The sequence below is a fragment of the Manacus candei genome, unplaced genomic scaffold (assembly GCF_025592945.1).
Source record: "Manacus candei isolate 608988 ecotype Guabito, Panama unplaced genomic scaffold, ASM2559294v1 h1tg000011l, whole genome shotgun sequence".
In the NCBI taxonomy this organism is placed as follows: domain Eukaryota; kingdom Metazoa; phylum Chordata; class Aves; order Passeriformes; family Pipridae; genus Manacus; species Manacus candei.
In genome coordinates this window covers 22,499,904-22,571,992 of record NW_026138059.1, presented here as the reverse complement: position 1 = coordinate 22,571,992, position 72,089 = coordinate 22,499,904, and the positions used below count along the sequence as shown (strand labels likewise).

The 72,089-nt window shown below is 39.5% G+C and overlaps 1 long non-coding RNA gene across 1 annotated transcript; it reads right to left on the bottom strand.

Moving 5' to 3' along the window:
* Positions 1-35,854: 35,854 nt before the first annotated feature.
* LOC127466796 (uncharacterized) lies at positions 35,855-58,961 on the bottom strand. The gene is made up of 3 exons (XR_007902859.1): positions 58,693-58,961; positions 37,507-37,610; positions 35,855-35,978 (listed from the first exon to the last, which is right to left on the bottom strand). It is a non-coding gene; the product is annotated as an uncharacterized LOC127466796 (long non-coding RNA).
* Between the last annotated feature and the right edge of the window lie 13,128 nt (positions 58,962-72,089).

Sequence of the window (72,089 nt, the reverse complement as noted above, 5' to 3'; positions counted from 1 at the left end):
AATCGGATGTTTACTATTGCCCTTTTAATTGATTTCTTACCTTTGAATTAGAAACTGGGATTCATCCAAATTTTGATAGCACTTTCCTTGAGACTGCAGTCTTCCTGACAAAGATACTTGATTTTTGGATTACCTCTAGGTCTTTTGTATCACTTGATGCTGTTTCTCCCTTATATTCAGTCCTAACACATAATAGTTTGACAACTGGGGTTTATAACCAAGTAGAAAAATCCCTAGATAGACATGTACTTAGTACCCAGTGATGAGTTTCATAGAGTAAGCACAGGTAAATCATAAAATCAAAGAATATTCTGAGTTGGAAGGGACCCACAATGATCTTTGAGTCTAACTTTTCGCTCTGCACAGGACAACCCCAAAAATCACATCATGTGTCTGAAAACATTATCCAAACACTTCTTAAACTTCATATTTGGGCAATACAGAATTCAATTCTTTCTAATGGCCTGGCCTGGGAATATCTAACAGGCACATTTCACGAACACTTTACTTGTCTCTGTCAGGAACTTTTCCTGAAATGGAAGTAATAAAACAGCTGATTTAGCTGACAACAGCTTATGCTTTTATTTTGTAAATAACTTCAAAATCTCCTGCTTTAAGGCATCCTTTTCTGCACCAGTTTCACAGTGTATTTATCATCCATTTCTGATGGCACTTGTATTCATTATCTTTTTTTCTCACATCTTTTTTGCTCCTTTTTTGATTTCCTGTACCATTCTTCTCCTAAAAATCCCTTTTTATTTGTTTCAGTAATCACTGCCTCTCACATATACCCTCTTACGTGTCCCAAATTAGTTTTCACTACTCGCACCTTTCCCAAGGGCCTTCCTTTCCTCTGTGTGCTTCCCTCATTTATGCAGGGAAACAATGCTCAGATCTGGATCTTATCCTATAGCAGTGGGGCAGCTTGGCTACTCTTTTCTCTGAAGCAAAAATCATGTACGAAGCTCTCCTCCTAAGAGACTACTTAAGTAGTGAACAATACCAGCAGAAATTAATTTAAAGTACAATTTCTACTTTGACTAACTCCCACCTGTGTCAGATACTTATCTTTGGAGAGGATGAATCATCCCTTGGAGAGTCTCTGCTCTCTGCTTCTTGTAGGTGGGAAACCAGATCATTACCTTAGAACAACTGTCTTACAGAAGAAAAGGAAAAAATCAGCAGGCAAAGCCCAACGAATGCCAGAGGTTAGAAGTTCCTTGCCCAAGTTGAAGCTCATCACTCCAAACTTTGCTCTTAAGGAGAACAGGCAACTCCAGAGGAACAGTTTGTCTCACCTGTTATTACCATCATCCAAGGATAAGTGGAACTGCCTTCTGAAGGAGTGTCATATTTGACTACAGAGGGTAAGGTGCTAAGTTTAGGTCCCTAAGGCTAACTTTTAAATAGGATATAAATGCTGAAATAGATATGTTACCACACAGCATGTGTGAGGGTGAAAATAAAAATGAGTAGCACTTCTGCATTATATTGCACACTCAAAGCACCAGTAAATTTGAGTACTGCAAAGTTCTCCTAAGGGTGTGAGTGACAGCACAGTGACTTCATTTTGGGACTAGCATCTGGCCAGTTTTCATCGCAGACAGCTCCAGAGTCAGGATGATCTCCTTAGAGCTCCCAACTCATTTGCTACTGCATTACTTATGTTCAAGATTCAGGAACTATCAAAATTCAGACAATGATGACAAACATCCAAGCCATTAATGAAGTTTATTCTTTTTTTCTAATATATGATGTTAAGGATAAAAATTATTTATGACCAGCATGCATGCAAATCAGTAAGGAAGCATTTGTTTCCCTCATGAGTGACTGAAGTGACAAAGATGCACTTTGAAATATGTTTGAAATGTTGTATGCTGCTACTGCACGTTCTCACCACACTCAAAATAAGAGGTTAATTGCAGACAGGCTGGAAAATAATGAGATAGCATCACCATTTACAAACATAGCGTACAACATTGAACTCTGACACCTTTCAGTGACAGCTGTAATATGGTAAATGAGTATGACAACTGAATGAATAATATGCTACTTCACTCTGAATCCTGTACAAGGTCTTTCTTATGATTGTTTTCCACTCTCTATAAGAGAAGCAAAGGAACCATTATAATATATAACAAAAGCAGATATCAGTATTAGGACATCAAAAGAAGACTTCTGTTTTCTTTGAACGTGAAGATACGTTTGGGACTCAGGGCAACAGGCTGTACATGTAAATGCCAGCGCTAACCCAAAAGCAATGACTTACTTTGCTATACAGGGTACAGAAGAGGTTGTAGCTCCAGCATCAAAACTTCTCGTGATAGCAGTGTTTGACTTATCTGTATTTTACCCTCATTTCTGAATTATGCACAACTTTATATATTTATTTATTGGATTGCAGTTCATAGACAGAATTCTACCGTTTTGATCAGAGACAGTTTCCTCAAACACGTTAGTCTCTGCTTATAATTCACTGTGACAGACAGCAAACCCTCAAGAATTTTCTATTTTCACTGGGGAGGAAAGACACAAACCAGTTGGTTACAGTTAATTTATCATGTGTGTAATGTGAATGTTTATATCACCCTAGCAATAGCATGAACAACCAAACTGAGCCTGATTTAAAACTCAGTTCCAGATGGTTTTCAAATTTAACATATTATGAAGAAAGTGGAAAAAGAGAATTGTTCTTAGGTCTAAAATGCATTTGAATAAGACAAATTCCTCCAACCGAAAATCTGTTATCAGAGGCAGTTTTTACTATCTGTGTAAGAATGACCTTGATTAATGAGCCTAGAATGTATCATGTGAGCTGTCAAAAGAGGAGGTTGCTATCTAAGTAAGTGTTTAATGTTGCTAAAATTTTGGCAAATACAACCACTTTGAATCTGTTCAGAGGATGAGACAGCGAGACAAACCCTAACAGGAAAAAAGGCAAAATATTTCTCCTTTATTTAAGCCTATAAAGAATTTGGCTTGCACGTGGCCCATAATAAACACAACACAGATTTTTAATGAATATCTATCAGTATTACAATAGTACTAAACTTCCTTAATGATCATTGTAGCCTTTCAAAACCAAAAATGCTTAGTAGTACTATAGTCATTGCCATATAAAAGGATAAAAGCCCCCAGAAAAGAATGAAGGCATATTTTCTCTTATTCAGCATAGGATAAACTAGGCAAAGAGGAATTAAATGACTCAAGCAAGTCAATAAGTGTTGCAAATAAAACCTGTGAATGGAAGCTTCCTCTTTTCCTAACTCTGACTCAGAACCCAGGTCCAGGATAATAAATATTCCCCTGGAGGACTTCAAAACAGTTAGCCACATTTCACTGGTGGATTAGGAAGCAGCATGGAGCTGAAGGAAGAGAGCTTCAGCAGAAAACCAATGTACAGCTCTGAGGTAGGTGCCTCAGCAGACTAAATCCATTCCACGGTGTCCTCATGAAAAGACTGATGAAATGTTCCATTGCTGGATGTGGGCAGGAGGGCTGTGATTGTCTCAATTGATAGAAGGATAATCTAGGCCATCCTGTCAAGGCAGTCTGGATCCTTTCTCATGGCAGGGCATGCTTCAGCACACAAATCCTCCCTTTACCCCCTGCAGGACATATACACACAGATTGCTCAGAAGTGTGCCCATGTCCCATGCCACTGGGAACACCTGTCCCTGAGTCAGGGATGGTTGCACTCACTTGATGGCTGCTCTGGGCACCTTCCACCACATTCTGCAGAATATCTATTCTGCATTATGGTTTAAAATATTTCCTGAAATACAGATACATTATGGCTTTCAGCCATTGCTGTATATACAAAATTGTTAAAGGGAATTTCTGAAGTCTGTGCTTCCAATAATGGATTTATGCTGATTAACTTTTATTAAATTATAGCTTTTTTGAGCTTTCCTATCTACAAGATGACTGAAATCAGACTTTTAGCATTATATTTAGTGGTAATTTGGGGTTTAGTTGTTCTTCTTTTCTTGTCTGACTCTTGGGAACTTTATTTGCAGTTTTCTTTCCTGTTTTACTGTCCTTCATGCCTAATGAGTTACCAAAATCTTGCTCAATGGTACTTAAATTGCCTCAGTGCTTCTTTCTGTGTAACCATTGAGATACTCAGCCTTACAAAGATATATAATTCTCTACTAGTTGATTATGATGTCTTTGGATTTCAGTGTTTATTCAATGTTAAATTACAGCATTATGTTTTGCTAAAAGTTAGGGAAAGCAAATTTATGTTGCAATAGAGTAGCTCATTTGTGTTTTGTTATCCTAGTTACTAGGAAAAGGAAAAGAACAGTGGTCCCAACTTAGGAAACTGAGTCATGAATTGCAAAACATAAAATGCAAAAAACCCATTTCACTGTATGAATAGAGCCTCTGGGATTTGCTGTTCTTTGACAACTTTGTGTCTGCCCTACTTGTGATTGTTAGAAATGCTTTTCATGTTATGGTGCCCTGTGCTCCTTCCTCTCTTTTGACTGTCAAAAAATAAGCATAACAAGATTAATTTGAAAAAAATAATTTCAAAGGACATATGTTAGTCTGAAGTATGACCTCTATCCCACCATCTACCAGACTGGAGAGAGTGGAAGTGGAAAGACAAGAGTACCAGAAACGAAACAAAGGTAACTGAGCTCCAGACACAGGTACTGAGGCATTGCATGACTCACATATTTCTGTGCTTGTTGAGATTTTTCCCCCAAAACCCATTCCCCACAGCCTATTAGCAGGGCTGTGCCAGCCGTGCTCTGTGGCACAGCCCACCACATGGCAACAAAAGAGTTCAAGCCATGATAGCTCATACTAGGGAGGTCTCAGTAGGATGTAAAAAAGTTGTTTATTTTCAATTTGTAAGGATGTGGTATTAATTCTAAGATCATATTCCCTTTAAAGTAGCTAAGCAAACTATTACCTCTTATCTCAAGGACTGCATGGAGGTAAAAATGATTTATACGTTTTACACAGTAATTATTTTTTTTTTCTTCTCTTTGCTATAGTATTCTCCTATTTTCTGTCATCTATCTTTTTATTCAACTAAATGGCATGTAATTATTTGCAGTTACTACCTGGACAAAGAATGAGTTCTCTGTACAAAGAAAAAGCTTATAATGTTTCCTGTGAACAGCACTAGCTTTTTATCATGCCAAAGTGGATACAAAAACTTTCTCTAGTCAATTACTCACTCACCAGCAGCAACCACCACAATTGTGCTCTTTTAGAAACACACGAAGCTAACATCTTCTGGGTAATAGAAAATGGATTTCCTTGTTCTGAAAAATGGCTGTAATGAATTTGAACTCCTAGTAGAATAGATAGCCTGTGGACAGCACTTTCAACTAACCACTGGAAGAGGTGTTACGAAAACAATAATAATCAGAGATCATTCCTACAGGAGCCAACCAAACCTGTCGCTTAAAGGCATATGTGCCAGGCTACCAAATGCACAGGATAATAAATTGCTTTTTCAGGTTGTGCCTTAACACACCACTGAAAGTTTTTTAACTCTCTCTCGTGAACCACCTTTTCTTCAGTATTTATTTCCAAAGGCTTTTTCTGATATTGCATTTGTTACGATACCCTGGAGGACACAGTGTATCAGAGTGATTCTAGAGGTCCATCATTTCACAAAAATACACTGCTCAGAGTTCCCAGAGTACATATGCTGCTCACAGTTTTTAGTGACAGTCAAAGACAATGCTTCCATTAGGATACACTAGTGGTATCCTTTGCCTCTGCTCCCTGTTTCTTGAATTTTCCCTAAAGACTGCAATAAAAAATATAATTTTTCTTTGCATCTATGTGAGTAGGAATACATTGAACTATATGTCAAACCATGATCAGCAAAGGGGGTGCAAGGACATCTACTTTAGTGCATTGACAATGGCCTCTTTTAACATTTTGATTGCTTATGCCTCTGTGAAATTAGCATCTGTAAATTCATATATGCTACTACCTCAAAATAGAGATACAAAGATTAATATTTCTAGGAAATCCTTACAATACTTTTTATGAAGAGTAAAGAGAGTTTGAGATGTTATAACTAGGATAATAAGTTAGAAATATATGTGTAATTTTCTTTAGAAATACTGTATTAGGTTAACTTTCCTTTTTTAAGGTATTAATGCTTTTAAAACCTTTTTCAACTGAAAAAGTTGTCAGTCATGTTCATATAGCATAGTGTCATTCTTCAAGCATGGCAGAGTGTAGGAATGCTGAAAAGAATATGATAATGATTCAGGAAGTCTAACATAATTTAGAAAAAAGAAGTTAGACATTTGAACTGATGTGAATCACTTGAGTGAATTGTTAATAAGACATTAGACAAGCTAGCTGTTTGATTTACAAGCTAATATACTTCACAGCAAATACAATATACAGAATCATAAACAGAATGTTTGTATCAAAACCTGAATTACCAGATTCTAATGACACAAGTGAAAAGTGATGTAAATCAGAAAGTTGTCCTTTCATGTTAATGTGTAATGTTAGTAAAATTCTCAGATATGTAAACATTCTGGATTTATTAATAAAGTAAAAATAAATCTGAAGACTCAGAGGAGAAAAGGTGGTGTAAACACCCCACCTAAAAATAACTCTAACTTACCATTTTGCTAGAGGTACAGCTGGGAAAAAATACGGCTTTGCTCTTGGCAAATAAAGAAAGATGTTAAGGGAGAAAATATAAAGGAAGAATGAAAATAGATGGGCTTATAAAGAGCTCAGAAAGAGGTTTAGAAAGGCATCTCTGCTTGGTGGATGATTACAAACGAAGGGATTTTGCAGGCTGGTCAGCCTGCCAAGAGCTGGCACGACATATTAGTCATTGCTGTTCTCTCACTCAGCAGAAATTACTTCCCAGAATAAATAATCAGATACATTATTTTGTAGCTTCCTCTGTGTGCTTAGTATCATAAAGGACACAGACAATACACTGAGGGCTGTGACAAACGGTTTATAAAGCAATGATCATACTGGCCAAGCTAGTTATATTTACAGCAAGGCACACAGCAACTCTCACAGAAAGAAGAGCTATCTAGCACGCAGACTCGCTGCAGGCTTTGTGCACAGAAAGGTGTGGAGGTGAACAAAAACACAACTTCATGTTCTTTCTTGGAAACTGACTGCAGCAAGAATGCAGCTCAAAGAAATGGAAGTGGCAGAAAATACTGTAATCCCAGTTAAGCTTCAAGACTCTTAACAAGGAGGTGTGAAACTCAGCAGTTCACAGGCCCTCTTTGTGCCATGACTAAGTGCACCAAAGATGAAGGAAGTAATAATTTGTTTTTACTTACACTATAAATGATGAATCTCCTCATGGCACAGCATGGGCTAACCTCCCAGTGCCTCTCCCAAGGGCAGATGTGATTTGAGATAGTTGACCTTACACAGATGAATGAGAGTGCTTTGGCTTATCTATTTAATTGAGTGATGCTAATTATTGTTTGCCTAGGCCTATGATATAGCACACTAAGACTTTAAACACACATGTAGATACACACACAAGCCTTTTTCTTGCCATACAAGTTATGCATGATAGGATCATACTGGAAACTGATTAAAGTAAGTATGAGACGTATATGAAAGACAATAAAAGAAATTTATGAGAACAAGTCTAAGAAATACGAAACACCATCTTAATAACCGTGGTGATGCAATTTACAAATATATGTCATTCATGTGACCTACCTATTTTATTCCCAGAACAGTTGGGAACGCAGCTGATGAGCAATAACAAATGACACAAGGGGACTGGGCACTGCTGCTGTCATTGAGTAGAAAGGAGGATGGCAGAAAACTAAGAGAGTTGAATTGTTACTAAACCATCATTTTGTTATGCTTACATCTGGCTTGGTCATGTCCACTCATCAGAGACAAAGATCAGTTTAACCTTGAACTTCAGAGGAAACAAAAGTGATAAAATCAATACAGAGTTCTAGAACTGTGTACATCAAAGAGACCTCTGTGGTCTTCCAGTCCCAGCTCTTTTCAAAGGAGGGCCAACTTCAACATTTTCCCAGGTCATCCAGATAAAAAACTCTACAACCTCACTGAGAAACCTTTTCAAGTACTTAGTGGGAACTCAAGCTGTGATTTTTTCCCCCTTCCATCTAACTGCAACCTGTACATGTTGTCTCTTGTCTTTCTGTTGCACACCTCTGACTCTACCTAAGCTATAGATTGCAAAATTGACTAAGATTGATGAGCTTCACTTTAAAGCATTTAGAGAACTGACTGAAACAATCTCAAGCAAAAACCACCACCAATTTTCAGAGTTCCTGGAGAAGAGATATGGTCCAAAAGACTCAAATGAGCAAACATATTGCAAGTTTTAAAGAAAAAATAAAGGAAGTGCTGGGGAGTTAGACAATAGCAAGGATGGAGTTTCTGGAAAAAATATGGTAACAAATACTCAAACTGTAATTTATAGACACCTGGATGAAGACAACAAGATATAAACCAGACAGTTTAGAATTTGTAAATTTGATTTAAGTGCTCCATGAGACAAAAAAAGGAGGAACAGTATATGTCATATCTTCATAACAGTTTGACACCTTTATATGATATTCCTTAAAAGAAGTTAGGAGAAAAAACTACCAAACAGAGATTTTGATGAAAGATTTATATCTAGAGTATTTGGAAACAAGTAAAAGTATTTTTTAATGTTGTGTTGTCAAAATGGAAGACCTGCCCGTGGGATTTTGAAGAGATCTCTCCTGATTTGGCTACAGCTCAGTGTTTCTGTTAAGAACTTTTAGAGCAGCATATACCTATGAAGTTTGCAGATGACACTGAGCTGAGAGGGGGTGAAAGAACAGGGAAAACCAGGGTTAAAATTTAGGATGATTGTGTGAAATTAAGAAATAGTGCAAAGTGAACTCTTCAATAAAGATGTGAAAGATGTTATAGTATGGATCAGCAGGCTGCGTGTGCAGAAGGCTGGGTAACAGGAAAGGATTTGAGTTTGAGAGGAAGATTTGATTTTGACTTGAATATTAATGAATCTGATCACGCTGTTAGGAAAAAAAAGGCAGGTACTCTACCAGAATATACACACACACACAACACATATATATGTATAAGTGTACACACAATAATATAACCTCCCAAATGCAGCAGACTGCTGTCTCGGGGTTTTTCTTGTCTCAGACTTTAATGAGTAGTGTCCCCAGAAGAAATAAATGTGCTGAAAAAACCAACTGTGAATCAAGCGTAAAGAGCTCAAAGTAACAAAATACATCTTGTAGAGAAAGGCTGGATAATTTCAGATGGATTTGTCTAAAGCCAGATAACCTAGAGAACATATATCAAACCATAACAACAAAAATAGTAATCAGTTCCCTATATCTGTGACTGGATATGAGATGAAGTAAGGAGCTGAAGCATTATGAGGAAAATCTCAAAAAATCTCAAAAAAGCATAGGAGTAGGCTTGGAAAAGTTATGAGATAGACATTTCTGAAAGTCTTTAAGAATAACAGGTTAGGTAAATACCAGTCAAGAAAAATATAGGCATGAAAAACCCTAGAGAAGGAGAAGGACAGGTTAACATCCAAAGGTATCATCTCACCTTGTTTTGCCATAATGGCCAAGGAAACCAAAAATTAATGAGACATCCATCATGTTCAAGTTGTTTCAGACTATTAAATATTACTTTTCTGAAGTTTATTATGGTGTTACTGCTCAGTGTTTGCTACACTGAAGTAGCAGAACAAGGTAGTAGCAAATAAGGACCTAAGTCTGGTTTCATCTGCTCAGATGGAGAGCACAGATAGGCAGGACTCTGTAATGAGGTAGTTTGAACTTCCTCTTACAGACAAATGATCTGATGTCTAATTCTGAGTAATGTACTCTAAAAGGTCTACAGAGTGTAGTAGCTAGGCCATAGTATTTGGGCTCATTTTCCCCTGTCTGACATGTACTTCTTTAATGCACAAAGAACATTGTGTACCTGAGATCAGCTCCACACCCCAGGATATGCTATCACCTTGTAGCATCAATATAATCTGAGAACATACAGTTGTAGTTCCTGCTCTGGCTAACAATTTCTTTAGGAATAGGAGGAGTGAATGTCCAGTCCACAAAGGAGCTGGATAGAGAGAGGGATAAAAAGGTCTAGAACTTCCCTTTCCATCATAGGTGAGAGTTCTTGGTAAAATAGACTACTGGGCAAAAGGGGACTGCAAGGCATCGTCTGTTTCACAATATATCTCCCTTTGTGGTGTTTTAGGGTAGATAGGGAACACCAGCCAAAGCATGGCTTGGAAGAGTACCTGGTTCTTGTACTATTTTAGGAGTGTATATAAACCAGATTTCAGGCCATAGTCAACACCAGCTGAGCAGTGGTTCTTCCGAGTGTGTCGAGACAGATCTGAGGCAATTATGTTTTCACATGACATTTCAGGCACATTCAGAACTCAAGAGAACAGTTTAGTGGCAGAAGCAACAACTCTGATTTTACATTTAGAATTATATTTGCTGAAAGGCTTTGGTTGCTCTAGTCTTTGGTTGATTTTTCCAACTCCAGTTGTACCATGATAGATTTTATTTTCCTTTGAATAATTATCCTCTAAGGATATTTCAGTATCACTAATTGTGCACAGTGCAAGTTCTGAGAAATACCATAATAACAGATTATATAAAAAAAGGAATATTTTGTATTCTGCACAGTTTTATTAGTGTATATTAGTTGAGCTTTAGGCACAACCTAATTTAAGATTCTTTAAATAACTACACCTTAGATATTATTAAATTAGAAGAAAAAAAATACTCTTAAAGTTACAAGACTGTTATAAAGGCTGAGAAGTGTTCAACACATAGAAAATACTAAGATTAAAGGTGCCTTTAGGTATGTATTCTGATACAGATAACAAATTCAAGATTACGTTTTCTTCATAAGGAGCCCCTTCCCACTTCAACACGAGACACAATTTGGTTTTGCTTCATATACAAAATTTCAGTATTTTATATTGTTTTCTCACTATGTGTTCCATACTGTTTTCAAACCTTTCTGTGAAGGCAGGTTTTAAATTTCTCATGAGCTTTTCTGTGGTACTTGTTTCAGTGTCTGAGGGCTTCACAAACTGTAGTCAGGCTTCTCAGCAATCTCTGGCATGAGCACAACCTAGGAGACAGACTAGAAACTTTTAAACATAACAATTACCCTCTAACTGTGGATATTATTGCAGTGAGCCAGGCTCATTGTAATGTCATTTTTCAGATGCCGCATTAAATAAAATCTCCTTAGTTCAAAGTAAGTCACATAACTCAGGTGGGTTTCAGCAGTTTCAAGGCGTTACCAGAATTTCTGCAAATGAGAACAGTGTGACTTAAGAAAAGGAATAAGACAACTAGATAGAAGTTGTTAGTTATGTTATTTACACCTGGCACTCTTGGAAACTGTTTTTACAGGAATGGACAGTAAGTAATCCGGAACAGAACTGCTTTAACCATGACACCATGGGAAAACATTATTCTCATCTATTCAGCAGTTGTTAAAACACATCTGAAGTATTGTGTCTTGGCTTGGACCCTCCAGAAAAAAAGGGAGACTGTCAAACAGAGCGAGGCCAGTGAAGGACTACCAAAATGATTAGGAACTGGAACACATGATAGGAGAGGCTGGGGTAACTGCATTTTTTTAGTCTGGAGAAGAGAAGGCTAAGGGGGAGTCAGCTCTAATCACTATCTTCATTCAGGAAGAGTCTATCTTGCATTAGGAAAAGTGTCCTCAGGAGGTCAAGGAAGGTCATCCTTCCCCTCTATGCTAGACAGGAACCCAGAAGATAAAATTTCAATCCAAGTATTTGTTATTAGTCAGAAGTAGCTGTAAACTGGTGATTCTAATAAAAAAAACAAACTCAGTATCTTTTTGCAAGTGTTTTTCTCTCGACCTCCATTCTCTGTGGTCTTTGCACATTCTTGCACACAAGTGCAAAGTTACTAGTCACAAGTTACTACTAGGGCCACTGAGACAACCTATGGTGCTTACATTTGCTCCCCAGGCAACTCCCAAAAGGCAGACTAGTGAACGGGCTGGATCTTCATCCTGACACACTCTATACCTATTAGGTTTGTATAAACTGTGATCATGCTTTGTGTCAGCTTCAAATCATGTCTAAAGCAATAAAAGAGAGAAGATGAAGAAAAAGCCCTTAATCTTCTGCAAACAAGGAAATGGCATAGGCAGTCACATTTCTGAAGCTAGCAATCTCTTAGCCCAAGCCACAAGCATTGGCAGTGAAAAGCTGCAGAATGCGTAAAGCCCTCCTGACTTTCAAATTTTCAATCTCAATAAGCACTTAGACATCCTTTTATCCTCAGCGAGGGATTTTTTTAAAAAACAAAATAATTTTCCTGTAACTATGGAAAAACTAGTGTTGAGCCCTTGGGAACCTGGAAAACTCCAAGTGTCCTACATGCACTGGTATAGAAACCTCAAAATTGCATGTGCAGAAAGTTTGGGTATTTCCCATGTTTTCTGCTCATGAACAGATCAAAACATTTTCTGTCTAAAAATTCCTTCCTTTGATGCACAAGGGAACATAACCCAGTACTGTCATTGAGAGAATAACATTAATTTCATGTCATGTCTTCCAAAATTTCTGCTCCATCCACTATCCTAAAAGATCTTATATTCAGAAGTACTTTTCCTCTTAGAGCCTCGTGCTGTATAATTGTGTAGTAAATCTTGTGCAGGATGTTAGTAGCTGTGCCTCAGGCAAAATTCCTGGAATACTGAGGTGACTTCACTTGGACTCCTAAATAGAGCGGTCTCTCAATGACAGTAGTGCAGCATTAGCACTTTATATGGATTAATGAGTTCCAGATTTATTCACACTCCTCAGAGTGTTTTGGGTTGTTTATAGACTGTACCAGCAATGTTTGATCCACTTTTGAATGACAGTTCTTACAACTCCATAGACTGGAAAACAGTGGAGATTTTGCAAACCTCAATGTCACATAAATCAAATAAATATTGCAGTGAGTGGGGTCCATGGCTGTACACATGATTTCTTTGTAGAAGCGCAAAACTGATGTTTCAGCACTCTGAAATTTGTATCCAAGTAAGAATATTTATGATGAAGAAAGGGTAGAGCCTCTGCAAAATTTATACCTCCTAAAAGTGAGGTACAATCCCACTAGGGACTGAAAACTGGAACCTACAACACAGACTTTAGGCCACTAGCGAGTATAATGCTATATATTCATGGTTGTCTATTTTGTTAAGAGCTAGGATCCTAAATCTAGCAAAACCCAGGGTTTCCAAGCACCATTATACTGAAGCCACAAAGAGTTGATCAAATATATAGATACAACACTTCATGGAAATAGTCTTCACTTGACTCTTGTCAGATGAAAATCAATAGTCCTTGCACTGTTTCTCCCCTTGTTCCTCCCAGGATAGTATTGCAGTGGCAATGCATGGTCATTGCTACTTTGGTTCTTAGGAATTTGCAAGACAGATGATGGGTCTCATGGTAAAACAGAGAGCTAGAGTCAATGGAAAAAACCTCAGAAATATCTAGACATAGTGGTGTCAGTGGATATATTTATTGTTTTGTCTTCAACTTAGTATCCTGAATTGAAAAAGGAAAACCAGAGTGAAGGGCTTACAGTTTGTCCTCTACACACCTTTAACTGAGAGAAAACATGTGGCTCTAGAGAAAGGGAACTGGGACCCAGGTAAGAAACTACTTTGGGAAAGCCAAAAGATAGATTCAGATCCATTTAAGTCTATTAGAACATCTATGTCTCTATCTCTACAACCACCATCATATCGCCTGCTACAAAAAGATAAAGGACTAGATCAGGACTGTGTGGTTTTACACATTTGCAGATAAAGCAGAAAAGTATGTACAAGTAGATGCAAGTAACTTGAGTTTGGTTTTGTTGGGTTTTTTTGTTTGTTTTTTTGAAGGGAGAGAGGAGTGTGAATGGTAGATAAACTACAAAAAGGACAGAAAGACAAAAGGAAGAAAGGAAAAAAAAGAAAAAGAGGAGGTGGATTTTTATCTGAACAAACCTTTTCTTCTATTTTAAATGCCTTCGCAATAGACAACAACCAAATGGAGATCCAGAAAGCTGGATCCAATAGATCCAGAAAGTCCCAGTCCAACAGACATGGTTCTTAAAGCTAAAGTACATACCCCATTTAGAAGGCAGAGGCTGAACCTCTGCTGATTCAGACAGACTGCACTGAAATCAGTGGAAAGTTCCCACCGCTGTTTGTGAGGATATGGAATCCGTCTCTGTCATTTGTTTTTGAATTTGGTTACTGATTCATTTAGTAAAACAAGAGAAGATATCGACTCCTCCTTCCAGTCCTTAACACTCTGCAGATAACGCTGCTCTCTCCTTAACAAGCCACCTGCATTTCCAAGCATGAAAAGGATCTGAAAAGTATTGCATAAAAGAAAATGAGTGGTGGTTAATACCCCTTGAGACCCTGGTTTGGGTGCAGGGGGTTGACACCTACGTGCTAGGATACTCTGGACCTTCATATCCTTGACCTTTTTCATAAGTGAGAATACTTAGACTTTTCATAAAGGAAAAGTTTTTAAAGGAAAATCAGAAGGTTTAGAGAATTTTCATCTGTGACTTAAAATAAAGTGTTCCCTAATTCAGGATATATTTCAAAATGGTTTTACCATTTGCAAAATTAGGGAATGAGAACAAAATATTCCTCAATATATATATCATGTCATGAGGCTCCACCTTCTCTTGGCCACTGTGAGACAAGCAGGGGTGCATGCACTGCAACAAACTTCAGAGCTCTTGAAATTGTTGCCTGTGGTGAGTGAACCTGGAAGCAGCTGGACAGAGGCAGAGACCACAGACCTGGCCAGGGTAGGGGCACTGCTCCCAGGATGGGACAGTTAGAACAATGATCCCATCCCATCTCCTGATCCTGCAGCAAAGCACACTGTTATTCTGCTGTCATCCCTGGCATGCCATTCTGGAATATGTATACACAGACCTTTTCTACTTTACTACTTATTTTCCCTGTATTGCCCACATCACACAAATGTGAAGGACTTGCTCTGTGCCTTCAAACTCACAGGCTGCCAGACAGACCAGTTGGGGAGCATGAACAGGTTAAAATGTAAAAAAATATTTTAGAAGTGTGATAAATTCTTACATGAGACTTAACAATGCTGATTCCTGAAAAAAAGAGGCAAAGAAAATATGTCAGAGGCACATTTTTTCTGGGAGTAAAGAGTCTGGGTCAAAGTCTTCAGAAGTAGAAAGAAGAAACCCTCCCATCCAAACAAGGGTTTGGATCTATGCATCTTAACAGGTGCTACTATCCATTTAATTTCATCTAGAAAGCAGGAATTTGTTAAATTCTACTCCTTGTTCAAAAGGAAAATTTACTTGCATTATAAAATGAGAACATGTGTTATTCTCAGGCAGTTTTCTGAGGTGGTCTAGATATTTTAAGGAACTTGAAGGTAGCTATTCTATTATCTTGGAGCACATGTAAGTGCATTAAAATGTTGTAAAAAGTAATTTTAACAAAAAGTACAGTGGATGTTTAAATCCCATGAAATGGAATAACATTGTTCTTTACAAATTCATAGAAAACAATTATCTGAGACTGACTGGTGTGAAATAAAAAGGCTTTTCAGCACACTTTCACTTATATTGGCACTGCTGAGATGTTTACATACACAGTAGTTTGTCTTTATAGGAGGCCTCAATTATCCACTACTTATTGGTTCATATATATTATTTTCCTGCCTGAAACTCTGACAAAGATAACCACCTGCAAAGTTGAAAATAAGTTTCAAATGCAAGATGATTTGTTTAAAGAGGTAGAAATTTTTAAAATGTTGCCTCTAGTCAAGTAAGTGCAATTTTGAATGCAATTATTTTTCCTGAGATCACACTCGCAGATATGAGCTACATAGAGCCTCTTTTAAAAGTCTTGTTTTGAATATGGATGAGTGAGAATCATTTATGCCACATGTAGCTGAAGGTCATTTAATTTTTTTCAGAATTAACCCATCACTCCTGGGAAATGACACTGCATTCTAAATTAACATCAAACATCCCAGAGTACTATCGAGAGAAGATTCAACTCTGGCCATAGAAGCTGTATGCTATTACATTTCAGAAACCATTTTCTGTTATAGCACAGGAAAATGACAGGAAGAAATACTATCAGAGCAGCTATAAGTATGTAAATGGGTATGGGAATGACACCAGTTAAAACTAAAACACTCCATCTGAATATTTTTGTACTAAAAAAGTTTTACTATTGCTAATCTTATGAGTCTACTTGATTTGTTTAACTCATGGATCCTTGAAAGTTTGGGTTAATTTTCCTTTATGTATCAACATTATATTTACAAAAAATCCCTAATGAGCCATGCTACAGCTTCTGGTCTTTGAGTTCTGTTTGGATAGCTAAACATGTGTAGCAGTTATGCATTGCAGTGCATCTTTTCTGCCTGAAAAAAAAGTCTTAGAGAAAACTACATTACTTTCTGTTTCAAAATTAACAACAACAAAGAGAAACAGCTCTAAAAACCCTGAAGAGACACATTCATCTGCTTGGGACAAGAATAATCGTGGAAAATATCAAACCGAGAACATTTTGCAGAATCACTGTAACATGCAATAGAAGAAAGATGTGAATGAACTAGTTAATTGAACCCAGAGGTTTTCTGTTTCCTCTCACTACATATATTCATTGAAGCTTAATGTTTTTCCTGAGGTATTCTACATTTCAGATTTTTAGGAACTGGAATTGTTTTGCAAAGGCAGAAGACGAATGATATACTCTGAATTATTAAGAATCGCAAGGAAAGGTAACATTAGATTTCTGCCTTCATTTCACTTCACAAAAATGCTGGGCAGAAGCAGTGAGGACAAGAGTCTTTTAAGAGCTTTGTTGGGTATTTTAGATAATTGTAACAGAAATATTAAGGTTGGCATGAACAGAGGCTGTATGTGTAGGTCTGGATGCAGGAGCACCCAAAGGAACAGAAAGGCCGCAAGAGCTGTGCATGTTGGTGGCACCCAGATAAACAGGTCATGGACATCCCAGCAAAGCACAGCTATTTGCAGTTTCTCGGGACAACTAGAAATCCAGGAGTAGCCTACACCCAAACTAAAATACTCAAACAGTAAGGGTTCCCATCAAAGTGGGAAGATTAAGAACAGGCTAGAGCCTTAGGCTGCCCAAAGAAAGTGAGAAAGGATGGCGAGGAAAACCTGTGGACTCACAAAGGTGTCGTGGCATGGGATAGGATGGGATGCAATGGGATGGGAGGGGATGGGGAGAGGAGGGAAAAATCATCAGTGTCTCCTAAAGGGCACAAAGAACACTTCAAAACTTGGCCGCCCTCCTCAGCCCAGGCAGCATGGAGAGGTCTCGAAGTTGGTGTCCACCTGGAGATGCCTATTCTGGTGCTTATGAGAAGTAGAGTGGGAAAATGTGAGTGAAGCAAGATTTCTTTTAAAATAAAATTACATTTTCCTCCTATAAGTGTTCACACAGAGCTTGTAGCAACAATGTACTATAATTATTTTCTTGCAGCACGGACAAGGTGATCCTCCAGGTCCACAGAGCAGTAAGATGAGCTCCCTCATGGAAACAACAGCAGTGAACACTGTCACTGAAACTGCTCAAGTTTACAGAGGGAAGAGATAGGTGAAGATACCAAGTGGTTAACTGAGGAATTGTCTTCCTAATAACAATATAAAGCTTTCAAAATGTTGTGCTCTGTTAGGGGAAAAAAGTGCGTAATCAGTGTCCAGCCTGGTAATGTTGTTATGGACTTGGTTGGGAGAACAGCTGATGAGGAGTGCTCTTCTCTGTCACTTCTAGGAGTTAAGGTCCCTAGAGCATTGCTGTACTGCACACAAGCAGCCTTGTCACACCTTGCCTTGCTTTTGCTTCACACTCAACAACCTTGTGTAAACTGTTAACATTGTTTTGGGTGCTAAAGAAATAAGTATCTCTGTTTAATGCATTTATTTGTCAGATATCATGATGGTAGTCAGGTTGATTCATCAGAAACTACTTTCTTGTACTATTTGTCTATGGAGTAAAACACTAAGTAGAAACAACCTTTACTTGGGGCTGATTTGAGACTTAAGCCAAGCAGGGAGGTACCTAGTGCAGTAGCAGCAAAGCGCCCCAAGAAAGAAGATTTTTTGTCAGGTAGTCTTGGATCTATCACAGTTTGAAGGCTGCTGTGCTTAAAAATAGTTTATCTTCCCATGCTGCCAGTGTGCTTGTTACAACAGCAACAAGCAGTGGTGCCATCAGTGACTTTGAGGTGTGAGGTGAAACCTCCTAATTGCAGCCTTTCTCCTGCCACCCCACATGACACATTCCCCTCCAGTCAAGGACCCATCCACCCCACTCCTCCACCTGAGTGGCCACTGCCTGCTGGGGCAGCATGGACTCTTAGACAGCACCCTGTGAGGCAATTTGAGGGAAAACTTGTTGTTAATGGGCTTGGCTGCACTGTGCACTGCCCCATTTCTGTTCAATCAAAACATTTTATTCCTTCAGGGGGTTTGCATTTAATGTGATAGCGAGTTCAGTTCCTCTGCAGCTAATAAATGTATCCTACTGGTCCTACTAGTCACCGTTGTACTGAAGAAATATACTTTGGTTGTTTTACATTTCAAGGCACATGGTTTGCTTAAATTCGCCAGCATTTATTTCCTCAAGCCTGTTCTGTATTCATTACATACTTGCATTTCCCTTACTTCTCTGCATTGTAGGAATGCTTGCCATTAGATATATTTCCTTGGATTCTGGTATCTTCAAAACACCTCAGGTATTTTCGCAGAAATCATTTTATTTTCTTCCAAGTGAAGTTTATTAAAATATCCATTGCTACAGGCTCTAGTACATGGAATGGAGCCATATCTCATACTTAACAACCTTTTTCCAGTTATGCTACTCATAGCTGAATAAATTTAAGCTCTCTTTTTGACTCTGCTGATTTTTAGATGTGGTGTTTCCCTTACTAACTGGGGTCATTTTTTTAATGGCCATCAGTGTTCTTACAGGAAAGGTGATTAAGGCTCATTTGTAACCTCTCACAAGCATAGAATTCTTAGTGCCTGTTAGGTAGCAGTGACTGTTCTGAAATACACACTACTTTTCTATTAATTTCTCCAGTACTTTATCTTAATTGCTTCCATTTTGTCTATTCTAGTTTCTCATTACTTACTAACATAGCAAATCAAGACCTGAGGTACTTGGAGACTACTGTAAGTACCTCTACTCAAGGTTAATTAATCTGTAACTCTGGACAGTACCTCCAAAGTATACTCGTCTCTTCTGCAGTGAAAGAGCTGCAAACCAAGCACCACACACGTCTCATAGGGATATACTCAGTTCATTTCCTGTTTCCCAAAGCCCATGGTTAATCAGGCCCAGTTGTGTGACCTTTTCCCTCTACCCCTTGCATGGCACCAAAGCATCATGTGGTTGTCAGTCTATTTCTCCTGGCCTTTTTGGGGCAGAATATCTCTGGGTCAGCCTATGCCCTGCATTTCACCCTTTTGGCTGTGCTTCTGAGACAGTCAGTTCAGTCTGTAACAGAGAAGGATGAGATTACCATTACAGATATAAAATAATATCATAGTAAGGAGTCTAACCTCTTAGAAGAAGAGAAGAGCATACAAAACAATACCCAAACCAGGCAAATTTCATCTGAAATTCTCTGTACATTCTAGAACAGAAAAGCTAACTCACAGAATAAGTGGTCTCTCCATGCTCTAGATGTCTCCTGAAAGACTGTTTCAAATGGGACTAAAAGTGTGTAGATCAGCATGGGGCAAATTCATGGAATGCTCTGACCTCTGCAGTGAGGAATCTAAACCAGACTAACTGTTCTTTCTTTAGAATTTGGAACCTGTGTAAATTTTCTACACTCTTAAAACTTTTTTCAGAATCCTTGATTACATTTCTTGTTATCATGAGCTGCACATCTTTTGGCAAAAAAAATTAATTTTGTTTAAAAGAAATAGGTAGGGATAACAGCAAAGAAACAAAATTGCCAGTTTCTTCTGTGAATGCTGATTGTGAGGACCTGGAAAGAGGAGACTGAAGAATCTGCATAACTGGAAAGGCTTAACAATGTTTTTCCCTTCCTGTATTTGAAAATACTTATAAGTACGATTTTGAGAACAGCATTAAAATAAGTAAGAAACAGAAGAGAAATGAAGGACGGAGATAAAGCACTGCAAACTGTGCATTTGCTTTGTTTCTTTTTTTTCATTATTTGTATTGACTACAATTTTCATTAATGTGAGACAGCAGTAGTTAGGACACTTCTTGAAGACTGTTCAGGGGATCTTCATTTTTACTTTCAAGGACAGAAAATTTAAGCAAATAAAATATGATTTGTATGAGAGTCTGAGTGGAAATAAACATATAATGTATTCCCAGTATCTATGTGACTAGGTAACATTACAGGGTACAGAGAAAGGAGATCTGTAATACAAGAAAATAAACAACAGAAGCCAAAGGAAAAAAAAAAAGAAAGAAAAGAAATAACCTCAAAATCTGATATTGTTTCATGTCTACATCAGTTTATTTAGCTTTGCAAATTACAACTTTGACCTGATTGTTAAGTTTGCCGAACAATTTGAAATGTGTGTCATCTTTTTTCTGTACTTGTATAAGCTGCCAATGAATCAAGACACTATGTCAAGGCAAATCTCTGCATTTGTATTAGGTATTTCACTTGCTTCAGTCCAAATAACTTTAGCATATACTGACATCCGATATTCAAATATGCAATATAAATTTAATTTACAGTCTCTTGCATTTCTAATGCATAGGAAATTTTAAACAGAGTGCAACCATTTTAAATATTTATAAAAACTCCCAGGAATACAAAGTTATTGGATATTATAATTTGCTTCATACATAAACATGACGGTTAAGAGATAGGAAGAAAAAGTAAGAGAGTTCTATCTCATGGCTTTATTATTAAAGGTTGTCTGAAAGAAGTTTCAATATTAAATAAAAAAGAGTTTGTCAGAAAGGTACCTGAAAGTTCACAAGGGGCAGGACTCACAGGCAGTAAAGGAGGGGCAGTGCACTCTGGGAACCCTCTCTTCAGAGAGCAGTGATTTTGGACATGAAGATGCACCTCAAGGGCTACTCATTCCCTGAAGTAGGACAACTAAAGTGAACGTGGTTTTTGTCATGCCCTTGTCATGGTTTAACCCCAGCCAGCAGCCACTCCCTATGCAGCCGCTCGCTCACTCCCCTACCCACACAGTCAGGGAGAGGGTAAAAGCCAGAAAACTCATGGGTCGAGATAAAGTTTAATAGGAAAAGCAAAAGCCATGCACACAAGCAAAATAAAACAAGGAATTAATTCACTGCTTGCCATGATCAGGCAGGTATTCAGCCATCCCCAGGAGAGCAGGGCCCCATCATGGCTAATGATAACTCGGGAAGACCAATGTCATCACTCCAAACATCCCCCTCTCTTCTCTTTCTCCCCCTACTTTATATACTGAGCATGATGCCATATGGTATGGAATATCCCTTTGGTCAGTTTGAGTCACCTGTTGTGCTGTGTCTTCTCCCAACCTCCCATGCACCCCCAGCTTCCTCACCAGCGTGGCAATATGGAAAGCAGAAAAGGCCTTGGCTCTGAGTAAGCCCTGCTCAGCAATAACAAAAACATCTCTATATTGTCAACCCTGTGTTCAGCACAAATCCAAAATACACTCCCATACTAGCCACTGTGAAGAAAGTTAACTCTAGTCCAGCCAAAACCAGCACAGCCCTACAAAACAAACAACTCCCAGTTGTCCACATGGCACTGTGCTAGAGATTTTCACAGACAGATGGAGTCAGGATGATGGGTGGATAACCATGGCTACCCTCCTTGGTTCCAACTAACTTCTCCATGAGATTTTTCAAGTATCATCAGAAAGGTCAGCCTTCAGCCTGATCTAATATATATTTAATAGTTTTCTATCATATGTGGAATATGCAGTGTCTAGCTGTAATCACAGCCCTGCAGTGGGTATAATGCCATGGGTTATTTAGATATGGAAAGAAGTTTTTACTTGCTTTAAATCTTTAGGAAGAACTAAATGGCAAGCCCCCTGGCTCCCTTCTTCAAGAGATTAGAAGTAACTTTGGCACTAAGGAGTGAAAAGACATGTTCGTGGAGCCTAAAAGAAATGCAAAGAGGAGCAGGGTATGTCTGGATCCTCTTTCAGCATCTAAAGAACAGGCTAACAAATAAAAAACTCATGGATGCCAACCAAATTTTGATAATTTACCTGGTTCCTATGCTCAGTTTAATGCTTTATGACTTCAGGGTAGTGGAAAAAAACAAAAAATAAAAAAAAGAAGCAAATTAAGAGCTCACACTTTTACTCTTACTTAGAAATAATAACACAAGAGTGACTGCACTGAGTCAGTGCATCTAATCCAGTACCCAACAGTGAACCCCACTTTAACTAAATAAGACCAGAGTAGGAATAAAATTCTTCATATATGGGTTCTTTACATACCAGGGTACCAGGGTACCACAATGAAACAGGTTGATAAACAGGGGTAAAAAGCAAATCAGTGCTTCCTCCCCAATAAAAAACAACAAACCAACAAACAGAAAAGGGCATAATAAATCCAGAGGATAACTGGAATTTCTTATGAGCAGCATTCCCATCATTATTATGATGCTAGAACATGAGTTCCTTAGTGTTCTTGCCAAAATGAACAGCAAGAGAAGAAAAGTGTTAAGAGTCTGTTTTTTCCTCAATGAGACAATTATTGTTTTATTCAGCAGTTAAATTACCTGATACAGTTAAACATAATATAAGAGTGCATAAGATACAGCATAACCCAGGAATGACTCTGTCCTAGTTAGGACAGCTGAGATCAGTTCATCATGGTGGGTGTAACCCAAAACTGTATTCTATAGCCTTCCATGTCATTTCCCAGAAACTAGACTATTGTTGTCAATAGACTATTCGCACCCTCTGCCCATAGAGCATGGTGGGTGTAACCCAAAACTGTATTCTATAGCCTTCCATGTCATTTCCCAGAAACTAGACTATTGTTGTCAATAGACTATTCGCACCTTCTGCCCATAGAGCCTGACTCCTCAGGCTATAAACTAAGTGTTAAGAGGCCTGTGAGATAGGAGGATGTTTCTGTCCTCACACCCTTTGTGAACTCCCCGCCCTGAGGAGAGTACCAAGCATTCCTGCCTGAACTGGAGGATATATAATCTTGGAGTTTTGGAACATTTTTCAACCCACTCGTGGGATCCAGAGGACGGCTGCATCTCATCGCTCTCAACCAGACTTAGACCACCACTGGACTGCGATCACCAGTTCTGGCCAGACTGCAGCAGCTCTCCCACCAGCAGGTTCTTCCCCTCTCCCTTTACTTTGGACTCAAACAGGGCCCAAGGAACACCACTTTGTTCAGGCCCCAGGGTACTGGGTTATACATTTGGGTTTTTGTGGGTTGAGACCAATTGTTTGTTTGTATTATTGTACTTACTGTATTATTTTAATAAATTGTTATTCTGACTTATAATCTCTCCTTTGAGTTGGGTTCATTCCCCCTGCTGGTTAACTTTTAAACCAGCACATTTTGGCGCCCAAACGTCGGGCAGAGAGAGAGAAGTCAGAATCACAATTTCATTTGAAGCATTTGTCTATTTGAATATAGAAACTCCCTGATCACCATGTTGTTTGATGCACTCACATGGATGTTGTATTTGAGCCTGTTCATATTTCCACAGATGGCGTATTATTTGCCTGTTTTGATGCTCTCTTTAAGACCAGGGAGAGGGATCCAAATTGTTTTATTAATATATTATGTTTATGTCATTCTAACATCAGAAGCAATGAGTTTCATTGTAAATGTGTATTCAGTCCTGTTTGCCTGTCCTGGTTTGGGTTGCTACCTCTGGGGCCTCATTAAAAATCGTACCCAGCTTTTTGGGGGAACAGGGGTGGATGGTTTCCAGCCTCCCACCTCCTTCTTCCCCTTCAGACCTGCTAAAACAGTTTTTGAAAATATTGAGTTCCCTTTTGATGTTAAGGACAGCATAATGTTATTGTTAGTGTTGCTCTGTCTGCTCTGTACTGTGTACACCATGTTTAGGGTCAGAAAAGTGCCTTTTAGGGAGGTTGGTTGGACACCTGCCCTGGGAGCAGATAATGCTGAATGGCACGGGAAGTGGGAGGCCATCAGCCAGTATTTGGAAAAGTTTTCTCCTCCAATGACCTGGAAATTCACCCCTGAACAACTGCAGGATCCTGTTAGCATGATAAGACTGGTGAAGGAAAAATGCTCTGGCAGCTCCAGAGATGGCCAGCTCACAGCAACCTGCTGGGCCCTGGCCACTGCCTACCGGGCACTGCTTGACATGATACAGCACTGTCAGGGCGAGGAGAGAAGGACCAAATCCGCAGACACCACGTCCACCCAAACCACAGCTGAGTCAGAGGGAGAAAGAAATGAACCAACCAGCACCGTGTCCACACAAACCATCGAGGAGCCAGAAGAACAAGCAAAACCAATAGCAGTCGCCCCTGTCCAGAAAAGGAAATCAAAGACTAAATCAGTTCGCATAGCAAATGATGACGAAGAGGCGGGACCTTCACATCCACCGGAGGAGACAGAGCCAGAAATAATCACTCGGTCCCTGTCCCTGGGTGAGCTACGTGAGCTCCGGAGAGAGTTCACACGACAGGCGAACGAGTCCATTCTGACCTGGCTGCTCCGAATCTGGGATGCCGCAGCTAACGATACGATCCTAGATGGGAGTGAAGCCAGACAGCTGGGATCCCTGTCTCGAGATGTAGTCATTGATCAGGGGATTGGAAGGAGGCAGGAAACTCTCAGCCTCTGGCGGCGACTGTTGTCCAGTGTGAGGGAGAGATACCTTTGCAAGGAGGACCTCCACGTACAGCAAGGACAGTGGAACACGATGGAACAAGGTATCCGGTGCTTAAGGGAGTTAGCTGTACTGGAGATAATCTTTTCAGAGGATGAAAGATTCCCTAAGAGTCCAGATGGCGTACAGTGCACCTCCCAAATGTGGTTAAAGTTTGCACGACTCGGGCCAGAAATGTATTCCCGCTACTTAGCAACGCTGCAATGGAGGGAGGGAGAGGACAAGGTGGGAGCATTGGTTAGCAAACTCAGGATTTATGAAGACACTGTCACCGCCCCATTACGAGCCCACATCTCATCTGTGGAAACCAAACTGGCTGAACACGTCCGAAGCCTAGAAGAGAAAATTGAAGAGGGACACCAGAAGCTAAGAGAAGAAATTAAGGAAGGGATTTTCCATATCTCGCCAGGACGAACAAGAGTCTCTGCTATCAGGAGCCAGCGTCCCCCAGCTAAGGAGAGAAGGTACACTCCACGTAGCGATCTATGGTTTTACCTCCGTGAGCATGGAGAAGATATGAGGAAGTGGGATGGGAAACCCACCTCTTCCTTAGCAGCCCGGGTACGTGAACTGAAAAGAGGAACAAATACCATAAAGAACTCTTCAAGGGTAAACGTTGCTCCAGTCTCTCGTGGGCAAGACTCCAGACGGTACAGGAATGATGATACGTCTGATCCTCTTGAAGGGACCTCCAGGTCATACCCACAAGAAGAGCACAATGAGTACCATGACCAGGACTAGGGGTGCCCTGCCTCTAGCCAGGTAGAGGAGAGGGACAATCGAGTCTATTGGACTGTGTGGATTCGGTGGCCTGGCACATCAGAGCCACAAAGATATAAGGCTTTAGTGGACACTGGCGCACAATGTACATTAATGCCATCAAGATACGTAGGGGCAGAATCCATCTCTATTTCTGGGGTGACAGGGGGATCCCAACAGCTGACTGTACTGGAAGCTGAAGTGAGCCTGACTGGGAAGGAATGGCACAGACATCCCATCGTGACTGGTCCAGAGGCCCCGTGTATCCTTGGCATAGATTACCTGAGGAGTGGGTATTTCAAAGACCCAAAAGGACTTCGTTGGGCTTTTGGCATAGCTGCTGTGGAGACGGAGGAAATCAGACAGTTGAACACCTTGCCTGGTCTCTCAGAGGACCCCTCTGCTGTGGGACTGCTGAAGGTTGAAGAACAATTGGTACCGATAGCCACAGCAACAGTGCACCGTCGGCAATACCGCACCGACCGAGATTCTGTGACCCCTATACAAAAGATGATCCGTGAACTGGAGACCCAGGGGGTGGTCAGCAAGACTCGCTCACCCTTTAATAGCCCTATATGGCCAGTGCGTAAGTCCAGCGGAGAGTGGAGGCTGACGGTGGATTACCGTGGACTCAATGAAGTCACACCACCCCTGAGTGCTGCTGTGCCGGACATGTTGGAGCTCCAGTACGAGCTGGAGTCCAAGGAAGCCAAGTGGTATGCCACCATTGACATAGCCAATGCCTTTTTCTCCATTCCTTTGGCAGCGGAGTGCAGGCCACAATTTGCTTTCACTTGGAGAGGTGTGCAGTACACCTGGAATCGACTGCCTCAGGGGTGGAAACACAGTCCCAGCATTTGCCACGGACTGATCCAGACTGCACTGGAAAAGGGTGAGGCTCCAGAGCACCTACAGTACATTGATGACATCATTGTATGGGGGAACACAGCGGGCGAAGTCTTCGAGAAAGGAGAGAAGATAATCCAGATTCTCCTAAGAGCCGGTTTTGCCATTAAACGGAGTAAGGTCAAGGGACCTGCTCAGGAAATTCAGTTCCTAGGAGTGAAGTGGCAAGATGGACGCCGTCTAATTCCAATGGAGGTGATTAACAAAATAGCAGCCATGTCCCCACCAACCAGCAAGAAGGAAACACAGGCTTTCCTAGGCGCTGTGGGCTTTTGGAGGATGCATATCCCCGAGTATAGTCAGATTGTAAGCCCTCTCTACCTTGTGACACGGAAGAAAAATGATTTCCAGTGGGGCCCTGAACAACAACAAGCCTTTGAACAAATTAAACAGGAGATTGCCCATGCAGTAGCCCTTGGGCCAGTAAGGACAGGACAGGACGTGAAGAACGTGCTCTACACCGCAGCCGGGGAGAATGGCCCTTCTTGGAGCCTCTGGCAGAAAGTGCCTGGGGAGACCCGAGGACGACCGCTGGGATTCTGGAGTCGGGGATACAAAGGATCTGAAGCCAGCTATACACCAACTGAGAAAGAGATCCTGGCTGCCTACGAAGGAGTTCGAGCTGCCTCAGAAGTAATCGGCACCGAAGCGCAGCTCCTCCTGGCACCCCGACTACCAGTGCTGGGTTGGATGTTCAAGGGAAGAGTTCCTTCCACACATCATGCCACCGATGCCACATGGAGTAAGTGGATGGCTCTGATCACGCAGCGAACCCGGATAGGGAATCCTAATCGCCCTGGGATTCTGGAAATTATCACCAATTGGCCCGAAGGTGAGAGTTTCGGACTATCCTCTGAAGAAGAGGAGGAGAAGGTGACACGTGCTGAGGAGGCCCCACCATATGACAAGCTACCAGCAGATGAAAGGCGATATGTGCTCTTCACGGATGGCTCCTGCCGCATTGTAGGGACAAACCGAAAATGGAAGGCAGCTGTATGGAGTCCCACACGACGAGTTGCAGAAGCGACCGAAGGACAAGGTGGGTCAAGTCAGTTTGCAGAGCTTAAAGCCGTTCAGTTGGCTTTGGATATAGCTGAACGAGAGAAGTGGCCAAGACTCTATCTCTACACTGACTCATGGATGGTGGCCAATGCTCTGTGGGGATGGCTGGAAAGATGGAAAAAGGCCAACTGGCAGCGCCAAGGGAAACCCATCTGGGCGGCGGAGATGTGGCAGGACATCGCTGGCCGGGTAGAGAAGCTGAGTGTGAAGGTCCGTCACGTAGACGCTCATGTAGGCAAGAAACGGGCTAATGAGGAGCATCATAACAACGAGCAGGCGGACCGAGCTGCCAGGATTAAAGTCTCTCAGGTAGATCTGGATTGGCAGCACAAAGGAGAATTATTTCTGGCTCGATGGGCCCATGACGCCTCCGGTCACCAGGGGAGAGATGCAACATACAGATGGGCTCGTGACCGAGGGGTGGACTTAACCAAGGACATTGTCTCACAGGTCATCCATGACTGTGAGACATGTGCTGCCATCAAGCAGGCCAAGCGGGTGAAGCCTCTATGGTATGGTGGACGGTGGTCAAAGTACAGGTATGGGGAAGCCTGGCAAGTTGACTACATCACGCTCCCCAAAACCCGCCAAGGCAAGCACTACGTACTGACCATGGTAGAAGGAAGCACTGGATGGTTGGAGACATACCCCGTGCCTCATGCCACTGCCCGGAACACCATCCTGGGCCTTGAAAAACAAGTCCTGTGGCGACACGGCACCCCGGAGAGAATTGAGTCTGATAATGGGACCCATTTCAAGAATGGCCTCGTAGACACCTGGGCCAAAGAGCACGGCATTGAGTGGGTGTATCATATCCCCTACCATGCACCAGCTGCTGGAAAAGTTGAGCGGTGCAACGGACTGCTGAAAACCACTCTGAAGGCACTGTGTGGGGAGACTCTCAAACACTGGGAGCTGCATTTAGCAAAGGCCACCTGGTTGGTCAACACCAGAGGTTCCATCAATCGAGCTGGCCCTGCCCAATCAGAACCTTTGCATACTGTAGATGGAGATAAAGACCCCGTGGTACATATGAGAGGAATGTTAGGGAAGACTGTTTGGATTAGTCCCACCTCAAGCAAAGGCAAACCCATCCGAGGGATTGTTTTTGCTCAGGGACCTGGTTCCACGTGGTGGGTAATGCAAAAAGATGGGAAGACACGTTGTGTACCACAAGGGGACCTAATTTTGAGTGAGAATGGTCTGTAATGTTTCATTGTATATATATAGATAGATAGATAGATAGATAGATGTATATAGTTTTAAAGGGATATAGTTTTTAAAAGGGGTTAATTTGGGCATGACATGGATGGCATAGAATAAGGGGTGGATAATGTCCTAGTTAGGACAGCTGAGATCAGTTCATCATGGTGGGTGTAACCCAAAACTGTATTCTATAGCCTTCCATGTCATTTCCCAGAAACTAGACTATTGTTGTCAATAGACTATTCGCACCCTCTGCCCATAGAGCATGGTGGGTGTAACCCAAAACTGTATTCTATAGCCTTCCATGTCATTTCCCAGAAACTAGACTATTGTTGTCAATAGACTATTCGCACCTTCTGCCCATAGAGCCTGACTCCTCAGGCTATAAACTAAGTGTTAAGAGGCCTGTGAGATAGGAGGATGTTTCTGTCCTCACACCCTTTGTGAACTCCCCGCCCTGAGGAGAGTACCAAGCATTCCTGCCTGAACTGGAGGATATATAATCTTGGAGTTTTGGAACATTTTTCAACCCACTCGTGGGATCCAGAGGACGGCTGCATCTCATCGCTCTCAACCAGACTTAGACCACCACTGGACTGCGATCACCAGTTCTGGCCAGACTGCAGCAGCTCTCCCACCAGCAGGTTCTTCCCCTCTCCCTTTACTTTGGACTCAAACAGGGCCCAAGGAACACCACTTTGTTCAGGCCCCAGGGTACTGGGTTATACATTTGGGTTTTTGTGGGTTGAGACCAATTGTTTGTTTGTATTATTGTACTTACTGTATTATTTTAATAAATTGTTATTCTGACTTATAATCTCTCCTTTGAGTTGGGTTCATTCCCCCTGCTGGTTAACTTTTAAACCAGCACAGACTCTCAGGAGGAAGAGAAGGAAAGGGGCGAGGCACTTGAAAATACTTTTTTTCTTCTAGCAGACCTTGTTGTGGTTCAATTACAACTGGGAAACCTGTTTTATAATGTTACTTGTGGGCAAAGTATAAAAATAGTAAACGGCAAGGCTGTGTTTACCACTACTCCATTAGAGAGCTGCAGCATTGGTTACACACTGTCTGACTGGGCCCAGGGCAACAGAAAAATATTGAACCGTTTTGTTCAAAACCAGGACGTGTGCAATGCATATACAATTGGGAGAAATCAAGTTTGGAATAAGAAAACAAAAACTTTGAATTTATAAGGTTCACTTCCAGTTAAATGAAAACTACCTACCACATTGTTGAGTCTCTGCAGCTTCTGCAAGTCCTATTTCTGCACAGCACTGTGGCAGCTCAGCCCAATTAAAAGAAATGCAGTGAGAGTAGGAGCCCTCAGGTTACCTTGCCGAGCACCCCTGGGTTTTCCTGCCAAGAAAAACTTCACTTGCAAGGGCCATGTGGTTTGGCACTGTACAGATTTGAGTAGCTGCTGATGGGCAGCAGGATGAAGCAAGTAGTGCATTTGTCTCAGGAAAGCAATGTGTTTCCTGAGACACATGAACTCAGAAAACACAATGGTCATTAGCCCTGGCTCTTCAGCACTTGCAGATGTGCAGCATCTCACCACTGCAGATCTACTAAGGCAAAGGAAACATGACTTTTAAGCAAGTTGGTGCCTTGTACAGTTTGTATGGTGTTTGGGTAACTTTCATGCTGCAAGACCTCCTGGTAGAGATTTCTTGCAATTTGAGCAAAACCATTTGGCTACAAAGTGACTAAATCTGCTTTCTCTTCACACCAATCCATTCCCTTTTTAAAACACGATGACATGGGAGATGTGCAAGCTCATATTTGGAGTCTTTTCCATACTTCCTACAGCAGAATGGATTATTTTCAGTTCCTTTTTGCATTTTTAATTCTCATCTGTCTCTGATATTTCCCTCCAAATGTTTATAGGCATATGTAACTACAGAAGGAGAAGTCAGGAGGTGATTTTTTTAGGAAGACTGAAGTAATCCACAAGCCAGTGTTGATGAAGCTTATGATTTTTCATTTATTCCCCTTACTGGTCATTCAAAGTTTCCTTTAGCAACAGGGGCTTGGCTGTGGCTTGGTAAAGTCTCCTGGACTTCTGGGGCACTGTATGCCTCTGTCATTGACAGAAGTGTCCTTCAGTACTTCCTTAACAGGCATCTTTCCTATCCTTTGATGCAAATCAATACAGATGAACTTTAAGCAGATCAGCTGGTTAATGTCAGATGAGAATCTGCCATCCTCTATTTTAACTTCCTGGAAAACATCTACTAATTCAGGGCTTTCCTGCCTAGCAATCAGCAATCAGTTGTATAAGCACTTCAGTTAGATGCAAGCTCACGATCAAAAGTTAAAAATCCACCAGAAAACCCCAACTGTGAGAACAGATTTCAGAATGATAATCCTTATGCTAAAGTACATAATGCTACTGAAATGTGTATTCAAAGACCATTCTGCATAAGAACAATATTCAATTGTTCCCAAATTCCCAGGGAAGAAAATGATTTGTATAAGATTTTTTTATCCTGTGGTAGCAATACTATTTTTTTGCATGTATCTCTTGAATAGCATATACTGACTATCACTGTCATTAAAAACATGCATTTTTAAAACCCCTTAAGCCATTGTTTCTAGTTACTCTCTTTGTGGATGTACTAGCTGGTAACATGGGAACTTTCATCATCTATCAATTAGTTAGTGAAGGAGAACTACTGCACATGTTAATTTACAGTTTTCATTAAATGGAGCTGAACGACATTAATACTGATGAGCCTAATGAAATGAATATTATATCTCAGTGGATACTCTGACTCAAAGACAGAAAAGTACCTGCAGCTACAGGAATTTTCCACACTGAATACTGAGTGAAAAACTAGCTCATATTGCTCATAGACTCACACACACAAATCGACATAAAATTTCCATTTAAAAAAATATTTAATTTCTTAAAAGAATTTATATCACTTGTCCCAGAGGCTTGCAGTTAAGAGGCTAGGAGTGTCTCTGTTCCCACTCCCCCCAGCTGTCATGCTGTGGTTATGCAGCCATTCATGGGAACACTAAAGAATGTTACAAGACATGAAAACTGTATTAACTTCCCAGTGATGGGAAACAGGAGGGAAACTTCTCCTTGGTTATCATCACATTTGCTTCCAGTTTGCATGAATTAAACAGTGATGTCTGCAAAAGGACTTGAGGCCTTCAGCGGGTGTTTAAGTAGGACTTGCATACTTCTGATTTAGCTTGCAGGCTCATGAAGGCCAAAGGATGTCTGTTTTCAGAATAATACAACGATATGGAATCCCTTCAACCTTTATTATTTACTCAAAATTAAAATTATTGAAATTTATTTTCTTTTGTCACTTAAAAATGTAGAGCTATATCAGCTAGAAATGTATGTAGATAAGGTAAATAGTGTTTTATTCCTTCTGAGCAGGTGGCCTTACAAGAAAATTTGAGTCAAGTGAGTGAGATAGGGAACAAAAGATTGTTAAAAGAGGTAGAAAAGGTAAGAAAACCGTCCCCACTGACTGAGAATTGAGAAGAAAGAGGAGAGTGAAGAGGTGAAAAACAGAGAGCATGGAGTGTGTCCTCAGCTAGATTTGGAGAAACATGTGATTCTTAGCTGCACATGATAAATTTCAAGCAGTCATGAAAATTGCAAATCCCTTATCCTAAAGGCAAAGGTAAAATAGAACAGCTCTTCCTAATAGTACCAAAAGCCAATTTGGGAAAAATACTAAGAATTCCACCTTTTACTTACAACTAAATCTTGCCTATCAGCTGGCTTCAGCAGGGGCATGATTCAGACTGTTTCTTACCTGAATCATGTGCTAGAAACTGTCAGGGCTACATGTCTGTTGTGGGTTGACCTGGCTGGATTACAGATGCCTACCAAGAGGTTCTATCACTCCCCTCTTTGGCAGGACAGGGAGTGGAGAAAATAAGAAGGGAAAAAACTCTCATGGGTCAAGATAAAGGCAGTTTGTTAAATCAAAAGCAAAGGTCATGTGCAGAAAAAAAGGAAAACCAAAAGATTTATCCTCTACTTCCCATCAGCAGATGATGTCCAGCTACTTCCTGGGAGGTAGGGCTTCAGCAGCTGTAGCAATTGCTCTGGAAGAAAAATGTCATAATAACCCAATGTCCCCTCCTCCTCCTTTCCCTTAGCTTTTATTGTTGAACACATACCGTATGGTATGGAATATCCCTTTGCTTAGTTTGGGTCAGCTGTCCTGGCTATGTCCTCTTTCAAGATCTTGCCCACCCTGACTCTACAGATGCTAGGAATAAGTTGGGGAGACAGCCTTGGTACTGTGAAAGCACTGCTCAGCTGGACCAAACCATTGGTGTATTATCAACACCTTTCTAGATACTCATACAATGCACAGACTATGAGGGCTGCAATGGGGAAAATTAACTCCATCTCAGCCAGAATCAATACATTGTTATCACCAGTGTCTTACTGGGAGATCTGCAGAGGAGCCTGTATGAGAGAGAGCAGCTCTGCTGCTTACCTAATGCAGATTAGTGTAGCTTCATTATCTTTATAGAGCTGTGACAAAGTATATCAGCTGATTCTGTCTTGTACTGCTTCAAGCAAACACACTGTTTATCTCCATTTTAATGTAAAGCACCCTAATAAAACCTTCATTTTGACATATGTGGGCTGCATGAGTGAGAGAGAAAGAAGATAAGGTTCTTAGCAGTTGGCAACAAGATCCTCAACTAATGAGTGAAAAATCTGAATCATGGTCCTACTCTTCTGGTGATGGATGTTTCTAGGCATTGATGTCAGTAACACAGGTCTTGGAGAGGGACTGGTTTGGGTAGGAGGTGTAATTTTGCTGGATAGAGTTATAGGCTGTAAGCCCATCTCCAAACAGCCATACAAAGAGGCCCAAACATTTCTATCAAAGCTTTCTTCTGGACTGATGTGAGCTGCACAGCTACCCCTGTTTAACACGGTGCTATTCACTGCTGCATAGCCACAATATCAAACCAGCCTCTTCTTGACCCACATACCTCTTCCTGAGAAGTGGGATGCCTTTCCACGACCTAAGATAAGAGGGAGGGTCTGGGCAATGTGGTCCCAAGTGGGGCCTGTCTGGCAACCATTGGAAAGCTTCAAACTGACAACACCACAGTCAAGCTGAGTTCCCTGGGTATCCAGTAAGAATAGCTATGCCAGAGGGGGTGTCCCCAAGACAGCTGATTTCCCCGTGAGCCATATACGACATGCCAACATCTCATCCACATTCAGTATTTAATTCTAGGACTCAGTCGGGGCTGTCAGACACTGAACTAATCCCTCACATGCCCTGGGTAAACCACTAAATGCTTCCTTACATCCTCAGATTCCTAAATACCTTCTAAACTTGGGTTCCAAATCCTCTTCTCTCCTCTTGGGAGAGCTCTCTTCCCTTTCTCCTTGTGAGAGACAATCTGCCACACTGACAGTTCCCTTTGCAGCCCATCCTGGACACGAGTAAATATCCGCTGAGCTTAGAGCACCATCATGCGTTGTCACCATGGGCATGAAGAATAAAAAGAAGATCTAAGAGGCAGGCTTCCCACTTTCCAGTTTCAACAAACATTTTTTGTCCAGTGTGTTGTTCAATGTAAAAATTTCGAAATACTTTATAGTAACAGCCACTTCAGCTTCACATTTTCTTCTGGAATAGTGTCAGGGAGAGTGTTCCCAGTGTGGCACAAGTAAATGTTCAGCCAGCTCAGGTGGTCCTAAACACCCAGTGCAAGCCCTCTTTTTGGGTCTGCCCTAATTCCTAGCACAAGACTTGGCAAATCACGAGAGGCAACCAACTCTTCCCCCATTGCAGAAAGCCAGGTGGTGATTGCTAAAGCAGCGTGGACGCTGACGGAAGAATGAGTAAGATTTCAGATAAGTAAAGCCTGTTAGGATTTCAAGCATCCCACACCATAGAAGGATCCAGGAATCCTGCTAAAATGACACCACCCAGTTGATGATTTTCAGATATTTTTGAACTCACTTCATTTCCTTATCACTTTTTTAAAGGCCAATTTCTTTGTTAACATGTAAAAGAGTATTTGCAAAAGTCTCATATCTATGTCTTATATGAGAAAACAGCTAGTGGTTTGCATAACTGATTCCAAGATTGCTGCCATCTGCAGTATTCTAAATATCATGTCTCATTTCAGAAGAGATATAAGAAAAGAGGTATAAATATGTGACTAAGTGACATGAGAAATTTGACACCTAAAGAGTAGCATTTTTTGCATGATCTCAAACTCGATAGAAATGAAGCATGTATTTTTAGCGCTAAAAGATGTTAATTTCAGCATTCTGAACAAATGGGACCCATTGGCATTTACTTGAGAAAAAATTATAAACAAATTCCATGCGTGGACAAAATAAATACATATTCACTTCAGACATTGTCAATTATCTAAAATTAGGCTGGAATCTAATTTAGTTAGAAATAGAACCAGAAAATACTTCAAGTAAAACCAAAATTTTGAGGTAGCCAATGTGAGCAATAGGAGTTTTCAAGAGAACAGATTATTAAGAAAAATACAGAAGAAATTTTCACAACAAAACTTTGTAAACAGAAGAAAACAGTAATTTGCTGTCTCATAGCAAGAGAGAGTCCTATGATAAAGAGAATTATCCTCAAAGTTCTTAGTATCCAGAAACATCTGTTTTGACCCTTCAAATTGATGGCACTATGTTATGAAGAATAAACCTGTATTTTTTGCGGAACCAACAAAACAACAACAAAACCAAAGCAGAAATAACGTTAGCGTAACCACTATGCATATATATTTGATTTCCTTGTTCACAAACACCATCTGGAAAAGCCTCATCTACAAAAATGAAAGAACAAGTTAAAAAAGCATTTTTTTCCTTGTATTGCATTAACACCTGAACTTCATGAGGAGATGGGTCAAACTGAATGGCAAGTTAAATTTTACAACAGCAACTCAAAACAAACACAAACAAACCTAATCACATGTGAATATTTTGTATCATCTCATGTGCTTTGGTCTTGTTCAGAAAAGCCTGGAGAAGTATTGCTGGATAGGATCTGAAATGCACATTTGCCTGCCCCATGGTTACTCTGGAGACGTGCTTTTCCAGCTTGTTCCGAAACATTTCCACTCATTCCTGGAAATGTCGCAGAAAACTTGACTGAGGATTGCAGCAAGGGACTGGGCATTACTAAGCAGAACTAAGGGATTGCTCTGTGTGCTGGTTGTACTTGTAGTTTATACATCCCAGAATGGTATTTCCCTTTTTTCAGTCCCACATTATAATGCCTGGAGAACCGCTCTGTAGAATAGAGTAGTTCAGTTGGCAGGGAACTACAATGATTATCCAGTCCAACTGCCTGACCAACTCAGGTCTGACCAAAAGTTAAAGCATGGTAATAATGGCACTGTCCAAGTGCCTCTAAAACACTGACATGTTTGGGGCATCAAGGAAGCCCTAGGAAGCCTGTTCCAGTGACTGACCAATCTCTCCATAAAGAAATGCTACCTAATGTGTAGTCTAAAACCTCCCCTGGTACACTTTTGAACCATTCCCATACCTCCTATCTCTGCATCTGCCTCTTCACATCTCCACTTCAGAAAGCTGTAGAGAGCCATGAGGTCACCTCTCAGCCTCCTTTTCTTCAAACTAGGCAAACCTCATGTCCTCAGTTGCTCCTTATAGGACATTCCTTCCAGGCCCATCACCTGCTTTGTTGTCCTCCTTTGGACACAAAGACCTTCGTCCTTCTTAAACTTGTAGGGCTTCAAACTCAGTTCTTGAGGTGAGATTGCACCAACACTGAATCCAGGAGGATAATCTCCTCTCTTGATCTGCTGGTGATGCTGTGCTTAATGCACCCCAGGACACGAGTTGCCCTCTGGGCTTCCAGGGCACACTGTTGATTCATACTGAGACTTCTGCTGACCAGCATCCCCAGGTTCCTTTCTGCAGGGCTGATCTCCAGCCACTTCTCTCCAAATTTATACTTGTGCCCAGTGTTATTCCATTCCAGGTACAGAATCCAATATTTGGACTTAAATATCATGCCACTAATGATTGCCCAGGGCTCCAGTCTATCTAGATTGGAGATGGGAGTCCAGTGCTCCCCATTCTCTGTTATCCCTATTATATCTGATTATGTGTAGCACTTTCTAGTTGTTCCTACTGAATGTGCAGATTTTTTGATATTATTTCTCCCTTTTTATCTATTTTCTGCCTTGCAGCATAACTGTGTTTCTTCTATTTGTTTTTGGGGTTTTTTTCAATATAAGCACTCTACATGTTCCTTCACCCAAATCGCTCGTGAAAACAAACTAGAATAGAGTGACGGCAAACCCCTGTAGAGCTGCATAAATATATCTTCCCCTTTTGTCAAGAAACTGCTGAGAAGTATTTCTTGAGCACAATTTAGCTTACAGGTTATAGTTCTTTCATCTAAACTATGATTCTTTAGCTGGCTTGTGAATATCATGTTAAACATTGTGAAAAGCCTTACTAAGAACCAAGGTATAAAGTATTCACGCTCCCATTCTACCACAAATGCCATTATCCCACTGCAAAAACAGTTACTTGAATCTGAAAAGATTAGAGTACATGCTACAAGTTAGATGAGAAGAGAGTTGATGGCAACTCTTATCATTATAATTTTCCAGTTACTTACGAATGTGTTGCTGAATTATTTGTTCCAGATTCCTTCTGGGTATTAAAGTTATGCTGAGTGGTATGCAGCTCCTTTACTTCTCCTCATCCTTGTTTCCTTGTTCCCTCCAAAGAAAGGGAGAAAGCAACAATGATATCAATATATGACCCTTCCATTTTTGAATTTCCAGAGCTGGTTGCTGCTGGCTCTGACACCTTTTTAGGAAGTGTTTTTTCTGTTAAAAAATGAAGTTCATCAGGTCTGGAATAGCTGCAAACATCTTATCTATCTATCTTATTTACCTTTAACTGAGGCAGAGGGTTTGTTGCTGGTATTAACTTTGCTAATCTCTCCTTCTTACTGCTTTTTCTCCTGACAATTGAAAGGCAACACTGTCTACCTTGCTGAACAGTTAATTAAAAAAATTGAACCTTCTACAATGCTTCTTATCTTTTATAAAATGTAATGATGGCAAATATTTCCTGAAGTTCAATTAGAAATTCAGTTTACAAAAATTCAATACCACTCATAATTGCAAATGGTTCAGGCATACAATGGAATGAATTATTGTCTATTGTATTTCCTTTAAATCCTGGTTAACCTCTTGCTGCTTCTAAATTAGAATAAAAACAGACACATGTAGAATGAAAGTACCCCCAGAATATCAATATAAATTGACTGAAATATGTTGCTGAGGATGCAACTTGCATGTTAACAAACCTACTTCAGTTGTGATACAGAACTTGAAAGTGGGAGAATAATTCAATAATTGTCATGAAATGGCATCTTTTTAAACTGTTATTAAATGCTATGTAACCTGTGAGTGTAAGAAAGACAAAATGATGGCTTTTCTTGCCATAGTTGCACTGGAAAAGGGGAACCTTGACACCTTTTCTTTAGTAGAAGCTATTAAACCTGAAGGGAAAAGTCAGCACTAGATAAAACAACTTTTTGATCTGGCAGCTTCTAAAAGGTAATTTGCACTTGATCTGACTCACATTTTAAATATATACAGTAGACAATTAATTCAAACAGTAGTTGCTTTTGAAAGTCTTATTTTTGAAAGAACTAACATTCCCAGAACTAAATTAAAATGCAGTTTTAGAAATATGCAAGTTGAAAATGCTGTTATCTTCAATATTTTAGGCCATGGTACTCTTCTTGTCTACTACTTGCTTGTAGATCCAGAGGTACAGTTTAACTCAATTGCTGGGGCATTATTTAAGCTTTAATTAATAAAGGCATTTGAGCATGTGCTCAATTCTCATTTAAATCAGTGAGGGCTGAGTGCTTTGGTTCAGGCTGAGTCTATGTTTACTTCCTTTCATGAGTCATCCTCAGTCTTCAATAATAAAAGAACTCTAGAAGTAACTATTTCATATTTAAAAGAAATAGAAAAAACAGGGTATATCTGTATAAACCCTACGTCTTTTTCTCTGAAGATTTTTGGTGATTAGGATTTGCAGGAGTTGATGAAAACAGTGTAAGACAGTGGAGGAGGGGAGAGAAAGGGAGCAGCTCCTGTTCCTTGTTGTTTAAGGTGTGATAGAAAGCAGTGATGTATAAATTGCTGAAGTTACATGCTTTCTAAAATACTAGGTGTGAGGACTGCAGGGCTGTGCAGTGCTCTGCTGAGGCATCTGCAGGGCCTCTGCATCCATCTGGATGGGAATCAGCTACCAAACAAACACTGTAATGAGAAAACAAACAAAATGCTCTCCCACAGCACTACATTAGTCCTCAACTTAACACATCAAGAGGCAAAAACAAGGCATGGCAAATTGCAGCATTTTAAGGAGAGTTGCAGTAGGAGAAGATATTAATAATCCAGGTTAGAAAAGTAGAATAAAAACTTTTAAGGGCATTTCACATATTCACTGAAGCTGGAAGGCTGGGGCTTCTCAACTTGCAGCTCTCATCAAAGCTTAAACCAACTGCAGTGAGCTCAGAATTGAAGGCCTCAGTTGAGGAAAGCACTCAGTCAAATCCTTGAGTGTTTTGTTGACGTGGGCTAGGTTGAAGGATGTGCCTAATGTGCAGGTGCCAGTGCTCATAGAAATTGAATTGAAAATGCATGTCTCACAAGGACTGCATTGCAAAATTTCACATTTGCTTTCTGCAGAGGTTCTGCTGGAAAAACCTTCCTGCACAAGGTTTGCAGAAAGGCAACGCAAGCAGTGGCACGACAGCGATAGGAACAATGGTGTAACATTTAAATAAATACATACAACTAATTTTCATCTGCTATACCTGCAACCCCAAATGAGAGAAATTCAATGGAATACTGGCATTGTGTGGCAAGTTGAAAACACTATAAGCTGACTACTTGTTTTTTTTTGTCCTTGGACTTATACAGAACATGCAGTAGGACAAGAAAACAACCCTTGCCCTGAGTTTATAAATAAGCCATGATGAACAGACAGTTATAAAAGTATCTGTTGGACAGAAGAGAAGGAAAATTGATTTTAACTATACCTTAGAATCACACAAAAGCACATTGGCCACCTTAGCATGTGTGAAGCTATTTAACCTTCTCTTGATCAAGAATTGACCGAAAAGTACAACCAAGGAGATATGCCCTTAAGATTCTGAACATGCACAGACAAAAGTAAACAGTGCCTATACATTCTTAATAACATAACATTTAAACTGAAGCTTCTAAATAGTCATTTCTCAGTAGCCGTTGGCCAAAAAACAGAAAGTGTCCAGGGAGCTGCAGCCATGGGAATGTCCCCACTGCTGTTCAAACACCTACACCACTACCCTACTGTCTCCTCACTTCTCTTCTCTTTCTCTTCCACACACACACACACATTCTCAGAGTGAATTGTGCTCTCAGCATTGTCCCAGCTTGAACAAGAGAGGTGCTCACACACAAGAGCTTGTCTGCTTGGGGTGTTAAGTCATGCTACTGGAAAGAAGGGAATTGTGTGTGAATGAAAAATATCAAATCAAACGGATTCTGACCTTTTCCATAGTGCAGACTCCAGCCGCTAATTTGTTATATAAAATATTGGCATCATACTACACTTGTTACAGCACCATATATGGGAAGACTGAAAAGCACTTTTGTAATGGAAATGCAAGATTAAGAGGTAATTTTTAGCCTCTACATTTGCAATATGAAGCTTTTCCAACTAAGTACCAGGATTATTAAGTTCCTTAAAGGAATTTCTTTCAAGAAAGCAACTGCCAGTAGCCAAAGTCTAATAGGATAGTGCTTTAACTTGGAAGATACATGATGTCTTTCTACAGCTTAAGGGCAGCACAAGTGTTTTGAATTCATATTTTTGTACCCAATAATTTATCTTAGATCAAAGAAGTCAGCTAGCAATATGCCCTTTGGTACTATGTAATCACTTCTGTATCTTTGTAATATTAGATATGATGCTGTACTTGGAAAAATACATTACAAACACTACTGATGCTATAAACCTGGTCAGTCCTGATAAGAAGTATTATTGTTTCCTTTTTTGTCTTGGAATGAATGAAAAGCCATTTCACGTTCCTTTTTGAAGGAAGACACTTCTTCAAACCTTGAAAATATCTACCAGTTCAGAAAGAAATACATTCACTTCTGGCTTCCTTCTTTAGATCTGTGATTAGGTGATAAGGCAAAGACACGCATGCTAATATATTATTTGATTGCAATTAGGTCAACATTAATTTTTCAGCACTCCTGTTTAGTGAGAGCACAGCCTCAACATTCAGAGTTTGATGACAGTAAAGCAGTGATACAAACTCCCAGCAACTCATGTTCCAAGAATTATCCATGAGAAGTTGAAGCTGAAGAAAAATAGCAGTGTATACTTTCAAACTTTGAGATCGGGCATGGTTCTATCATTTCTACATTCAGTAGATCTTCACAGTAATCTCCAAAGAGCAAGCATGTCAAATTACACACCAGTGCTGTTGAGCTACAGATACATGAATAATAAGGGTGCAAGATAAAGCTCCCAAGGAGGTGTGGACTTTTTAATTGTCACCATGTTATCTGTGTCCTACATAAAAAAATATGAATAAACCACAAAACATTATGCCTTAGTTCCCCATATGACATGGGAGTAATTTTCATTCTCTCCCTGCATTCTGTGATCTGATGAGCTAAATTCAAGTCTTCCAGGTTAGAGTTGAAGCAGATATTGTTCTGTTAGAGACCAACAGATTCTTCCTTAAATTCATAGGAAATCATTGTAGTGTTCGATCTTACTTTTTCCAAATGAAAGGTTTTTTGAGCTTTGCTTTGTAATGAAGAGACAATTCCAGTTTCATGAAATGACTTTAAAAGCCTTAAATGAAACAAAATCCTCATGTGAGGATTACTGGCACAAAAGTGAACTGTGCCAAGATGGACTGCTAGTTGCAGTTACTATATTGAATCAAGTTAGTCTTTTCTGAGAAAATGAGGATAAATATTGCCAATAAAAGAAAATATAAACTGTGCTTTAGCTGTTTGGTCCATGTTTAAAAGTGATTACACATTTGTGGGGTTAGGTATAACAGAAAAGTGGTAACAGTGGCTCTAAATCACAGTTCAAAAAGATACATCTTCAACAAAACTCAAGCAGCTTCAAAAGAAGGTACGAAAGACAGAAAATCAAATTAGGTGCTTATTTTTGTCTTTATCTAGGTGTTCAATAGCCTTTTTGGGGTAGTTTGGTTCAGGTTTGCCTCAACTGCTGCTGTCACCAGGCTCTAATTACAGAGATGTTCGTTTTGCTCCTACTCAGCAAAATCACAATGAAGTGTAGTCTAACATATGCCTCCACAACTGCAGTTGTTCACGTTTTGCTACAGTGATATTAACCCTGTGCAGCTGCTGTGAGCTGTAAGATGCCATTACCACAATAAGTTTCTGATTAGATGGTCATGCATGATTAGCTAGGTTGAAGTTTGAACTATCCAACAGGAAAGGCAGAGCAGATACGTCCTTGGGAGATGCATTTGTGTCACTGTATTAATGATCATATCCTCGATATCTACTTACCTAGTTTGTCTCTACAGCTTTTATCAAACCTTTCATCTCACTACTACTCACCTTCCAGCCTAACCCATACTTCTTTCCTTCTGGAAGGCTGAATGAGAACAAGGACACTGCAGGACAGCTACTTGATTTGCTTACAGCAGTGTCCTCAAAGCCATCATTTGAGGAACAGCCTGGGTCTTTATGTGGCAAACTATTTTTTTTGCATTCTTTTTTTTGGAGGATTTGGAGATGGGTCAAAGATTTGTAGAGATTCTCCTATAAGATGGCACAGCTCTGTGGGCTGTTACCAGACGAGCAGCTTGGTGCCACTGCTAACACACAATATTTGTAACAAAAAGTGTCCTTGCCTTCAGCTAAACCATACAGCATTGTATCCTGGGAGTAAACACAAGAAGAAGAAAAAGAAAAAGGAAAAAAATGAAAGGATTATTTAGTGAGGCTGATTAAATTTGTGTTTCTTCCAAACACGAGAAAATAAGTCAAACTTATCTTTTTAGTAGAGCTAGGTCAGGGGACAATTCAGACACTTGTCACTGCTCAGCCTGCACGAGCATGCTGAGCTATGGACTGAGTTAATCAGGGCTTCAGCCAGAAGCTATAGGAGGCAGGGATGGAGCTTGACTCCTGCTCATGCCATGGGATGCAGCTGCTTGTCCTGCGAATCCCATTGCAGGAAAATTGATTGAACACTATGTTCTCATGTGGGCAGAGATTGACCTGCTTCTACCCAAGTTAACTCTATGGCTAGAGCTAGAGCCATAGAGAGGTGTCTTCATAGTGGAACATCCACAGAATGGTACCTTCATAATGGAACCTCCACAGAGTGGTACCATGCGGTAACGGGATGGGGCATTGCTACAGACTGGAAACTAATCAATGGAAACCAGGAAACACAGCAGGAATAAGTGGACAGCATTCAGAGCGGCAAGGATTGGAACTGATTTGGAGATGTGTACTGCTGTTGAACAGGCACATTCCCCCAGCCAAATTAACAGGGTACACAAAACTTGAAGAATTTCAAAGGAGTGGAAAAGGTGGTATGCTAGAATGCTGACAAAGACCAGGAGCAGATGTGCTGTTCAGATATTAAAACTATATAAAAACCGTAGCTGTAAGTTTTCCCACACGGCTGAAATTTTAAAGAATGTAACCAGAATGCAAACTTGCACACAGTTCAGCTGCAGAGAATTTTTTAATAGTTTCAACTCTAGCAGAAATATTTCAATACACACCCACAAGAAAATGCTCGGAGCAGTAAGAATTGAGACTGTCATTTGAAAAATCTCTCACTGCCAATTCTGCTGAGTACCTTCATGTGATGGGGAAAAGAGTGTTAGGAAAGACAAGGACCTTCACAAGAAAAAGCAGATGGATGGACATCAAAACATTCTTCATTTCCCACTGCTGAGACATATTAATACTTAAAAATCACTTCTCTGCCCCTGCCCAAGGTTTTACTTTTTTTTTTTCTCTACAGAATAAGTAAATCTTACTGACTTCTGCAGTTATTTGTTTTCTGCAGAAGGTTAATAGGACCTCCCAATTTAACTTCTTCCTGTCACATCTGTCTGATGTCATATGAGAAGAAGAGTCTGCAAGGTCTAACACTTCTGGTTTTGAACGCAGCTCAACAGACACACAGAGTCATCCTTGTTCCCAAATTGTTTCATTTATGCTGTGCACCAGGTCTCCAAGGGCAGCCTGGACATTTGCCTTGCTGTTCAGAAGAGGAAATTATTGTCACAAAGTTTCTTTGAAGAAAAAAGGTGTGGCAGAGGTGCATTGCTGAAAAATGGTTAGGAGGAATATTTTGAATCCTGACAGTTCAGGATCCTATAGCTAGATAGAAATATGCCAGCTCCTTTTGGGCAAGTTATAAAAATCATCATAAAATATTTCAGGTTGGAAAGGACCTTTACAGGCATTTAGTGTAATACCCAGCTGAAAGCAAGGCTAACTTCAGTGTTAGATCAGCCTGTTCAAGGCCTTTTGAAGTTTGGAAAATTTCTGGGGGTGGAGGAACTACGATGTCCCTAAGGAATGTGTTCCTGTGTTTAGCCAACCTTGCTGTGAAATTTTTTCCTCATGTTTAGTTGTAATTTGGCTGCCTTTTGTCATTTCTTTGTGAATCTCTGAATAAGGAAGGCCTGGATCTCTGTGCCCTTTTCTGCAGAGCTGGTCCCCAACAGGTTCCCAGACTGTACTCTTGTATGGGATTGTTCTGTTGCAAGAGGATGACTTTGCATTTGTCTTTGCCGAGTATCATGATGTTCTCATTGACCAGTTCCTTCCTCTTGTTCAGATCCCTCTGAATCTCAGCTCTGTCCTTCAGCATGTTGCACTCTTCTGACTTGCACTCTTCTGGTGTCGTGCATCAAATGGATGAGAATGCATTCCTTGCTGTTGTTCAGGTCACTGATAAAGATGCTTAAAAGTGCAACCTCCAGGACTGACCCTCAGGAAATACTATTTCTATCACCTATCCATTAGGTTTCAATCCCTTGACTGCTATTCTTTGAGACAAATGGTCCCAGAATTTTTTCTGCAACTTATAGTCCACAAGTCCAGTCCATGTCTCCTCATTTTGGCTGCAAAGAAGTTATGAGATACCATCAAAGTCTTGCTAAAGTACAGTAAAATAACATTCACTGCTCTATCCTCATCCACTGTATTGGTCATTTCATCACTAATGGTAATGGGGTTAGTTACATATAAACTACCCTTGGTAGACCTGATCTGGCAGTTCCCAGTTATCCTGTCTTTCATTTGCCTAGGAAGGACTTTCAGAGGGATTTTCTCCATAATCTTCCCACGGAGTAATGTGAAGCTGAATGTTCTGTGGTTCTCTGGACTCTCACTTCCCCTTCTTGAAAATGGACATGAAATTTGCCTTTTTTGAGATGCCAGGGACATCTGACTGCCCTGATAGAACTACTCCTGAAGAAATATGGATCTCAATCTTTAGTCTGTTGTTTTCCATTCACATGACATAAATACAAAATTTAGGAAATCTAGTTCATAAAAGTGAACAGTAAGACTTGCTCTAGGGACATAAGTGGAGACACAAGCTGGAAACATGGGTTGTAGGGCAAAGGTTTCAGGAAAGTGATTTAATCACTCACCACTGAGTCCAAAGGTGAATTGGGAAACATGTCCTGATCATACTTTATGCCTTTCTTTTTTAAGAATGTATTTAATCTATTCAATATTATATTTACAAAATTACTCTGGCAAGAGTACACTAATTCTGAAAAAAATAGCAAGCAAAGTAGTTAAAAAACATTCTTATTTTGTTAAGTGACACTGAACCTTTTTCCAACTTGCCATCTTTACAGTTTGTTTGGCAGGGACTCTGCTCTGGTATGGGATTTTTTTGATTTTTTTTGGTGTATGTGTGTGTGCTTCTTTTTTCCTTTTTTAAATACAAAGGAGTAATCTGGAGAATAAATTAACTTTGCCATAGGCCATAACTTAAGAACTAATAAGTAAACCATCTGTATTTCTCATTGCACACAGAAAGAGTTCAATTTCTCGAGGGGACTGTGGAAAGATTAGGGAGGACTGTACCTCTCGTTAGCTGAGGGAAAATTGTCCCATTTGTGATGGGATTTTCCAAATACACTACAGTCTTTCAGGTCAATAAGAGGCTTCCCCATTCTTGTGCAAGCCAGCAAGACTGTTGACAGCACATACAAGCTTTCTGAGGGCAAGCTTGGGAAGAGCCTGTCTTAGCAAATAAGCTTGACCCACAAAGAGACACAGCCTCTGCTCAGGTGTGGGGTCTGAAGAGGCAGCTATCAGGTGCTGAAGAACAACTTCAGACTTTCTGTTCTAGCCAAGGGTCCTTATCCAGTAACACAAGCTGACCCTTACAGTCACCCATATTTCCTTTTCTTTTGAAGCAGGATGATGTCACTACAGTGTAATTAAGTCAGTTCTTAAAAGTTTTGTAAAACATAAGAGGAATTCAGCTATTCTGGAAACAATAATTTATCAATTAGAGAAGACAATGAGCTTGATGGCAGGGAAGCCCAAATGAGCTTGATGGGAGGGAAACCCAAATCAACACTAAGTTCAGTGTTGTAAAAGGACAAATATATCACCAGGCTAAAGAGATCTTGAGTCAGTCTTCTGCCTCTGATGGGAATTGCATATTTACAGGTCATTTTAGAGTGTCTGTCAAACATGGGTGCAACAAACAGCAGATATTGAACAACTGAGTTGCAGAGCAGAGAGCTCAAAACACTGTGGTCACCTCAGCACTTTGATGTCACCACACAAAAGGGCATTCAGTACTTTTTCTTCTCTTTTTATGATTTGCTACAGAATAAAAAAATTTATTTTATTACATAGCACATTAATAGCTTTGGAGGCTGATTAAATGCTTTATTTATGCATTATGTCAGCGATTAATTTATCTCAGGGTTACTCATGGCTTGATATTTCAAATCAATAGAGATTATCTGTTAAATTAACTTTAAGGAGGTGAGCGAGCAATGCAGCACTTATAAACCTCCCAGAAAACAGTTTTATCTCTTATTAACCTAGCAAAATCACCATAGGCTTTCAAGGTATGCAGGGGTGAGCTTTTTAAACCAGAAGGGGAGCATTGATTATCTGAGGGTGTTTTATTACGAGCAACACAGTGATAACTAAATCATACCAGTGACTTCGGGAAAGGACACAGAAGCTGAATGTCACAAGAGCAAAGGCATCCAGAAAGGTATCCTTCTCCTCCCACTCCCACTGCCCAACATTTGTGCTTTGTGCAGAGCCTTTTGTGCAAGAGCAGATATAGAGGCCAGTCATGGAAGTCTGGGGAAAGAAAAGAGACAGATAACAAAGCCACTCCAGGACTAGGTCCACCCAGGATGAAGAAAATTTTACAAGGAAATGGAATGGAAGGAGGGGTTACAAAGGTCTGACTCAGTCTCTGTAGCCTTTGTGGTGTCCAGGCAAGGATATCTGAAACTGTTGCTCAGGAAATTAAAAAGTTCTGTGAGATCAGCTAATACACAACCATCACACTTCCTTCCCCTCAAAATAGCTCAGCTATGACTGTTTAAATAATATAATTCAAAGGAGAAAATAAGTCGGACCAATTATTATACTTTTTGACAGTACATAATATGTACTATTCAAAAATTTTCTGTACTTCTTTTGTGTTTCCACTATATTAGTGCTGCACAGTTCTATAGGACAGTTGTAGACAAGCAGGCATTTTGATCCAATAATACATAAAAAAACCTGTCTTCTCATTCATTTCATCCTTTCTTTCTTAAATTTGTTCTTGGTCTCTCATTCCCTACCCTAAGTTACCATGAGTTCTATATAAAACCACAGAATAATAGTGACAAGTTCTGATTTTTGTGAGGAAGTAACAGAAAAAGACATGCAAAACAAGTGATCTTGACCACCTGGCAAAAAGGGCTGGAAAAAGTGGGTAAAATTGCACATGAATAATTTATTTAGATGAAAAAAAATCAACTACATGAAAGGACTGGAAAGGAAAATATATGGGAAGACACAAAGGTTGTTTTACAGGAAAGAAGATCAAAGCAGGACAGTTTCTGAAGGTTGTGCAAAACACAAAGAAACAGTTTGACCCTTCTGTCCATGATGGCAAAAAGCAGTGGCCTAATGCGCAGCACTAATGATTGGAGTTAAAGATTAGTATGATCTTTAAATTGCTAAGGAGAACAAAATGTCATAGCAGACAATCCCACCTCCAGGTTTTTTAAGAGCAGAAATAAGTAAGGAGCTGCTTTGGGCAGTGGGTAACTTCCCCCTCCTGCTCTGGCCCATTCCAGACTGCTTGCTTTGTCACTCCAGAGATGCCCCAACTACCTGAAAGGACAAATTCCTCCTTAGGAACACTGCAGAAATAAAAGCTATTCCAAATGGAATATTAAAAAAGCCCCCCAAAAGCAGAATATTCTGAGAGCATCAGTCAAGCGATTAAATCAGAGATACAGGAGTGAAATAGTAATAAATAAAAAATAAAATTAAGGAGCTTTTATATCCTTGCTTAAATAGTTGACAGATTTGAGGGGGTACTGCTTCAAGTGTGAATATTTCCAAAAGGGATGAAGAAGCACATTTGTCATAACTGTGATTTCATCCATTGCTTCTGTGGGCAGTAGTAAAGGCCTTAATGAAGAATCCCAAATAAATGTCTTTTATTGTTAAAGATGCCTCAGACACATTCAAAATTTCAAAGCCTGTGTACGCCAAACTTGAAAGCAAAGCCACATTATTAGAAAGAGCATGAGAGGATGAGTGGCCTGAATAAAAGAGAATGGGCAAAAGTCACAGAACTGACAATTCAGTGAGAATGACTTATATACCCTGCCCTCTATGCATGCATGTGGAACCCTCTGATAATTTCTTTTTTATTGTGTGTTATTATAATAGCTAAGACACTTAAGTAGCAGATTATGAATGATTCATCTTGTTTCTAATTACTGACAACTTCAATCAAATATTTTGCTATTATTTAACATAGTATTTGCTCATAATTAATGCTCAGTTCTTTTTTTCTTTTCTGAGCACAGGCAATAGCAGCTCCTCAGCACACCAGAGCAGTCAGCCTGAGGTTTCCTCCTCTCCCCACTGTCCCCTTATGAGTAACCTGTCATGCAAACAAGCATTATGCCAGAGGACTGCTAATACAACCTCACATCAATGGAAAGGACTCTGGAGGGGAGCCACCACAGACTCTTGAGACTGACTTTCAGCTCTGATGAGACAGTAGAGTCTGTAATTAAGAACAAGAAGGACATGGTAGAGATAGTCTGCTGGGAATGTGTCAGTATGGTGTCAGCACCTGCTGCACTAATAAGCTGGTGCTTGAGTAGGATATCAATGAGTGAGTAGATAAAGGTGATCCAGCAGATACAATTTATTTGGATTCTCTAAAACTGACAAGGTTCTCATGGAAAAATTGTTAGAGGAACTAACAAGACTTAAGGAAAGGTCCTTTTATGAATTTTTATGTTCCTATTGTTTTATTAACCAAGCTTCCTACAAATCCCTGAAAACCTATCCCCTCAAATCTGCTAATCTCTCCAACATGGCAAAGACACAAGTACTACTAATCGCCTTTAGACCATCTAGAAGGCCCTAAAAGAAATGTACGACTTGTATCAGGAAAACCAAGGAGTTGCAAAGTAAAGAAACATCAGCTGCAATCTCAGCTCTAAATTTCTGGAAAACTACCTTGAGTAGTTGTACTAGACCATGCTTTCACATTTACATTTCTGTAAACTGTGAGGCTACATGAAAACTCAGCATCAGCTCAGGAAAAACAAAACATTACTCTAAATGGCAAATTCAAATTTTCCTCCTGCAAATGTTGACAGTAAGCAGTCCACCTCTCCAGTTCCCCACCCAGCTGTAAATGTACTTGTTAAGCAAATATTCTTTTACTGCTCATTTTCCTTCCTTCTCTCCAACCATATCCCATTCACTAACAGCTCTAGGTTCAGTGGGTATTGCCCTATCTACCTTGTTTTGCATTTCTCCTGAGAAAGTACCCGATCTTATGCTTTATGAGTTCAGTTGTAGCAACCTCAGTTCATAAAGCTGCCTGGTAGATGTTCACTAGGACTCAGCCCTGTTGCTGTCACCCACAGGTTTAACAAGTCTTATTCACCCCATTGGGATCTTTTGTGAGTATTTAGTTCTAGACATAACCTTTTAACAACCACCTTTCTAAGCACCTTGTAGAAGCACAGTAGGAGAGGGAATCAGGAACATTTATGAGCCTTGAGTTTCCTTCTCAGTCTGTTTAGTTAGAGTGGCTTCAAATGATTGGTAGAAAAAAAAATATAAAATCTTCATAATCTCCACAGTTCAGCAGTAAATGGGGTCACAGAGCTCTTTCTATACCCAGGCTGGTTGAATCCAGTCCCACAGTGGTCTCCCTATGTAAAAAGCCAAGAGAGAAGCTTACAACAGGGAGGATGTGTAATTTCCTATCTCTTCTCAGAAACCCAGCACCATTCACAGGGAAAGAGGAGAGAACAGGAGGTGAAGGTTCAGATCTAAGGCTTAGTTTCCTCCATTCACAGCCTGCCTACTGACAATTTCTCTCAATCACTCTTTCTTCAGCTTTTCTCAGGTCTAATTGGCAGATGGCAGCAGGCAGGGCAGGGACTGGGGCTAAGGAGGCCACAAGAGAGCAGGGGCAGAACTGGTTTGGGAAGTGGGAGGACCCAGAGACACGAGTGCCTGTCAGCACTGGCATAGCAGTTGCATAGATGGATTCACTGTAGAGCAAGAAGAAAGATTTCCTATGGGAGGTGGTAGATATTTTAAGATGATTGTTGAGCACCTTGACTAATATTGACTTTTTTTCTGCCTTTCACAAACAAATACATGTTATTTTCCACTTATCTCTCTTTATTACTCTTTTGTTACTTTATTTATCTCTCTTATTACTCTTCTACAATCTGTTTTCAAATAAAAATGTGTCATTTTTTCTTAGCGAATTAAGAACTCATACATAAAAGTTATTTCAACAGGAACAAACCCACCACAGAAATCACGATTGCAATGTGCCAGAAATCCACTGATGAATGAACTTGACGTGGGCTCCCATCCACACAGGCATAAATCCCTAACAAATGGCAGAAACTAGACAAACATCTCAGGTGGAACCCATGTTACCTAATTTAGACATTCAAATCTCCAGTTGTACAGCAGTTTCAGCAGCTGCTATTACACTGCTCAGTTCCCAAGCTCTGCAGTTTCCTCCTGTCTCTCCTCACTTCCAGCTTGCCCAGGCCATTATTTCCCTCTGCAGAACGGTGACAAGCAGTAACAAGATTAGTGTTGCTTGACTAGAGTGTAAATATAGATACAAAGGATCATTTCGCTCATCAGTGGGCTGTTATTTAGAAACAAAGCTAGTGATATGGTCCATACCAAAAAGAAAACCAAACCCCAAAACGAGCAATGCCCAATGGACAGTGCTAACATATTCCTTTCATACATTCTTTTGCTATTAGATATATTGATTTATTATAAGATTAGCATTTAAAAGATGGGATTTCACACTGATCAAATTACATTCAAATTAAATAAATAACCCCAGGAAAAAGATAACACACACACTCAGATCCAACTTATTGGTATGGGTTTTATGGTGGCTAAGATACAAAATTTGTAAAGAAAAGAGAAGAAAATATTTTTTCAAAGCCTCAAAATAAATCCTTAAGCTTTACACACACATGATTTTACAAGAACAGATCCTGATATTAAATTCTGAGTTTAAGTGCCACTTCTGTGTCTAGATGACCCCAGCAAGATGTTTCTATTGTTTGCTGTAAAATGAATGCTTAAACAGGTATTTGGAATAGAAAAAAATGTCCTAAACTTTGAGATTAGGTTTCCAGCAGAAGTAATAAGGCTTGATTGTTTTACTCTGTTTTGGAGAAATCACATTTCCTCCTAATCCTTTGCTTCCTGTTTAAAATATCGATAATTTCCAGATTGTTACTTAGATGTTTTAACTAAATGTGAAGAAATCCACTGGTGCCGCCAAAAAAACAGCAGGAAAGGAATTTCCCTGGTTTCTACAAACAATGCATACCTAGATCACAATACAAAGTCTAAAACAAACTGTAAAACATTTTGAATAATAAGCATACCAAACTGATGGAGTTCTACTCCAGCATTCAAATTATATTGGCCATTTAACACAACTTTGGTGCAGAAGCTCAGCTACGAGACCAGTTGATTTTAAAACCCAGAAACTGCAATGTAATGCAATTTCAGGAAATATCAGGCAATTTCTTTCCAGCCAAGAAACCCATCACTTGTCCTACCTCAAGGTGTGCTTATGAGATCCCTGCTAACAGAATTTAGCCCGGGGCACATCTGCACCCAAAGGGCCACCTGAACCTTAGGGGTACAGACATACTGTCTCGGGGGGGGGTTCAGCTGTTACAGACTAAAATGGGGCTGTTAGGTTTGTCTGTCTTTCAGTGAAATGACTTCAGTACAAAATAGATAAGTTTTGAGTGCCACAGTTGTGAGCAAGCAATGTTTTGTATAACTTCTTCTCAAGGATAGGGAATAGTTACAAGTTCTTCAGCTCAGAGTAGTTGCTGTCATCTAGGAAGTCATTCATCACCAACGAGATCAAATAATTTCCTAAATATGTGCTAAAAATTCCTTTCTTTATCCAGGGATTTCATCCATTTGATTTATTAATTCATTATATAGAAGTAAGCACTAGTTTATGGTGAACAAAGATGACAGAATACAATTTTTATCTAATAATACTAAAGTGAAGGGACTGAAACATGCTTTTGAAGTTGAAATGTCTATTAAAAATTTATAGTGAAAAAATTCTCATTAATTCAATGCAGTTTTTCTAGTACACTGCCATTTATTTATTTATCTATTTATTTATTTATGCGGTTTTATTTATTTCATTATTTATTTTAGAAAGAATGGGTTCACAGCAAAGCTCAGAAGATTTTTAGGAACAGTTTAGTGAAATAATCATAAGGTATCTGCTGAGCTTGCACAGGTGGGATTAAATGACTTTTGGGGAATCTTTTCAATGCTTCATCATCTTATGAATGTACTTAAAAATTTGGCACATCGTAAGAAATTCTTCTAGCCCTTACAAAGGATGCAGTAAGATGATTACAAACAAAAAGACCATATTAACACAGTGCAGGCCAGAATATTACAAGAGAATGAAACTAAGAAACATAGTCTATCAAAAAAAAAATAGAACTGGACTAACACACACTTGAATTAATAAAATGATTTTTCTTTTTCTTCCAGTAAAAGTGGAACGGTTGAGATGGTGTAAATTCCTTAAATATGTCAGAAAACAAGAGGAGGAAGAAAGAAGGAAAAACAAATCCCACAGATTTTCTATGAAGCTCCTATAACCTTTATAATCTAAATGTACACATCTTGACATGTTTCATTTCAGTTGTGTTTTAATTCACACAGAATTTATGTTGTGGATGCATCCCTCCAAGAAGGACTCAGACTATCCTAGTTGATTTTCCTGGATCTCTGCCAGATCTTTTCAACCTCCTCTCAGGTCTTCAGTCAAAAACCCTATATAGCAGTACTGCTTCTGGTCCACATCCTGATCACGTCTACCCTGCAAGTTTCAATTAGATGAATTATGAATTAACCTTTGAGCAGCTTCTCCTTGTTCAGGAGTCAGAGCTTTGATCTTGGACAGTAGATAACTGAAACAAAAAAATCCATTCCTGGTTTCTTAGTGGTTTTTTAGATATTTGCTTTCTTACTGGAGAAAAGAAAATGTACTTCCTCAAAATTACACACTGGTTATGTCTCTCCACAGGGACATAAGATGTCTTTCGAATCTTGTACAAGACAAAGTGATCAGAATCACAAGTCTTTGGACATGATTTTTAACATTTTATTTACAACTTCTTGATGAGCAACATTAAAGCTGATACACCAATCACTAATCTGGTAACGAACATAAGCAACCTTCATGTTAAGACACAGAAAAGATGTGTCCCCTGTATGAGACCTTCAATGACATCTTGCAATATTTGAACACAACTTGCAACATGAAATCACCTCTGTATTGCCATTTATTCCCTCTTGCTTCTGTCAAATTAACAGTTACACGCCCTAAAACAGATCCTTCATTACCAGTTGACAGGGACTGCAGTGAGAGTCTGATTGTCCCTTTTGATCAAGATCAGAATAAAAATCTTACCTGTAAGTCCGCAGATAAGAAAATCAGGATCAGAATGAGTAACTGACAATCATTAATAAAATAATAAATAGGTTAACCAAGCTAACAGAAAAAAGATTATGAGGGAGAGAAGGAGGAAACATATCTCAGTGACAGTTCTTCACATAAATAGCAGCTGGTCTGACTGAGATCCTCTGGAATGCTCTCTGCTATGTGTAAAGCAAATTATCCTTACATCTTCCTTCAGTCCTCTTCACGTCAGAAAACTAAATATTTGTGTAAGCCTCATGTTTTTGAAGCCTTATTAGATGAATTTTGGTCCATAAATCCTATGTAGCCTGTATGAACTCCATGTACAAGAAAGTTTTAGCTGTCCTGATAAAACCAGCACTAGAGGGGAATAGAGTCTACATGCTGCTATAAAATATATGTTCATTTTCTTCATGAAAAACAGACAGTCACAACTATCTACTCTTTGTATCATAGCTTCTCTGATGAATTTGCATGACAAACACTACCAAGATGAATTTCAATATTACATTGATTGCTTCATTTAGAGGGATCCTGGTGCAAGTGACAGTACCATCTGACCCATGGATAACAAGCCCTAGAACATAATGCACCAACCTCCACAACAAAATAAACAAACAAAAGTGTATGTGTACATATAAAGTTTACAAAACTAACTTTTTCATGTACTTTTTTAAATGAGCTGCATTTTCAGAGACCTTCCAGCTGAAAACCCTAACAATGAGAAAGCACTTCTAATAATTTTGTATGTATCTATAACAAAGGATGACATTCAATATTAGACACATTCCTTGCTGCTATTTTATTCATTTTTTTCCTCTTCATAATAACCATACTAGGTTACAGGGAAAAAGAGATTTAGGGTAAAAAATGTAATCTATGGCTCTGCTGCCCAGAAGTTTCAAATTCTGACCATGTGACTCTTTTTTATTAAATATTCTTTCATTCTTCTTTTAAAAGATTTTAACTATTTTTATTATTCTAACTTGATTAGAATGTGTTTCCTGAAAATCCTGATTTGTATGTCAAATTGAACTGTCAGAGACAGTGTATAGCTGGTGTGTGATCACTTTTATCAAGGAGGTGTCTATTGCATTTCAAAAGCAAAGATTTATTTCTGAAAAAACTGAAGCAATGGTATTTTTCATTAGCATTATGTGACACCTGTACTGGTATTCACAAGATGATCATTCTGAATTCATCAAGTAAACTAGTCTTTTTGCTGTGTCCATTCTTGCCGTATAAACACTGATGTGCCTGTTAGCTGAACTTATTTTTTAGAGAAATGGTATTGTCCAAAGAACATAACACCTTTACTAATATGGGTTAGTAGACATGTTACGTGAATAACAGTATTATACACATAATAACTGGTGAAATGAATAACCAGTGACAACTGATTATACTCAGTACAGGAAACATGGATTGTATTTCATTTTCCCAGACTCCTTGCAGCAGCACAGTGCAGCTGCTCCTTCAGAGTTACCCAGCTGTGACTGTTACCTGGTCAGATGCTGCTTGTTTTGCATCGGTATTAACCACAGTGCTCGTATTCCACTTATTTTCTAATGTACTTTTTTGATGTACGCCATATGCTGATTAACATCTCATAAACTACCTTATTATCATCAATCTGTATTCACCATTTTGGCTTAACTTTTTAATATTATACACTCTCAGTAAAGAGGGTTTGGAGTCAGCAGAGCTGCTCTGATGGGATTGCACCTGATACACCCCACAGAACGGTGCTTCTCCCAAAAAAAGGGAGACTACCTTAGCTACCATGACAACCATTGTGGTGTTAGACAATGAACTTCCTACTCCTCTCAGTTTTAAAGAAGTACCCCCCTACCCTGTCTACTGTAACCTCTAAATTGGTTGTTATAATAATCTTCAGAAGGTCTATAGCCAGAAATACAGGGACACCGTCTCCCACAGCATACTCCTGAAAAAGCTGGCAGCCCACAGCTTGGACAGGGGAACTCTCTGCTGGGTTAAGAGCTGCCTGGAGGGCTGGGCCCAGAGAGTGGTGGTGAACGGTGCTGCATCCAGTTGGTGGCTGGTCACTAGTGGTGTCCCCCAGGGATCAGTGTTGGGCCCAGTTCTGTTTAATATCTTTATCAATGATCTGGATGAGGGGATTGAGTCCGCCATTGATCTGCTGGAAGACAGGAGGGCTCTTCAGAGGGACCTGGACAAGCTGGAGAGATGGTCTGATTCCAATGGGATGAGGTTCAACAAGGCCAAGTTCTGGGTCCTGCACTTTGGCCACAACAACCCCATGCAGCACTACAGGTTGGAGACAGAGTGGCTGGAGAGCAGCCAGACAGAAAGGAACTTGGGAGTTTGGATTGTCAGGAAGCTGAACATGAGCCAGCAGTGTGCCCAGGTGGCCAAGAAGGCCAATGGCATCCTGGCCTGGATCAGGAACAGTGTGGCCAACAGGACCAGGGAAGTGATTCTTCCCCTGTACTCAGCGCTGGTGAGGCCACACCGGGAGTCCTGTGTCCAGTTCTGGGCCCCTCAGTTCAGAAAGGATATTGAGGTGCTGGAGCAGGACCAGAGAAGAGCAACAAGGCTGGTGAAGGGACTGGAGCACAAGTCCTATGAGGAGAGGCTGAGGGAGCTGGGCTTGTTCAGCTCAGCTTGAGAGAAGGGAAGGCTAAGGGGAGACCTCATCACTCTCTACAACTCCCTGAAAGGAGGTTGTAGCCAGGTGGGGGTTGGTCTCTTCTCCCAGGCAACCAGCAGTAGGACAAGAGGGCACAGTCTTAAACTGTGTCAGGGGAGGTTTAGGATGGATATTAGGAAGAAGTATTCACAGAGAGAATAATCAGACATTGGAATGGGCTGCTTGGGGAGGTGGTGGATTCACTGTCCCTGGAGGTTTTTAAGATAAGACTGGCTGTGGCATGGTCTAGTAACCATGGCAGCAGTGGATCAAGGGTTGGACTTGATGATCTCGGAGGTCCTTTCCAACCCAGTTGATTCTATGATTCTATGCCTAAGAATAATCTTGAAACCAAGACTTCTTTCTTTGCATATTAAACTTTTTGAATGTACATAAGAAGTAAGCAAGACCACCAAAGACTATCCTTTAAAAGACTAAGACTTGCCCTGCTACTAATGAATAAACGCAGACACATGCTCTGAGAAGACGGCTACATGTAGGATAACCAGACCAGAAAGAAGGGCTTCTATATAGGTATTTGTAAGTAGTCTGCTCTGGAATATCAAGATGGGACTTCAAAATACAGTCAGCCCTCTTCCCAATCTTGCTGGATATCCAGCTTTTAACAACCACTTGTTCAGTGCTTTAGGCATTTGGATCTCATTTTGACATGTTGGATAGTCCTCACACAATGATTACTATAATTGTGTACCTAACTGGGCTTTGGGTTCATTTGTCAGGAACAAAATCCAAACGATGGATCTCAATATAACTCATAAATATTTAAGTATTTTATTTGGTCTGTTCCTAATTTAGAGACATCTGGCTTAAAGGGAGATGATTCTACTTCTGCTATAATGCTATCGGCTTCCTCAGAGAGCAGCTGTTCCATTTTATTCCAGTCATCTTCAAATTTTTCTTATAAAGCTATATAATTCCTAGATCCTTTTGTCATATCAGATGGTGAAAGAAGAAACAGCTGTGATAGTTGTGTGCCTTTGCACTTAGTAGCTACTCCAGATACATGAAGGAAACACTCTCTTTAACATGCAAAGGGAAAGGTAATACAAATTACTCATGCTGCTGAGACTGCAAGAACTCTTAGCAACTAGTACAGTGGAGAGAGGTAGTGAAAAGGGTTGGACAAATTAAACATCCTGTGGGAAAATCTGAATTCCTGTTCTGTTCCAATTATTCCGAGTGAAACCTAAAAGATAAGAAAAAGGAAATCTTAAACTCCTCATTTGAGACAGACTTATCTAGTATGGCAAAAGTTTACCTGTCATACACCTGAGGGGTTGCTCCTCAGTTCTTTAAATAATGGGCATATAGGATCAAGACAGTGTTCAACCCATGGATCCCAAAGTGATGAATGAGTCAGGAGGACTTGTTATACTCCAGTACAAAAGCTCCAGGCTTTTACCAGTTGTACACTTTAATTTTAGACTTCAAGAGATTTCGCCCACATGAATGCTTGCAAAGTCTTTGATTCTTTGATACCTTGAGTTCACATCTGGAGAAGAACTATACATTTTTCTATAAGAGATTTCTTTTAATTGGGTGAGAAAATAGAGGTTTTGGCAAAAAGGGTTTTACAGAAATAACATGCAACTTCCTAAAAGCATTACAACAGATTACTGAGACTAGCAAGCATTGTTACAGTTAGGGAACCTTTGTTACACTCAGTAAACACAAATTCCGTACAATTTAAGTGAAATACAGAACAGTAGGTGTTTAACTCGCCCACAGGAGTAAAGAGAGATCAAGAAAAGAAAGAACAAAAAGACAAAGAGAGGAGAGAGACATATTTACCACTCTGGAGGTCACATGCTGAGAAGTCAGGAAGGCAGAGGCCAAGGGAAGATGGAGGCCATGTGTGTGCCTGTTTATAGACTTTGGCCAGTCCCCCTAGATTGGGACCTTTCGTTCACTGCCACTCACTGTCCCTCTAGCCAAAGTGAGGGGTGTCACAGCCACTTAGAGGCTCCAGGGGGTGTGGTGTGGGTGGGCCACCACATGGCCTTTTTGACAGCCCAGCCACATGGCTTTCCCTGCCATGTGCTCTGTGTGGGCACAGCCATGTTGGCTCCATGCCTAGGCCTAGCCCTTCGCCTTCCTCTCTCCTCCCAGACAACATGGTTTATTCAACCCATCAATCAAACAATTCGGTGAGATACGAATCTGGTCTCTGACAGGACTGGGCTTTCAGATTTTTATTGGCATCATATCCCTGTTTTGTGCAGCTTTCTTTCCTCCAACTGTTGGTGACTCCACATCTCACCTTTAATTTTAAAACTATGTTCCCTTTCCACTGCCTGTGTGATTCAGCTATCTAAATCTAGGTCGCAAGAGTGCTTTAATTTTATGTTTTAGAGGTTGCTCTGCCCTGTTGTATCTTCTTCTCCACTAGATTTTGCTCTTATTTATGCATTTCAACCAGATAAACCAGCGCTAGTCAGTCATAGGATGTTATTCTTTTTTGCTGAGCACCTTTATAAGCACCGAATCTCAGACTCTGACTTTGTTCTTAGAGCCCAATTATTAGGAAAACCTTGAGAGGCTTTCATAGCTAACATATGCCTTTATTTCATATAATTTTTGCTATGAGAAAGCCTAACCCCATCCTTGAAATCTTACTACAATTCATTGCTGCATTTCCATCATCTGCTTTAACTGTCTCTCTGAATACTTTCACATGTGAAGTCCTCTTGTCTCAACAGTTGCTCATCATCTCTTCAAATCTTCCCAGTAAGTACATGGCATGTCAGGTGTATTTTTTATCTCGAAGCTGCACCTTATCAATCACTTTCCTTAGCCTTTGTGGTATTTTTAAATTCAATTAAAACTTTTCCTCCTTCTCTGAAGGATCCACAGTAGACTCTCTGACCTCTCTTCTACACTCTCCTCCATGCTTATTCTAACACCTCTGATCTTTCTCTCCCCTCCATCTTTTCTATTTGCACCATACTGTATATCCTGAAGATTTTTCCCCTTATCTGAACCTCTGCTTTATATAAGAAGCCTGCTTTACAATTTAGCCTTTGACACTGAAACACATTTTACTTTCCCTTTTGTTTCTCATCATGCAAGTCCCCTCTCACTAGCTCGTTCCTGAAAGTTTCCACCATTAACTCAGAAGCTGTTAAATTCCGTCCTACTATTCTGCTCCTTTTTGTATCCCTATACCCAGAACTTTTCTGCTGGCATAAGACTCCTATGCAGCACATTAATGTATGTTGCTGTACACATACAACACAAAGGCATGATGTAAGGTATGACAATAACAAAACACACACTTTCTTCTTATTGCTTAGATAATTTTGTCTGATTTTCAATTCCTCATTAGCCAGAGTGAAAAATCATAGCATGGGATAGTAAATACTCTCACTATGGCTACCAAAATGATGTGAATAAATCATCATGCTAGAACAGGTGACATTCACATAGCAAACCTGTATTAATTCTAAATACTTCCTCAGACCAGAAAAAAAAAAAAAAAAAGCCACATTGTTTTCAGACCAGGGAAATTAATTTCTCTATTTCTCTGTAGAAGCCCTTCAATTTTACAGAAATGCAAGCTCTGTTTACTTGATTAGACACTACACGGTGTACCAGTATTATTGTAAAACTCACTAGAGAGCCAACACAAAAGTCCTTTGGGTCCAATGGTCATTTCTTAATCCATTTGCCCCTTTAGTGAGAGTTTGGGACAGGCAGTGAACATAAAGTGGGGTCTTCTACAGCACAGTGATTTTGTATCTTAAAAATTTGACAGTGACTCTCAAACAAAAGCAGGTGAGTTCTTGTGCATGCACATTTCACTGTAACTGGCATGCCTGCTTCACTATTGAATTTCAGAGTTTTCATTGCCACATAGGACTATTTCTGTTACTAAAGTATGTCTTTTTGTGATTTAGAATACAAAATAAGAATCATTTATATACCTATTGACTTCTGTGCAGACACAATTAGAATAAAAAGCAGAAAAAATATTATCCAAGGAAACTGAGTTGTAAAATAATCCTGCTGGTAAAAGTATTCCAGTTTTAAACTCTGTGTTTTAAAAGGACAAACAGATTTTAGTAGCATTTTTAAAAATACAATTGTTTATCCTGTGGGAAAGTTCTTTTTTTTGTTGTTTCTTTGATTTTGTTTTAAGGATAAAATAAGAGTGATGAGAAATAATTAGTGACCAGTAGCTCTGATTTTGTGAAATTATTACCTGATTGCATTCCTCTCTCTGGTGTTGATTTATTAATGTGTCACAGAGGTACAAAATGCTCCAGCTCAGACAAACATTGGACTCAGTTAAACCACGTACAATTGAACTAACTGTGACTAACTAGTGGGCTCTGGAGATGCTTTCCAGAAAAGTCCATTCAGATCTGTTGCAAAGCCTGTATAGCCATAGACTACAAAAATCAATATCACCTTCCTTGCCAGCAAGATGCCATGTGTGCAGACACTGGCAGACCAGCTCTTGCTGACTCGGCTGGTTCAAGAGAAAGCTGGTGGGCTGAGCTGCTTGCCCCCCTCCTCTGCCAGAGGCAACACAGCTCATAGCAAGAGCAGCAGAAGAGTGCACGTGCAGTCTGTCAAAGTAGTACACAACAGTCTGTGACCCCTTTTTCTCTACAATCCGTTAGCAGCTGGTTCTTTCCATTTTTTCTTGACTCAGAAGATGGTAATTAGCTGCAATGTCAAGCACTGCAACAGCCCGCCCAGGGAAGTGGTTGAGTCACCATCCCTGGAGGTATTTAGATGTGTAGACTGTGGTGTGTAGGGACACAGTTTAGTGGTGGACTTAGCAGTGTTAGGTTGGACTCGATCTTTATGGACTTTATGGTTGGACTTGATCTTAAAGGTCTTTTCCAGTCTAAATGATTTCATGATGTGCTGCAGCTTCTAAGGTTTGACAAGGTGTGGAAGAGGAGTTTGCAGCAAGAGCTGCTGCCTCCTCAAGTTTGCTATAGGCCACAGCCATCTCCATTTTAATTTTCCCACAAATTTGCTGCATCACTACCATCTTCACTACCTCCAAAATCATCCCTTCTCCATTTTTAAACCACAACTTCCACAGAGTCATTAATGGTAACAGAGAAACAGAAAAGGAAATATGTACTGATACAGGGCACTAAGTCATAGACAAAACACAGACTTAGTTAAATGTTTACATTTAAAATTTGCAAATACAGTTGCTAGAAAACTAAGACTATTGAACTAGGTCTTCAACAATTACGAATTCTGAAAGAGTTCTACTAAAAGTTTTGAAACAAAGACATAATGCTTATTTGCTTTCCTTTGTAAGGCTGATCATATTTTACCTTAAATCAAAAAGGCAAAATTATACAGTTTCCTGTGATGAGGCAGAAAGGGTAAATGAAATTAAATTAATAAATGGGCTTCCCTATTGAAAAATTCATAGGTATGGGAATTCCATTTAATTAACTTAATGGAAATCATGAAGAACATGGATTTTTTTCAATTATAGCATATGATATAGATATACACTCTTGGAATGTAACACAGGCAAAAATATATAAGAGTAATGCTGAGATCTGGCACTGTATGGAAAGGTTTGAGGGTTGGGCTTGTTTGCTTTCCCCCTTCCCATGGTATTCAACCTACTTACTCAACAGCAAGACAGTTTTCCAGGTGACAAGAGTTCTAGGTACCACTTCCTATAAGATCGCATATTGCTGTATCATTAGTTGTGAATTAATTTCTGAAGCTTATGAGGAGCTTATTTGTCAGATATGAGTCTGTCCAATTCTGTACTCCTGGGTTACTGTGGTTTATGACATCAGTCACAAAATCCATGGGACTCTTGTAGGGAACATGAATAACAATATTTTTGTTTTGCAATGTTTCCTAATGTGCACATTTACATGAAGTGTAATTCAAGGGGTTTGTTCTTTTTTGTCTCTTATTTCAATGCCTTCACAAACAGAATGGTTTCCCTGTAAAATGTTAACACCAGTTTGGCAACCATTCTAAAGTACTTCATGCGTAACAATGTTCAGAACACTTAGAAAAGCCTATTTGTTCTACTACAAAACCTTTTTACTGCAGAAAGAAGGGGAAATTGGTTAAGCTTTTCTGATTTCTGCCATTGAACTTGCTGCTATCAAAGTCTGCTAAATAAAATATGCCACTGTTTCTACACAAATGAGTTTTGCTCCAATAATCACAACATATCCCAGGTGGAACATGTTGGAAATGTTTGAAATGAAAAGTTACCCAAACCTTTTGAAAATTACTGTTTTCTTCAGGTTTACTGCATAAAAGATTAAGAAGTAAGATGATGGGTGTATTTTTTTATTTTTCTAAGACTAGAAGGAAAAAAGTTTTTGAGAGAAAAACCCTTTTTCTTACTTCAGACTGAATTTTCTGAACCTATTTCATTATTATCATGAAAAAAACGGAAGCCCACAATTTAGTGCAGAATCTGTTTCCCAGCAATGACCAGAGGAGAGACTTAGAAATGAACACATGGGTTGGTTACTACTTCTACAATAATAATCATTAAAACTTTCATTTAGATTCTATTTTTAAATTCAGATGTTAGTTTTGGGACCTGAAGAAAAAAATCAAGTTATCTTTGTTATGTGAGTTAACCATATAAAGTTATTTCAAACCAAGTCTAGTAGGAGCAAATTTATGCAATTTAAATACAGTTTAAACCATGTAATCTATTGCAAGCTTTTGAAGAAATAGTGAATGTTTATGTAAAATTTATTCCAAATCCCTCAACTACCACACTGTTAGAGAAACTAAATACCTTACAATGTCTCCAGGACACTTTTAATTATTTCCTCCAAGTAAATAACTATACTTATCCTTACAGAATACCCTGTACCAGAACATTCCTTCTTTTCTCAAGGCAAGATTTTTGGTTTCAGCCTATTGGAGATCTTTTTCTTCAATCACAGGGACATTTGTGGTTTTTAGTATTAATTAATTCTTTTTAATTTTATTTTCTGAGGCCCTTGAGGAGTTACACTGTCACATTTCCTCTGTATACACATCCTGCTCACTAGTTGGCCCCTCTTAATGTTAATGATCAGAGCTTTGCCTAAAATACCTCATCATCAAGTGATGTTAAGAGAAGACAAGATGTACTCCTCATTTTTTATTTCATACAGAACACGAAATACATTGCTAATTTTAATTTTAGTTGTATGCTCTCCTGTAACAAGTTTACAGTCCACCAGATGTAACACCTATAAAAAGTCTCAGTACTTGAAATTCAGGTATTTTTTCATAAAAAGCATGATTGAAATATTAACAAGGAAATACCAGGGGCTAAAAAGAATATATAATTGATATAAAGAATCAAAGCACACATTAAAATAAAATTAAAATTGTGAACTCTCACTCATACCAAGATGTTACTGCACGTGTAATTTCACAAAAATCCTATTTAATTTCACTGCATTTTTAAGCATTCAGTTTATCTACCACGGAAAGGCAATAAATCAGAATATTTTACCTGAATGTTTCCAATAAACTTGTCATATAAAGTCAGGAATAATATGCCTAGAGAACATCACAGAATTGTTTCAATGCTCAATTTTGTGTCAGATCAGGTCTCCAGATTTATTTATTTTCTCAGAGGGGAAAAAAACCCAATTCAGTGTTTCTCAAAAAGCATAAACAAGGAAATGTCCTTGCATAATAATAGGAAAAATGTAGTTAGTGTATTAATCAAGTTGGGCTCCTATACCATTCTTTAAAGTAAAGCCACACCTATTGACAGTTGCCCTTAGAAAATTATCACTGTTGCAAAATGGTACTTAGGAATGATGTAATTGTTTTTGAATCACATAAAGTAGGCGAGGTGCAGTTATGTGCAAATAAGCCAAATCATAGCAGTTGGACTGAAAAGACAGAGAAGGATTTCCACCAAAGGTTGCTTTCTGGACAAGTCTGATTTGAAGGCTGTACTAGATGACCTTTAAAGGTCCCTTCCAACCCAAACTATTCTATGATTATTTAAGACTATAAGTATTTTTCATAGATAATAAAAGATGATAATGAAATCAGTGGACAACAGACAGTGTCAGGAAGCATTGCCGAAACAGAACAGAGGCAGCTATATACTTAGGAATAATGTGTTAAAATGCAGCTAACCAGCTAAACACCACAGAGGAGCCCAGGACATTAATGGGTAATGACTTACATGCTAAATTTGAAGGACAGTCCAAAAGTGGAGTATCTTACTTCCATACTTCCTCAAGATATCTCAAAGCACTCAGAGGGCACTGGAAACCCCTGACTGACACAGAGCCATGCCCTCTCTGCTTCATATTTAACCATGCTATCATCATCATGGCTAGGCTTCGTGAACAAAAGATTTGGGAAAGGATCTATCCACATTTGTTACAAGCACGCTGGTGGCTAGTAAGGCCAACATGAGATAGACATATCCAGTTACAAAAGGCACAGCAGAAAGACTCTTTAGGTGGTATATTCTGCAAGACACGGTTCTTTCTGCGTTGTCTTTTTTCCTCGAGAGTGATCCTGCGTGTGTTCTCAAAGGCATCAGCAGCGTTATAGATGGTGTGTCTCCAGACCTCCCAATTGGAGGCCAGAGTAGACCAGTTATGATGATCAATATGGCCAAGGCTGAGATGTTGTTTCAGGGAGTCCTTGTATCTTCTCTTCGGGGCTCCTCTCTTGCGGCAGCCGGTGGCAAGTTCACCATAAAGCAGGATCTTAGGCAGGCGGTGGTCCTTCATCCTGGAGACGTGCCCTGCCCAGCGCAGCTGTGTTCTCAGCAACATGGCCTCAATGCTTGTGACTGCTGCTTGTTCAAGAACAGATGTATTGGTCACATAATCTGACCAGTGGATGTTTAGGATTGTTAACCATGCTATATCCGTACCTCAAAATCTTTCTTATCTGCTTTTCATACTGACTTTATAGTTCTTCTGGGTGGGACAAAAGTATTAATTGAGAAAAATGGCTTAAGTAACTGAAAATATTTGCTAAATTATTGACAAACTTGGAGTTAACAATGTAATTTGAATAATCAATTCTTTTCTCAGTGTAGGGATTATGATTAAAGGAAGAAGTGAATAACAATAACAATGACTGGGGCTAAAGTACTGTAAATTGTTCAGTTAATTAAAAATAAATAATGAATATATCAAATCAAAGTCTAAGTGAATCAACCAATAAATCAATAATGATTTTCTCCTGAATTTTGAAAGTATCAAGTTACTGAATTAGCACAGAGAATAAATCATGAAGCTGACATAAGAAAAAATATCTTTTTAAAACCCCAACAATTCATAACTAGTGATACTGCTGGAACATATATTACATCCATTACCTCAGAAAACATAAAAGCCAAAAACCCATCCATCTATCTCCTTTCTGCCCAGTAGCTAATGCCCTATCTGCCGCCATGGCCCTGACTTAACAGCTGAAAAATCTGAATGTCCATTCTTAATGTAGCACTTTGACTCGGAGGGTTCATCCAAAAGGGCAGCAAGACAAATTTTGCCAGTTGCAGAGAAATATTGAGATTTAGTTTCCCTTCATTCATATGCTAAAATCTCATGGTGGCTAAAATCCCTGCTTCCCTCACAGAAATTAACAAATGTCTTAAAAAGTAGAGGTAACTGCTGAAAAATTAACAACTCCAGCACAATTCTTTCACCTCAACTAAATGTATTTAGATAATAGCCTAAATAAAATTATAAAAACCCTCAAAACAATAAAAAAACAGTTCAGGACAAGTAGATGTTTAAGATCTGAGATCCTGCTTGAACAGTGTTGTTCTTCTTGGGGGTTGTTACGCACAAATGGGAGGAAGCCTTAGAGGCCAAGATGGGGCTGGAGCTAGAAGAGGTAGAGAACACAAGACCTGCATGGTCAAGCACAAGCCAAGGCCAAGAAAGTGAGAAAAGAAGGCACTAGGCTAAGGATCAGGGCAAGCGAGGATTCAAAGGCCAAGATGAAGATTGGCCAACTTTCTACCAGTCAAAATTCTATTGGGAAGAGACCAGGCAAAAAACCAGACATGACTGCTGGAACAGAACTTGGAGATACACTGTCTAAAAAAGCATCAGACAGCTTCATAGATGTGGGTAGTAAATTTTCTGAGCAATTTACTGCAATTATTGCTCAGGAATTGGCACTGCAAAATATAACCTCACTCAGACTTCCTTCTAATAATCTATCAAAACTGTTGCTCCCTTAAATCAGACTCAAGAACTATATTACTAGTGGAGCAGCCCACAGAGACACATATAGCTGTGACTCCACTGTGAGTGCACTAATACTCGCTCAAACACAGCTTAGTTTTTTAAGTGTCTGTAAGGAAAAGCACAGAAGTGCATATGAGCACGAATGTGCTGAATAACCTTTTTGTTATGCCTTTGAGTCATTGCCTGGAGGCAACTTGTCCCTGACGTATAAGACTCCAAGTCCAACCAAAAGAACTGCAGAAAGTACAGGTACAAACTAGGTCACCCAAGGCCCTCAGAGATTATAATGCCTGATAAATTGCACTTGGGTGGAAGCTGCAGCTTGGTATGTGTCAGTAATATAACTACCCATAGCTATCTCTTGATGGAAACAGAGCTTTTATTGAATTCCAGGGAGTGCTGAGGATAGTCTTCATCCTGCTAGTCTCATATTGGACCTTGACACAACTCATTCATCCAGTTTAAGAATCTCTAGCAGGAGATAATACATTTAGCTTTCCCAATTACCAGCAGAAACAATCTTGGGGATTGCTTTCTGTGGTGAAAAACAATCCTCTTTTGACAAAGGAAGTGTTGAAGAATGAGTCCACTTGAAGTTCTTGGTACAACACCGGTAGATTAGTCCTCTGAATTAGATAAATCTCAGAAAGTGCATGGTACTCATACATACCATGTCTTTGCAGACGGGATGAACAACAGAACTCAAATGTTTTCTCCCTTCCTGGTCATGCTATCAAAAATAGAAAGACACTTCAAAAACAGATGCAATGTTAATGTTGCCAAGGGCTTGAAAAACAGGCTCTCAGACTCCTCTGTGTCTTGAAAACAAACCCAGAAAGTGGAAGGCTGTCAGGCAGCAAAAGCACAATATAGATAATGTATCATCAGGCACGGGATTTGTGAATTCATGGGATTGTGTAGAAAATATCCTTGCTGGAGGACTACTGGAGGGATTCCTGATGCAAAGTCATTAAGTGAATGACCTCTCAAGAGCTTACAGGACTTGGAATTTTGCTGGTGTCCAAAGGTATGACACATTCCACACAAGGAGTTGAAGACTCATGGCCTCTAGCACTTTTCAGTCAGAGGACAACTCCAGGATTTGCTTGTGCAGCAATTATTTGAGTTTAGTCTCATTTTCCAGCGACGTTCTTTGACAAACAAACACGTAACATGGTGACTGTGTTCAGCCACTGTAGGTGCAGGTTGGTGGTTGATGACGATGTGACACACAAAGGAAAGGTAATCAATGAAAATTTTGTGGCCAAAGCAAACCAGTTAAGTGATGAAACTGAAGCTATACCGACAAGAACAGAAGTGCTAGATAGAAAATATTCAACCTGTCTTGAGCCACTGCTGACAAAAGGAAATGAGAATCACCCTACATTTTTGCACGACAGTCTTACACAGAGCATTAAAGAAAGGAATGTTTGAGAAATGATCTACAAATGCCATGAATATGAACAAGACTTCAGTCTGGCATGGTTTGGCATATGCATTATCCAGAAATTCAATGAGAGTGGAGGGTCCACCCCGCAGAACTTAAAATGCCACTTTAAATAACTTTATTGTCACGAAACTCCTGGATTATTTTTGTAATTATTATTCTGAACATGGATTAATGTATCATATTTGCCCTCTGGACATTAACTCCTGACTTCAAACCATTTTTAAATTTAAAGATCTGTAAAAAGACTCCACTTTTTATTCTGTCAACTGCTAGTATAACTGCTCCTCTAGCTTTGGCTTACTGCTGTGTTAAATTTAATTTAAATTCAGAATTATTTATGGCAGAAACTTATATTTTTATTATTCTGTAAATTCAGTGTTCACTTTTAATACAATCTAGAAAGGGATGGTGACACAATTGAGAAGAAGGAATGGACATTCTGAGTGAAGTTGTGTAGAAATCTATTACGAAGTTATGAAGTATCTACTGACCTGGTTTTTTTTAATATCTACTTCTGTTCTAGCTGCAGAGTTTAAAACATGAAGTGCTGTGTTTTAGTCTGAAAGCCAAAATAGTAGACTACTCGGCTGAGGTCTGAAATGAGAAGTTAAATATACCTTCAACATGGACACCTGGGAATCCAGTGTACTGCTGCAGAGATGAATTACTTCTGTTTCTCTCCAGGAGTGCAGCAAGAAAAAAATGACATAAATGATGACACTCTTGCAGTGTACAGAGAGATTTCCTCTTCCTTCCTTTACTTTCTCCCTAAAACTTGACGATGCCTAATATGAATAAGAGATAAACTGACCTTATGCTCATTCAATTTTTATCTTTTCTGACAACTATCAAAGAAACAGAACAATATCTCAAACTAATTCGCGCTTTCTTCTTTTTTTTTTTTTCTTTCAGCTGAAACTCAAGTTTATAACAGAGAGCAGAGCATGACTTAGTTTTGTCCGTACTTTAAACTAATCCTTTTTGAGCAGTGGTTCAGCTAGAGTATGCTCCATCTGACAACTCTCATTCTGCCACCTTGATTCGTGCAAGTAACCTTGTAAACTTCAGTGTTACATACGAACCGGAAATTCAGAATCAGAGACAATATTTAAATATACCTTTTATGTACTTGAAAGCCACTATTAATTGTTCTCCTAAGTCTTCTCTTTATTAGGCTAAACAATTCTAATTTTCTAGTGTTCTCCCAAGTATTATTAGATGTCTAATAATGAAGAAGTTTAAAAAACCAGCAACGCCACCACCAATTCTCTGCCTACAGGGAGATTATCAAGGGGCAGGAGCCAGCCTTTACACAGTGATGGAAAGAAGCGAGGCAACAAGGATAAATGGAAACAAATGACATTAAGACTGGGTAAGGACAAACATTTTCATCATGAGGCCAAACAAATAGCAGAACACGCTGACCAGAGAGGTCATGCAGTCTATGGATTGATCATGCTTCCAATGGAGTATCCTTGGAAGATTTCAAAACTCAGCTGTATAAATCACTGAGCAACCTGGCTTGTCCTTCTAGTTAATGCTGCTTTGAGCAGGAGGCTGCACTAGACCTTTTGAGTACTTTCTAACCTGAGTTAGTTCTACAGTTCTAAAAACCATAAATCTACCTTTTGGAGAGTGACTAAAACTGAAAAAAGCAGGTGTATTCAATGCTATGTTGTTCTCAAGTTCAGCACATACTCAGGTTCTCAAGTTCAGCACATACTGCCTTTTTACTTGACTATAATCTAGTGTATTTACTACTGACACAGTAAGTTGCATTTAAAACTGTTAGCCAACTACATGGATTTAAATAGATTTTCTGAGCTCTTGTTTTTATTCCAGGGAAGGCTGGAAAAACAAAAGCTGAGCACACAAAACAGCCCTGTTCACAAAGAACTCCTTGGACATCTTATTTGTCCCTTAATCTGCCCTTTATTGCTTGCCAGTTGCATTTTTCTTTGCATTTAATAACCTCTACCTGCAAGGGCAAACAAGTATTCTCCTAATGATGTTCTGATGGAGGAAACATAATTGCACACCATAAAATCTTAGTAGCTACTTTAATTGCTCCACAAATTATCTTTAAGTGCTGTGGATGATTTATAGTAGAAAAACGTTCCCCCCTTCAGCGGCTAAATAGAGCTGAGCGGGAACTTTCAAGAAAACAATTTTTTTGTAGAAAAATATCCACCTGAAAGGCAAGCTGTTTTTTAAGGGAAGTTTTCATTAAAAAAAAATTGCTGGAAAAGTATTCTTAAATTTAGGTAGAAGTTTTGATCTGATTTAAATACCAGATAAATGAGATCTTAGTCCCAGCAAGAATACCTGAGTTGTGAGAGACAGAGATGGTCAATTTGTAAGCTAAGGCAGACAAAGTGATAGAACCAGATTCAAGATCTTGCCTTATCCAGATTGTAGGAGAGCAAAAAGCTTGAACTTGGGTCTAGGTAAAAGAGCTATTTTGATTGAAGTTTGTCTTTTCTACTGCACTGGAAGCAGTTTAAAGTGAATGACTTAAAAAAAATTCAGTTAATGAAATTTTTGTTTGCTGATAAGCCCTATCTTCAAATAACACCTAGGCAGCTGTGAGGCAGTAAGCAAACACAAATACTTGCAGAATTACAGCAATTTCCACAGTCCTCATCACCTCAGCATTTTATAACAGTAAATGAAGTGGCAACTTTGATATAGAGCAGCATCATTTTTATACAGAATACTGTTGAAAGTTGAAATATGAAAAGATAAACATTTCAGAAAGTGCAAACTGCTTCTCTACAACAAAGCACTACACTAATTAGTCCATAACTTAACAAGTAGGAAACAGAAATCAGTGAGGCATTAGCAAAAGCTTTTAGAAAGAGAGAAACTTTGTAGCTGTTCCATCAGAGGACTACATTCTGCTATAATTGCAGTTTATTTATTCAAAGATTTGTATATTAATGGGTTCCAGCTCAGTAATGAACACCATTTGTTTCTATAGAATTAATTGTTGACACATCTAAACAACTTTGAGCTGAACTCAATGCAATCTGATCTGCTGAATGAAATCCTTAATTATTAGTACTTTATTGAGCCACTTGTAGTCTAAAACCTTTTTGATTAAGAAGTACTGAAATTGGTTGTATATTTAAGTTGGATCTAATTTTTTTCTGAATGAGACAAATTGACTGGGATGTGAAACACACCTACATAGAAGTGCTACTCAAAAAAATCAAACTTAGAGACATACTTTTCTTCTATTCTGCGTCACAGACTTCTCTTAGGAGACAATTACTGTAGAAAATCCTCAAGTTTCAAACTTGAAGCACCAAAGACAAAATGACAACGTATTTCAAGCAGAACTGAGGAACAAAGAGACTTAAAACAAAGATAAAGTGACATTTCAAATTCTAGAAGTTTAAATTGCTATGACATATCAAGAGCAAGGTATGTTTGCATTTTATGTACAAAATTATGGCAAATAAAAGCAATAAGTCTAAAATAATAGTAAATATACAAGTAAGATATAAATAAACTATATGTATAAGTATATATGCATATAC